Genomic DNA, 72,089 nt, shown 5'->3' with positions numbered 1-72,089 from the left:
AGTTTAAATTTGGTTACTGAATTCAATGATATTAAAGACAACTTGAGTGCAATACCTCATCTTTCTACGATTATTATTGAAGTCTTGTTTGTAGATGCACCAGAAGATGCCTTTAAAATATTACCAGGTCTATCAATTAAATGGCTCAAGAAACACCAACGTCAACGCTACAGTATTATTTATATGGGAGCATCACCCGTTGCAACCCTTGAGGGGGTCCAAATTATTAAAAGTGATAGCATTTCTCTTCCTAAGATATTTATGCCGTATAATATGCATTAATTATTTTAATAAGGTTGTTGTATATTCTCAAAACATTGAAGCAAGACCAATTAAAGATTATTATATGATATAATTATATAAACTATGAGTTTATATCCGACACTCGATGAAGCATCTGAAAAGAAGGATACTGTTGATGGATTTCAATTACATCAAATAAGCGACATAAAACATCGAAAAGAGAAGGAGAGGGATTTGAGACTTGGATTGTATAAAAAGTATCACAGAGGCCTGAATGCTCTCGACGGAATTGACACTGCGCTTGTAACAGCTAGCATGGGACTCGGCGTAGCCGGTGTTGGTTTATTATCAACTATAATTGCCGCGCCTATCGTACTTGGCATGGAAAAAGATTCCGGAGCCTCTGGACTGGGGAGACAACAAGCGCATTAATTATTCCGTGCCAAAACCAAAGAACTTGTTGGAGATTAAAAATAGGTAGCTTCCTATCGTTGGATCACATTTAAACGAATGCTTACATAAGCATATAATAATGGAGAATTACAAACCAACAAAGGAAGAACTCGAAAAAGCTATCGAAGCATTTATGCTCAGGGACAAAATTATCCAATGGAGAGAATTACCACAGGGTATATATTATTTCAGTGATGTCAAACCAACCAAATATGGTCATCAATTGTTTCTTTCCAATTACCAAGAAGAGAATATAGTCTGGTCTCCTAGTAAAATGACTGAAGAACTTAGTAAAAATGTTGAATATCACTTTGTTAAAAATAATGGTATGCATATGAGTAAAAATAATAGAGAATATTCTCATTACAATTTAGTTTAATGTCATGACTATCGTTGAATTGCATCATCATTTTGACATAAAAAATTCCATCTGTAGTGGTGGTATAGGTATATAAATCTGACTCCAATGGAAGTGAGCCAGAATCACCATTACCTATACTACTGGGGCGAACCGGGATTCGAACCCACAAACATAGGTTCCTGGAGTGCCCAAGGGACGAAAATCTGGAAATCGAAATGCGGCGCCTAAGACGACTGGACCATCCGTAACCCCCGATGTACAGAGAATCAGGGGACAGTATTACAGTCATTCAAAACCAGTTTAGTGCAATACGTCATTTCCACAGCAACCAGACCATGATTCCTCGTTACAATTGTCAGTCTCCGCATAAGTATTACTTCATTGCATAATTGTTGTGAAATGCGTATCATTATTCTGAAGTATTTCATCATCAGGAATCAGTGAAATAAATAACGGTGTTTGCTTCAGACGCCAACACAGACCCAAGAGAAGTCTGATTATTAATTCTTTTATCATAACGTTTGACGAAATGAAGTATTTATTGGAAAAAAATCTTTATTTTTCATTTAGTCCATCACTTTCTTTTAGAAGATACACAGTACTGCGTGAAATGATTGGTGAATGTAATTATAAGTGTACGAATTGGATGGGATTTCGAACACTGGAAATATTGATACACGAATTTTACAATGCCAGAAACTGTTCCCACTTTTAGATGTCTCTACCATGAAGTTATACTGAATATTCCTGAATGTTCCTCGCCAGTGTATTTTCGAAATGTATTTAAAACATAAAAGAAACTCCATAAATTTAAGTTCTCCAAATGTCCTTTTCATACGTTTATGTAATCATATAGAAACGTATTAATAACGTTTTAAAGGGGTTTATTTAAGTTTCGATAATTTTTCTTGCCACCGTTTTTGTTTCGAAACGTTTTGAAAAAGTAAATGAAAGTCCACAATTTAAAACTTTTAAAAAGATATTTTGTCGAACGTTTTTGGTGCCGTATTCACCATTTTCAAAACGTGTTAACAAGATTTCTGTGTTAGCTGGGCGTACAGCGATTGCGGAAAAACTGGCTATCAAATTGCAAACTGTTGTCTTCGTCTTTGGTCATGGTGTCATGTCATCGGCACCGGTTCAGGTCCAGAAAAGTCTATAGGAAGATGTTACATGCTATAAGGGGTTGTGCATTTTTTAATGGTAAATATTATTTTCTAGATGTAATATCATATGAAATACGATATTGTCCTTCTACAACCTAGGATAGGGTTATAAATGGATTAATTGGTACAGACAAGTTCAAAATACATGCTTTAATAGTTTCAGTATCAGTATATCAATATTGTCACAAATTTGTCAATACTTTTTTTGTTTTTATAAATGTTATATTTGAAACCGTAGTTCAACTGCTTTTGAACATCATGTCTCGCTCTATACTCTTTCAAAAGAAAACCATCTACAGAAATATATTGACAATTTCTTTACAAAGATAATTATTTTGAATCCTCGAGATCCTAGAGATCAAAGCCTTTTCACTGTAAATTGGTTATTCATCAATCCATTACCAACAAGATGTCAACTACTGAAAGAAAAAATGGCGAAACAATGTACTAGGGTTCTGTGAAAACGAAAAACTTTTATATTGTGTGCTATTCATTCTGCAAACTATTTGTGCATAGAAACTGAAATAATATCTCATTTTGTGAAACGAATATCGTGAATAAAAAACATACTATATTTTTGCTAGTTACAATATGTCTCAACAGTTGCATTCACTGAAGCTGTGTACACTAGTGTCGGGAACTAACGTCAGTCTGAATATCTATTATTCTGGGATTATCTCGGTCTGGTGACTTTTATATTAGGATAATACCCGTCGGCAACTGAGAACAGTGTCTTCCCATTATGACAACTGAGCACATACCCCATGGTTCAGTGACTGCAATTTGCAACCTATCATCTCTATATATGTTTCAAGGTGAGTTGGATACGGAGTTGGAGTAGTCAAAATGGCAAAAGTAGAAAACAGGTTCTTTGTAGTATTCATTGGATTTATTCATTTATTCATGAATTCATCATTTTCAAGTTACAGGTGTCATTCAATGTTCAATTAATTGCTCGAAACCCAATAGCCATGATGCGAGTAAATCGTGAGAATACATAGTAGTTATCCATTCATCCAACTATGAAACATAAGTGGCTAATCTTTGTTTACCTTGTCAGCCCGAATATTTTGGAAACAATACTTTGAAGATTCTGGCACCTGATAGTTTCTCCCTTTTAAAAATGATGCACAGTCGAAACACGGATCTTAAACATGGATGTGAAACACGGATCTGAAACAGAGATCTCCAACATGGATCTGAAACGCTGATCCGAAACACAAATCTTAAACATGGATCTTAAACACGGATCTGAAACACGAATCTGAAACACGGATCTGAAACACGGATCTTTAACATGGATGTGAAACACGGATCTGAAACAGAGATCTCCAACGTGGATCTGAAACACGGATCCGAAACACAAATCTTAAACATGGATCTGAAACACGGATCTGAAACACGAATCTGAAACACGGATCTGAAACAAGGATCTGCAACATGGATCTGAAACACGGATCTGAAACACAAATCTTAAACATGGATCTGAAACACGGATCTGCAACGTGGATCTGTATCATGGATATGAAACACGAATCTGAAACACAAATCTTAAACATGGATCTGAAACACGGATCTGCAACATGGATCAAAAACGCAATCTGCAAAATGGATCTGAAACACGGATCTGAAACACGGATCTGTCAGAAAACCATGACGTCAATGAACCCGGGACAAGTCACATCCACACAATACAAACGTTTCCCAGCAACATAATGTGTGACAAACTCACAGCCGTAAATAAAAATCAAAGGGCGCTTTGTCAAATACGAGAACAGGTTGCCGCGCGCACAGCTGCCACTACCTAACATCACCTTTATGTTGAACACTGGCTGCTGTTCCTGCTTCGAAATGGCTGTCTCGTACTCCAAGATGCTGTTAATACTTCTAGCCATCAGGTATGTTCTCTGCTGTCTTTGCTCGTTGTGTTTCGTTTGATCAGGACTTGTGTTACTTGTTGGGATAACTTGTGAGGGCTTTTTCACAAATGTAATTGTATTGCAATAGCTAAATGACATTTGCGATATTATTGTTAAACTGCCGGGAAAAAGAATGAAAACACTTGAAAATTTGATTTGACCAAAAAATACACTCGTGTATTATCAAAACGTTACCAGGCTTTAAACAAACACCCAAACATAGCAAACGTAAGGTCCAAACATTACTATGATACCCGTATTAAAAACATCACGATCGAATAACCATTTCTTTTTTGTTTCATTTTCAACCTCTAAAATGGGCGTATGCTTACTTTTGCCTGGCATTTTTGTAGGTATAGCCCTTACAAGAGTATTGCGTGAGTTTTATGGGCACCACTGCCATTGTAATATGTAAATGATTTTCTTGCACTCTTTGATATTATCATAGTTCCAAATCCCGTCACATATCCTTCTATATTTTATAACAATTTTGATTTTATGAACTTTTTGTATGGATATTCAATAATTGTATGGATATTCAATAATTGTGCTGATATACGTCGGCCTTCATTCAAAAGTTTTAGTTGATAAGCGTCATGTAAGTTGGTTGGTTGGTTGGTTTCTTGTTTAACGCCGCACTCAGCAATATTCCAGCTTTATGACGGCGGTATTTAAATAATCGAGTCTGGAACAGACAATCCAGTGATCAATATCATGAGCATCGATTCACGCAATTGGGATACGATGACATGTATCAACCAAGTCAGCGAGCCTGAACACCCGATCCGGGTAGTCGCCTCTTACAATAAGCGCAGTCGCCCTTTATTAATGTTTAAACAATGTACTTATTAAGCGGGGTAACTTTACTGTACAGGCATAAATTAACTAATAAATCCTACTTCTTCGCTGGATATGTTTTCTGTGCTAGGCATATAACATATGCATAGGACCAACACGTCATTGTAACACTTTTCTGTCAGCTTGTGGATTTGTAGTATATAGTTTGTGCCTTATTACTCAGTATGTTGTGGGTAGATTGCATTGATGTATAATACTTCGAATAATATTTCACTACAATGGATTGAAATAAATAACGTGAACGCCTGAGAATAACCAGTCTCGATTATCTGACGAAACAGATTCCATTGGTCGCGGAAGACGAACACATAAATGGTCAAAAAGTAAGCTGGACGTTTTCAGTTACAGGGTTGCAACAAGCGATTGTTAAGATTCCATTGAAAATTTGTATCACAGGATTGAAACAAGCGACTTGTAATCCTTAAACTTTGTTTTGCGTTACAAAACTTAACCGGCGACGAGTATGCATGAAAATTGTTTTGTTGAAATGGCTGAAACATACGATTGATTTGCTCTTTATTTGTGTCTTGTGTAGCGGTGCTGCAACATCCGACATGAACCCGGAACGAGATCACCCAAGGACCGGAAAGCCAAGACAATCAAAGTCAGCAGTCTACCTCCTGGCCGATAAGCGCAGCGCCGAGTTTGTGCCCAGTGATCGGGTTTATGGCCGCATGACATCCTATTTGTCGAAGAGACTCCATGCCCCTTTTGGAACACAGAGAGAAGACAGAAGGTCAAGTCCACGACCAGACAGCATCCCCGGCATCGACATCATAGCTTCAATGACAAGGTCCTTAAATAAGCTGAGATCAAGGAAGGCAGATGGTTACTCCGTGTCTGATGCTCCCGGTGCTTCAGCTGAAGACAGTCATACGATGAACAAGACCCAAATGAACCAAGACTCTCATGAAGACAAGTTACTAGCCCCTAGCACAGCTGATCATGCTAATCGGGACGCGGAAGTGAGCTCTTCAAAGTACCTCTTCCTCCAGAAACTGATTGAAAACGCTGTCAGAGTGCTTTACCTTTCCGTTAATGTTCCAGCTCCTACCACGTACCCATTTTACTCTGCACATCAAGTTCAGCTTCCAGGCCAAGGTCATGGATTCATGAAGAGAAAGGCGAAGCCTGACCCAAGCTTGTCAACAGAGGGTAAACGACCATTTGATCGTCTTGCAAGTGGAGCCACGGGGAAAAGATTTGTCAGCAATAAACGCCCATTTGATCCGCTTGCAAGTAGTCTCATTGGGAAACGAGCTGTGAAAATCCCTTCAGATGCTCAACTGCAGAAACGACATGTTGATTCTCTGGCCGACGATCTGAAACGGAAACGGGGTGCTGCCTTGCCATCAGACAAACTCTTCATGAAGCGCCCGTTTGATCCTCTCGCTAATGGGTTGATTGGGAAGAGATTCTTGAGTGCAGAAGGCCCTGCTAAATAAATATGTAAATCTGTTACTGGCAGCGATGCTTTTTACGATTTGAGTCCTTTTATCAAAAGAGATATTTATCATAAACATATACGTATCATCATATTTGTTCACATCTTCCCGAGACGCCAGGCTTTGATATAGGCTAGTAGACATTTTCGCCTCGGGAAGATGGTTTGTTCAAGTTTTACTGTTATGTTGTCAGCAGTCGTTGTTCAATGGGATAATCGAAACCCAATATCGTCTGAATATTCTATGGCGTATCTTTATTATTGATAATATTCAGAGAAACACACACACACATATCTATTTCGTCATGGTAACAGAATTGTCGTATTCATAATAATTTGAATTAGCTGAAATTGACAAACAAAGGAGGTGATTGCGTTGCCATGGCAACATATGACATCAACCTCTGTGTCATGACGATAGAATAATCCAAGGTGTCTGTATCCCAGCTGTACAAGTGTTTATACGAAGAAAGTTCCGCAGAAAATATGTATTATTTTTTATATGAATAAATAAAACAGTATTAGTGACAATTTTATCCCCGAAACTAGAACATTTGAAAACTTAGCGTGATGTTTGTCTCCAAAGTAGATCATCCTAGTGTTGGTAATAGTCCGCCAGTACAGTTCGATGTTATTTGAAAATTAAAATCTCGTTAAACCGTTTCATTTTAATTTCTTTGAAAATCTATTTGAAAATCGGGCGTTTGTAGGGACCTTGTAGTTAAAGTGTTTGTCGTCATGCCCAAGCCCGGTTTCGAATGCCCCATTAGGTAGACTGTGTGTGTTTCTCAGGACTGTAGGGTTACTCTTCTCAAGAATCATGCAGAACAATTAGTACCTTTGCGTAATACTATGTATTTTGTTTAAGGCCACGAATGAGTGTAGTTTCATGATTTGGAATGATCTCAGTGTCTCACAACCGACGAGATATCATCAGCTCGCGACATGGTTTTTACAGTTATCACTTTACCGACGCAATTACTGGAATGTAAGTGAGTTGATTTGAAGCCTCTTTGAATTGTTCTTCCGTTATATTACGACGTATCGGCTTTACGTGGGAGGAAAGTGAAGCAGGTCTTAGATGTTAATCACTTTGGTGAAACCGACGAACACGGGTATGAGGCTGACAAACCTAGAATATAATCAGTGCGATTATGGGATCTGAACCCGCGATGATCGGATGCTGGCGTGTCGAAGGGACGTAACTCCGACAGCCTGACTACCTCTTTTCTGCAAATGAGAAATTGTCGAGACTGTTTTGTGTTCTGGTATTGCTTTGTTGTAAAGGCATTAATAGCCAATTCACTATTCGATCTCAAAATGTTCAATATTTTATTGTTCAATATTAAACATAGAAGATGAATAAAATTGTGTTATTAAATCATCACTGTTCTTGTCTTTATGTGTAATTGCTTTAGGTATATTCGTGCGCAGTTGAGTGCATGTGTAAGAGAAACAGTCAGCGTTGAAGAAAGAAAAAACGGGCGAAATAGTCCCATAGTCTCATCAGGGAGATTGATGGTACAGACGAGTCTTTCTAAACGCGAATCAGAAACGCAAACTATGGAGGGGATGAGAGACATAGCGAACAGGGAGGGACAGATAGACACATTGGGAATATGGGAAGATGGAGGGTATTAAAGACATAGCGAACAGGGAGGGACAGATAGACACATGGGGAATATGGAGAGACGGGGGCATGAGGTACATAGCGAAGAGGGAGGGACAGATAGACACATTGGGAATATGGGAAGATGGAGGGCATGAGAGACATAGCGAACAGGGAGGGACAGGTAGACACATTGGGAATATGGGAAGATGGAGGACATGAGAGACATAGCGAACAGGGAGGGACAGGTAGACACATTGAGAATATGGGAAGATGGAAAGGATGAGAGACATAGCGAACAGGGAGGGACAGGTAGACACATTGGGAATATGGAGAGACGGGGGGCATGAGAGACATAGCGAACAGGGAGGGACAGGTAGACACGTTGGGAATATGGGAAGATGGAGGAGATGAGAGACATAGCGAACAGGGAGGGACAGGTAGACACATTGGGAATATGGGAAGATGGAGGACATGAGGTACATAGCGAACAGGGAGGGACAGATAGACACATTGGGAATATGGAGAGACGGGGGGCATGAGAGACATGGCGAACAGGGAGGGACAGGTAGACACATTAAGAATATGTAGAAACGGGGGGCATGGGGGACATAGCGAACAGGGAGGGACAGGTAGACACATTAAGAATATGTAGAAACGGGGGGCATGGGGGACATAGAGAACAGGGAGGGACAGGTAAACACATTAAGAATATGGAGAGACAGGGTGCATGAGGGACATAGCGAACAGGGAGGGACAGGTAGACACATGGGGAATATGGAGAGACGGGGGGCATGAGAGACATGGCGAACAGGGAGGGACAGATAGACACATTGGGAATATGGGAAGATGGACAGGATGAGAGACATAGTGCACAGGGAGGGACAGGTAGACACATGGGGAATATGGAGAGACGGGGGGCATGAGAGACATGGCGAACAGGGAGGGACAGATAGACACATTAAGAATATGTAGAAACGGGGGGGCATGGGGGACATAGCGAACAGGGAGGGACAGGTAGACACATTAAGAATATGGAGAGACGGGGGCATGAGAGACATACCGAACAGGGAGGGACAGATAGACACATGGGGAATATGGACAGACGGGGGTTCATGACGTACATAGCGAACAGGGAGGGACAGATGGACACATTAAGAATATGGACAGACGGGGGACATGAGGTACATACCGAACAGGGAGGGACAGATGGACACATTAAGAATATGGACAGACGGGCGGCATGAGGTACATACCGAACAGGGAGGGACAGATGGACACATTAAGAATATGGACAGACATGGGACATGAGGTACATACCAAACAGGGAGGGACTGATAGACACATGGGGAATATGGACAGACGGGGGGCATGGGAGACATAGCGAACAGGGAGGGACAGATGGACACAGTAAGAATATGGAGAGATGGGGGGCATGGGGGACATAACGAACAGGGAGGGACAGATAGACACATTAAGAATATGGACAGACTGGGGGCATGAGGGACATAACGAACAGGGAGGGACAGATAGACACATTAAGAATATGGAGAGACGGGGGGCATGAGGTACATACCGAACAGGGAGGGACAGATGGACACATTAAGAATATGGACAGACGGGGGGCATGGGAGAAATTCCGAACAGGGAGGGACAGATAGACACATTAAGAATATGAACAGACGGGGGGCATGAGGTGCATAGGGAACTGGGAGGGACAGATGGACACATTAAGAATATGGAGAGATGGGGGGCATGAGGGACATAGCGAACAGGGAGGTACTGATAGACACATTAAGAATATGGAGAGTCGGAGGGCATGAGGGACATAGCGAACAGGGAGGGACAGATAGACACATAGACGGGGGCATGATTGACAAAGCGAACAGGGAGGGACAGGGATACATATTTACCCAACAGGGTGGGGGGCAGATGTACTTTAAAGGACACAGAGAGGGGAGGCATGGGCAATATGGAGTGACTGGGGACATGGAGAGGTGTGGAAGGGCATGGAGAGATATGAGCAATATGGAGTGACTGGGGACATGGAGAGGTGTGGAGGGGCATGGAGAGATATGGGCAATATGGAGTGACTGGGAACATGGAGAGGTGTCGAGGGGCATGGAGAGATATGGGCAATATGGAGTGACTGGGGACATGGAGAGGTGTCGAGGGGCATGGAGAGATATGGGCAATATGGAGTGAATGGGGACATGGAGAGGTATGGAGGGGCATGGAGAGATATGGGCAATATGGAGTGAATGGGGACAGGGAGAGGTATGGAGGGGCATGGAGAGATATGGGCAATATGGAGTGACTGGGGACATGGAGAGGTGTCGAGGGGCACGGAGAGACATGGGCAATATGGAGTGACTGGGGACATGGAGAGGTATGGAGGGGTATGGAGAGACATGGGCAATATGGAGTGACTGGGGACATGGAGAGGTGTCGAGGGGCATGGAGAGATATGGGCAATATTGAGTGACTGGGGACAGGGAGAGGTGTCGAGGGGCATAGAGAGATATGGGCAATATGGAGTGAATGGGGACATGGAGAGGTGTCGAGGGGCATGGAGAGATATGGGCAATATGGAGTGAATGGGGACATGGAGAGGTATGGAGGGGCATGGAGAGATATGGGCAATATGGAGTGAATGGGGACATGGAGAGGTGCGAGGGGCATGGACAGATATGGGCAATATGGAGTGAATGGGGACATGGAGAGGTATGGAGGGGCATGGAGAGATATGGGCAATATGGAGTGAATGGGGACATGGAGAGGTATGGAGGGGCATGGAGAGACATGGGCAATATGGAGTGACTGGGGACATGGAGAGGTATGGAGGGGCATGGAGAGATATGGGCAATATGGAGTGAATGGGGACATGGAGAGGTATGGAGGGGCATGGAGAGACATGGGCAATATTGAGTGACTGGGGACATGGAGAGGTATGGAGGGGCATGGAGAGGGATGGGCAATATGGAGTGACTGGGGACACGGAGAGGTATGGAGGGGCATGGAGAGATATGGGCAATATGGAGTGAATGGGGACATGGAGAGGTATGGAGGGGCATGGGGAGATATGGGCAATATGGAGTGAATGGGGACATGGAGAGGTATGGAGGGGCATGGAGAGATATGGGCAATATGGAGTGAATGGGGACATGGAGAGGTATGGAGGGGCATGGAGAGATATGGGCAATTTGGAGTGAATGGGGACATGGAGAGGTATGGAGGGGCATGGAGAGATATGGGCAATATGGAGTGAATGGGGACATGGAGAGGTATGGAGGGGCATGGGGAGATATGGGCAATTTGGAGTGACTGGGGACATGGAGAGGTATGGAGGGGCATGGGGAGATATGGGCAATATGGAGTGACTGGGGACATGGAGAGGTGTGGAGGGGTATGGAGAGATATGGGCAATATGGAGTGAATGGGGACATGGAGAGGTATGGAGGGGCATGGAGAGATATGGGCAATATGGAGTGAATGGGGACATGGAGAGGTATGGAGGGGCATGGAGAGATATGGGCAATTTGGAGTGAATGGGGACATGGAGAGGTATGGAGGGGCATGGAGAGATATGGGCAATATGGAGTGAATGGGGACATCGAGAGGTATGGAGGGGCATGGAGAGATATGGGCAATATGGAGTGAATAGGGACATCGAGAGGTTTGGAAGGGCATGGAGAGGGATGGGCAATATGGAGTGACTGGGGACAACGAGGGGTATGGAGGGGTATGGAGAGATATGGGCAATATGGAGTGACTGGGGACATGGAGAGGTGTGGAAGGGCATGGAGAGATATTGCCAATATGGAGTGAATGGGGACATCGAGGGGTATGGAGGGGGAGAGACATTGAAGGACGTGTAGCAGCACTGAAGAACATGGATTGACATCGATGATGAGGATGACGATGAAGGACGTAGCAGTGAGACAGAAACTGTCTGAAGTAATAAACAACCAATGCCAAGTTATTTGAAGACATTCTTATTTCATTCAAGAACAACTGACCAAATGTAATAATCAGTTCCATAAAGTTATGAATATAAGTGGCTACATACATTGTGTTTTTTCAAGCCTAAGGTTGAATATATGACAAAACACATGAGCATACGTTATTCGGTGTTTTGCGTATCTACAGGTCGTCGGACGTGACGTTACAACTTACACTTGAAATACATAATTATATACATATCAATAGTTGTTTTTTACGGTTCGGGTATAACCATGGCAACAAGACGTCAGAAGGATCCGGGCTCACGTCTGACATTAACACCATTAACAACACGTGTCATCATGATTGATCACAATACAGAAATAACTTATAATGCAAACTTTTAGTTAAACATACATTACAGATCAGTTTATCAAAATCAAATAATATACAGGAAGATTTATCATTTCTGATAGTTCATAAAACATATAATGTATTAATGAGATATGGAGACGTATGGTGAGTGAGTGTGCGACATAAAGAGAGAGAGAGAGAGAGTGAGAAAGAGACAGGAGAAAGAGAGGACAAAAGCTGTGAGCGATTGAGGAGAGAGTGAGAGAAAGAGAGAAAGGGCGACAGAGGAAAAAGAGATTTTGAGAGAGAGATACTCTGAATCTGTTGACGTATGTGTCCATTACCTGCGTTTGCACACAACGTGTATCCTTCAATGCTGAGTTAAAAATCATCGCGAATATTTTACGACTGTTTCAATTTTCGTCATTTGCAATCTGACATCGGCAAACGTAAAAAACGTGTATGTGTGTGTGTGTGGGGGTGGGGGGGGGGGGGGGGGTGGGGTTGCGGAAGAGAGAGAGAGAGGGAGTTTAAAGAAAGTGTGAGGTGTGAGAGAGAGACAAAGAGAGAGAGAGAGAGAGAGATAGTCAGTAAAGTGTATGTGAGTAGAGAGTGAGAGACCATAAGAGAGAAAGAAAGTGAGTGAGTGAGTATGGCTATATGCCTCTTTTAGATATATTCCAACAATATCACGGAGAGAGACATCGGAAATAGGCTTCACACATTGTACCGATGTGGGGAATCGAACTCGGGTCCTCGGCATGACGAGCGAGCGCGTTAACCACTAGGCGAAAGAAAGAGAGAGAGACTGGAGCGAGAGCATGAGAGAGAAAGAAAGAGAGAGAGACTGGAGCTCACCACATGTTTCGTCCCAAATGATCATACACAATTAGTAGAATTCCCGACAGAAGTGGAGTGACATAGACATTGAATCCTTGCGCAGTGCTTTAACAACTGATGCAGACAAACGAGAAGCCCTGGAGTGCGTGCCCATTACCTTCGTCTGCACTAAGATGTATCCTTCTATAAGAGACACATTGTGAATCTGACGGAGGACAAAAGCATGAATTCCATCTATATCTCCTGAACACAGTGATACACATGAGCCGGATCACTTTATATCAGCCCTCAGTGGACACGCATTGGGTACTGGGATGCCCACCGTGGGATTCCCACAGTGATTCTAAGATGTACTTGAGATTCAGATGGATCATGGGCCATCCATCTGACTTAGTGTGTTCCTCATCCGCAACAAAATATGAAAACATACATTATATAAATAACATACAAATATAACATTCTGCCTTTGGGTGAGGACCGCCTCCCTGGTCTAGTGGTAGAGCCCGGAGAGCGCAAGGTCCGGGGTTCGATCCCCGACCGCGTCATACCAAAAGACGTTAAAAGATGGTACTTGTTGTTACCCTGTCTGACGCTTGGCATTCAGGGGCTAAAACAAGGACTGGTCGGCTCGGAGTCAGTATACTGTGTCTGAGTGGGATATTCATGTTGAACTGCGGCATGGTATCTCAGTGTGCTAGCACTATAAATCGGCATCAGTCCGGACTAGTACAAGCAGCCACACATACACGTGCATGCACATCGCTAAATAAGTGCAATAATCTTGGACGCGACGTTAAACCCTATTTCACCTCACCTCACCTTTGGGTGAGAATACAACTGACACATTATTTGTTCTGTTGCCGTGTGGATAAATTGTTTACAATTTCATGACATGATCTCGTTTGTTTTGAACATTTTCTAAAACACACGAGCTTAATATATGAAGTAACACCATCGGAAGTGTGCTATATCTATAGTGTCACGGCTTCTGTGTAGGTTGGGAGAACGTAAAATATGGCAATATGGGTGAGCTTTAAAGGCGAAAAACGAAGCTGTAACTAAAGTAGAAACATAATGTATGGAGGATGAAGAGGTTATGCACCAGTTTCTTTATAAATTCATTTTTATTCACACCGCCTTTAATTTCCACTAAGTTCTGCTTGGAATGAATCAACAATATTAACGATTACCGTATTCGACGTAATAAGCGCCCAGGGCGCTCTCAAAATTAGAAATAGTGGGCTGTCATTAGAATATAAATTTGGTGAGAAAAAAAACAGAGTTGAAAGATTGTAAATTTTGTGGTTTATGCTGACAACCTGAAATGATATAAAAAAGAATCTGTGTGTATTTTACACGATAGATATATTTTCGAGAATTTAATTGTAACACATGTAACACACGAGTGCATATTATAAACGAATAAATAAGTATTGTGTACATTGATCAATTGGAAAGGGTGCTAATTGAGATTGTTCACTAGCCAATAAATTAGCAAATATCGCCATGGGCGCTTATTAGAGCGGGGCGCTAATTACGACGAATACGGTATGTCAACTTGAGTGTGTACGTAGAGGCTATCATGTTTGTGTGTTTTGGGATGGAGAATTTCCTGTATTTGGAATAAGTATTGTATTTAGAGAACCTTGGTGAGCTAAGTACATAGTGTTTATTCCGAATACAGGATATTTACCATCCCCGAAATACACAAGCGTGATAACCTCTTCATCATGTAATGTCATAATTCAATTCTGTGCTCGAAATCTCTTCCCATATCTCGCAAACATGACCTTAATATTGCAAGTTTTCCTTGAATATACGCATTAATATATATTACGTCAGGTGGTAAGTGATGTGTCAGTCGGACAGTGGCAAGCGTCAATATAGTTCCAACTGAAATCAGTTTCTGATACAGTGGGGTAACTACATATATGCAAAACAACAATTGCCAACACAAATTGTTTTTACTCGCCTGTCGCGGCAATCCATCGATCTGTCCGATAGAGTAACTGCCCTTTATCAAAGGGAAGCTACTCTAATCCTAGTACTTGAAACGTCACAACCACAGTCAGACATATATAGACAAAACAACACGTTGTTTCACTTCCCTTTATCAAAGGGAAGCTACTCTAACCCTCGGCTGAGACTTCACGTTTATCTGTCTGTCGTGTCTTAACGTTACGAAGTGCAGTCAGATCTACACACAGCGACAAAACGAAACAAGGTAACAATTCCGACATATTTCGACCAAATCCAACTGTTTGGGGGAGTTTCAGACCGCAGATGTCTACAAGCACAGATGTGGAAACATACCGCGAGGCTAGTGTCCTCTCTCAATTGTTTCGCAATCATATATCTCCAATGTTTCCAGAACTCGGAAACTGCGCTACTACGTAATCGTAGAGCCTGCACGAGTTCCTAGTTTTCCTCCACATACATGTTGCATCCATTGTTGCATATGTTCTTGATAACATAATGTCACCTACCTCCTCTGACGAAAATTGAAACAGTCGTAAAATATTCACGAGTCTCGGCGAGGAGAGAAACACGTTACCTGCACTTGGAGGTAATGTACACACAATGCAGGTGTACATCTTAGTCTGCAACACTGATACAAAGAGGCGAAGTCAACTAAATGTGTAAGATTAGTTTCCCCTCTCTCTCGCTCTGTCTCTCACTCTCTCAGTCACTCTCTCACACACAGTTTGCAACAATGATACAAAGAGGCGAATGCAACTAAATGTGTAAGATTAGATTGCTCTCTCTCTCTCTCTCTCTCTCCTCTCTCTCTCTCTCTCTCTCTCTCTCTCTCTCTCTCTCTCTCACACACACACTCTCTCATCCCCACACAGTCTGCAACAGTGCTACAAAGAGACGAAGTCAACCAAATGTGTACGATTAGTTTATTCTAACTCGCGCGCTCTCTCGCTATCTCTCTCTCGCTCACTCTCTCTCTCACTCTCTCTCCTCAGTCTCTTTCTCTCTCTCTCACTCACTCTCGCTCCTCACACTCACACACAGTCTGCAACAATGACACAAAGAGGCGAATGCAACTAATTCTCTCGCTCTCTCTCTCACTCTCTGTCTGTCTCTCACCCGTTCCTCCCCGTGTTTTCTCAATGTTCAACATGCTGGGGTTTACTTTGCACTGCCGCATTAACACATCAACATCAGTGTCGTGTGTCATCAGATGCATCCTCATACCTCAATGATGCCTCATCATCTAAATAATATTACACAAAGTACAAACGTGACAACAGTGACATAAAAAAGTACTTTTCTTCAGACTTGACGGCATCTGTCTAACTTATCCTGCATCAAGCAATAACGCTTTATTGTAGCTCTTTGGATGTTCACGTTTTATCCTGGTATTTTCAATGCAAATGCTACAAAAAGCCTTGTTTTAAAGATTTTAAAAAATAAATCTCGACATAAATTGTGTTATAGTCTCGAACAGAACTTCCCAAGTTATTTTGTCCCGCAAAAATTCCAGATGGCCTGTTGTGTATGAATACGGTCCATCTGATCATTCAGCCAAGTGTTGACATTAACAATCACTGTAAACATGTCTGGCAACTTGTGATCAAATAACTTGCAAATTTGAATAAATAGATTAATTTGAAGTAATAGCATTACCACTAGCAACTGACGCAAGTTATATTTAAGATAATCTGTTTATGTTTGATTCAGTTGTAACTATGATGGAATAAATCTAAACTGACGCATATTATCTCAGTGTGTCTCTCACTGTCTCTCTCTGGTTAACTGTTTCTCTCTTCCAGGGGTTGGGTCGCCCAGTCATCTAGGTTACACACAACTAAATGTTATTACTGAGTGAGTTTGATTTTACGCCGCTTTTTACAATATTCCAGTAATACATTGTACCATGTCGGGAATCGAACCCGAGTCTGCGGTGTGACGAGCGAACGCTTTAACTACTAGGCTACCGTCCTCTGTTATCCCTTAGACTTCTAGAGTAACGGTATATTTTCTTAAATAACTAAGCATTCGACAGCTATTACCTGTCATGTGTGCACAGTTTGGCCTTAGAGCAGCAATAAAAACAAAAACGACTACGTTAGTCAGCAACTTTTCCTAGTACAGAAACCTAACCCCCCCCCCCCCCCCCCCCCCCTTTAACCGCATCAAATGTCACCTGCTTGAAAATATCTGTGGTCAAATGCAACATAGGTCATTGTGTTAAAAAGACTAAATGTAGAAAAAAAATATGGCCAGTTGTTATTACTGGATGGATGTACCTTTAATAAAACATTAAACTCTTACGCAAAACCATCCAATCAAAACTGCCAGCTGGTTCAATCTGCACTGAAGGCTGCTTGTTGAACGAATGAATAGGGTCAGTAGAACCACTAAGGCACCGTACTTCGCTATGCAGAGTCAGGTCGCTTTGGCGTCCATAGGTCGGAACCATTTGCCCTGGTTGTGTTTCTAGGCTTGTTCTTAGGCTGCATTCCTTCACGGTAAAAGGGGGCGGTCGGGTAGCCTAGTGGTTAAAGCGTTCGCTCGTCACGCCGAAGACCCGGGTTCGATTCCCGACATGGGTACAATGTGTGAAGCCCATTTCTGGTGTCCCCCGCCGTGATATTGCTGGAATATTGCTAAAAGCGGCGTAAAACCATACTCACTCACTCACTCACTCATTCACGGTAAAAGAATGGATACGCGTGCCAGTTGCGCACGGCTCATCTGAATCCCAGTTTTGGAATCCATTTTAGACGTATATGCACTAGTTTCGTTTGTTCACGTGACTATGACAGTACACAACACAAGCACTACAACCTCAAACACTACCCTTTTCTGAGAGTTCTCGGCATCATAGTGAAAACCTAATTGCATTTCTGCATAGCGAGCTGGGTGCTTTAGATAACCTTTCTCTTAAGATGCAATCTTGTCATATTCACATCTGAAGTGGGTCAACATATGTTCTTATGTACCCATGTCTAAAACAATTTAAGCCAACAATGGCGTTATCAACCTCAGAAACCTCGAATTCAAGGGTTTAGATTGGCAAAGTGTGGTTTGCTTGGACGCAAAACACTTTCACACACACACACACACACACACACACACAGAGAGAGAGAGAGAGAGTCACTATTTGAAGTTAAAACTCTTTTTACCTCACCTCACCATATATTCTAAACATCTTTTTATTCTTGGGGAAATGTGTAATAGGATATTGACCTCATTTTCAAGCCATAGATACCTTCTGAAAAGGTGAAACAATAACATTGTGTTGTACTTCAGATAGTCTCATGTATTGGGTGAGCAAAATGGCCGTCAGCAATTCACAGTCAACCATACACATGATGTTCAATGACACGTTCGACCCATGAATATCCGGGGTAGAATAGGTCTTCAGCAATCCATGCTTGCCGTAAAATGCGAAGCGACGAACGGGATCGGGTGGTCGGGCTCGCTGACTTGGTTGATGCATGTCATCGTATCCCAATTGCTTGGATCAATCATCATTGGATTGTCTGGTCAAGACTGGATTATTTACAGACTGCCGTCATAAAGCTGGTTTCTTACTGAGTGCAGCGTTAAACAAACAAAAAAAACGAAAAAACCGTTCCTCTCATGAACCCCTTAACTAGTGTTCCAACTTCTCCAGATATTCTCCCGACATTCATCATGTTCTCATACCAAGAAGACTTACTCACTTTAGGGAATACGTATCCCGCACTATTGTGTGTGTCATATCAAATCAGTCACTCAAAACCTTGCATATTTACTATTTAGATTTGATTTCATCTTTGGTTGACTAAGGAATGTCGCCATACCGTGTTGCAAAGTATTTGCGAAGGTCAATTGTTATTGCCATTTATCCCTGGCTATACCATACATCTAGACACCAACACGACGTTCTTAAAGTAACATCAATCATTGTCTTATTGAAACTCCGAATAAATAGTGTTTATTTCGACTTAAGAATGGAGATCTTATACTTTCTGAATATATCATTTTTTAAATGTTTTTGAAATTCAACTTGAAAAATATTCAAATGCCAAAGACAGAGTATCAAACAACCCGTGTCCCTTTCGCGCTATGAATATTTCCATCCATTATCCCCAACCCAAATTTCGAGTTCGAGTTTGTGCCTAGCTGGTCCTAAACGGCGACTTAATGGATCGCAGGCTCGATGACGTGGTTGGCTTGCGCGTCTCCAGATACATATTACCCAAACGGCGTGTATCGTTGCTCATGATATCAACCACTTGTTTGTCTGGTCCAAACGCGATGTTAACAGACCACTGCCATACAGCTGGACTATTGTTGAGTGCGGTGATAAACTACAAATATACAAACAGAAAAACCTATTCTGATTTATGGATGACTATTAAACTGCAACAAAATACCCTGGTCAGCCGTTTGTCGGATACACACTGCAAATCATTGATAACTATCTTAATTATGTAAAGTCACACAGTTTACATGCTTACGTTGATAATGGATGTTCTTCTTCAATACTATTATGACTATCATCGCAGTCAGTTTTGTCTTTGAGTACAAGCAAACGTGAATAGCAGGCTAAGTATATTGATTGAATCAGGCTTGTCGTAAGGACTTTAATACAAGTCGGATTGTGTTCCCGCAGTGACTTAATCCATGCTTTAAAGTCAAATATCATATTTCTCCAACCGTATGCTTTGATGGGCTTACTGGCTATGGCATATATGTTTAACACTAACGATGGCAAAATCAATGGCGAATTAACGAATGCATACTTTGTATGGAACTGGAAACACGTTTTTTATCCACATCAGTATTGTGTGTGCTGTGATTATGGCAAGTGCTTGCGCATTAAACAATTAATTTCAGGAGCCATGCGAACTAATCGTGTTTATGTGTGTTGTAAAATAATACAAGACGTTTTATGGAATCGTTTTTGGATGTTTTAATAATATTTGCGATTCAACGTTCGTCTCCCGATATGCAAACGTTATCAAAATGTCTAGACAAGCTTGAAAGACATCTCACACGTTTAACTCAAAGGTGCTGAATCCAATCGTATTCGGTCAAAGAATGAATGCATAAATGTCCAAAAGCATAATGTTTGGTGTCCACATTTTCGGTGCCAGTTCAAAATTTGAAAGGTCTTGCCATGCAATCTGTTGTACTTTCCAATGTAACATACCAAGGCGAAAAACAATGCTGATCGCCATTTTCTCGAAGGTGAATAAGTCGCGAATCCCAGAAATACGGAAAACGAAACTGAATTAAACTAAATATGTTCTGTGTGATGGGTTTATTGTGCATGCTGGACAACGGTTCTGTGTGATGATTTATTTTGGATGATGGACAACGGTTGTGTGTGATGGGTTTATTGTGCATGATGGCCAACGGTTCTGTTTGATGGTTTATTGAGCATGATGGACAATGCTTCTGTGTGATGGGTTTATTGTGCGTGATGGAAAACGGTTCTTTATGATGGGTTTATTGTGCATGATGGACAACGGTTCTGTGTGATGCGTTTATTGTGCATGATGGACAATGGTTCTGTTTGATGGTTTATTGTGCATGATGGATAATGATTCTGTATGATGGGTTTATTGTGCGTGATGGACAAGGTTTCTGGGATGGGTTTTTATTGTGCATCATGGACAATGGTTCTGTATGATGGGTTTATTGTGTATGATGGACAACGGTTCTCTGATGGGTTTATTGTGCGTGATAGGCAACGGTTCTGAATGATGTTTTTTTTTGTGCATGATGGACAATGGTTCTGTGATTGGTTTATTGTGTATGATGGACAACGGTTCTGTGATGGGTTTATTGTGAGTGATGGACAAAGGTTCTGTGATGGGTTTATTGTGTATGATGGACAATGGTTCTGTATGATGGTTTTTTTAGTGCATGATGGATAACGGTTCGGTGTGATGGGTTTATTATGCATGATGGACAACGGTTCTGTGATTGGTTGATTGTGTATGATGGACAATGGTTCTGTGTAATGGGTTTACTGTGCATGATGGACAACGGTTCTTTGTGATGGGTTTATTGTGCATGATGGACAACGGTTCTGTGTGATGGGTTTATTATGCATGATGGACAACGGTTCTGTGATTGGTTTATTGTGCATGATGGACAACGGTTCTGTTTGATGGGTTTATTGTGCATGATGGACAACGGTTCTGTTCGATTGGTTTATTGTGCATGATGGACAACGGTTCTGTGATTGGTTTATTGTGTATGATGGACAATGGTTCTGTGTGATGGGTTTATTGTGCATGATGCACAACGGTTCTGTGTGATGGGTTTTTTGTGCATGATGGACAACGGTTCTGTATGATGGGTTTATTGTGCGTGATGGAAAACGGTTCTTTATGATGGGTTTATTGTGCATGATGGACAACGGTTCTGTGTGATGCGTTTATTGTGCATGATGGACAACGGTTCTGTTTGATGGTTTATTGTGCATGATGGACAACGGTTCTGTATGATGGGTTTATTGTGCGTGATGGACAACGGTTCTGGGATGGGTTTTTATTGTGCATCATGGACAAAGGTTCTGTGTGATGGGTTTATTGTGCATGATGGACAACGGTTCTGTGATGGGTTTATTGTGCATGATGGACAACGGTTCTATGTGATGGGTTTATTGTGCATGATGGACAACGGTTCTGTGTGATGGTTTATTATGCATGATGGACAACGGTTCTTTATGATGGGTTTATTGTGCATGATGGACAACGGTTCTGTATGATGGGTTTATTGTGCATGATAGACAACGGTTCTTTATGATGGGTTTATTGTGCATGATGGACAACGGTTCTGTATGATGGGTTTATTGTGCATGATGGACAACGGTTCTGTGATGGGTTTATTGTGCATGATGGACAACGGTTCTGTGATTAGTTTATTGTGTATGATGGACAACGGTTCTGTGTGATGGGTTCATATCTGTTGATGTATCTTTCGGGAAATATATAGAAAATATGTGTCCTTTATTGCGAAATAAAATGTTTCTCTAATCGACTGACGTGGCAAGGTTGATATGAGTGAATATGTGAACGTTTTCATGTTTGATTTCTCGTGTGAAATGACAAATATGTCTTGTATGGTATGGCAGGTTTGGTCGTTTTATGACCGGTGCGTCATTTACATGACACGAGGACCGCCCCCTTGGTCTGGTTGTAGAACGTCCGCCCGAAGAGCGGAATGTGTTGGTTTCGATCCCCGGCCGCGTCATACCTAAAGACGTCAATGGATGGTACGTGTTGTTTCCCTGCCTCGCGCCCGTCTTGAATAGTACGAGCAGCCACACACACACACTTGCATGCATGTCACTATGTACGTGCAATAATCTTGGACGCGAAGTTAAAACCCATTTCAGCTCACCTCACCTCACCTCACCTCACCTCACCTCACCTCACCTCACCTCAGGTCATGAGATGGGACAAACATGTTCGTTGACAAGGAAAGACACATAATCATTTGTCGTATTTTTTTCGTTATTGTCGTCATGATTTTTATTAATGAAAACCAGTGTGTCATTTAGGCAGAAAGAACGTTTTTTCGGTAGAATGTGTCATTTCACTGGGGTGAAATATGGATAATGTTTCTCCAGATGAATATCTTAATTCGTCACTAAATACTTTATAAAGTTGGGAAAAGTCCATTTGTCATCGTCAGACGTTCATGGGCCTGTACACTCTGTGTGTAGGTTCCCCCATCTTCCGTGCATACTTGCCACCGCCATGCGGTTTGACAGTAGATGTTGTCACCTTAACTTGTCCCCTGCTCAGCTTTAATGTAGACCGTCCGTTAACACCGCTTGAGTTACAGTACAGCCAACATACAGTCCTCGAGTAACAGTACAATCAACATACTGTCCTTGAGTTACATTACAGCCAACATTCAGTCCTCGAGTTACAGTACAGCCACAAACAGTCCTCGAGTTACAGTACAGCCAGCATACAGTCCTCGTGTTACAGTACAGCCAACATACAGTCCTTGAGTTACAGTACAGCCAACATTCAGTCCTCGAGTTACAGTACAGCCACATACAGTCCTCGAGTTACAGTACAGCCAGCATACAGTCCTCGAGTTACAGTACAGCCAACATACAGTCCTTGAGTTACAGTACTGTCAACATACTGTCCTCGAGTTACAGTACAGCCAACATACAGTCCTTGAGTTACAGTGCAGCCAACATACAGTCCTCGAGTTACAGTACTGTCAACATACTGTCCTCGAGTTACAGTACAGCCAACATACAGTCCTCGAGTTACAGTACAGCCAGCATACAGTCCTCGTGTTACAGTACAGCCAACATATAGTCCTCGAGTAACAGTACAGCCAGCATACAGTCCTTGAGTTACAGTACAGTCAACATACTGTCCTCGAGTTACAGTACAGCCAACATACAGTCCTCGAGTTACAGTACAGCCAACATACAGTCTTCGAATTACAGTACAGCCAACATACAGTCCTCGAGTTACAGTACAGCCAACATACAGTCCTTGAGTCAAGTACAGCCAGCATACAGTCCTCGAGGTACAGTACAGCCAACATACAGTCCTCGAGTTACAGTGCAGCCAACATACAGTCCTTGAGTTACAGTTCAGCCAGCATACAGTCCTCGAGTTACAGTACAGCCAGCATACAGTCCTTGAGTTACAGTACAGCCAACATATAGTCCTCGAGTTACAGTGCAGCCAGCATACAGTCCTCGAGTTACAGTGCAGCCAACATACAGTCCTCGAGTTACAGTACAGCCAACATACAGTCCTTGAGTAACAGCAGCCAACATACAGTCCTCGAGTTACAGTACAGCCAACATACAGTCCTTGAGTTAAAGTGCAACCAACATACAGTCCTCGAGTTTCAGTACAGCCAACATACAGTCCTCGAGTTACAGTACAGCCAGCATACAGTCCTCGAGTTACAGTACAGCCAACATACAGTCCTTGAGTTACAGTACAGCCAGCATACAGTCCTCGAGTTACAGTACAGCCAACATACAGTCCTTCAGTAACAGCAGCCAACATACAGTCCTCGAGTTACAGTACAGCCAACATACAGTCCTTGAGTTACAGTGCAGCCAACATACAGTCCTCGAGTTTCAGTACAGCCAACATACAGTCCTTGAGTTACAGTACAGCCAACATACAGTCCTTGAGTTACAGTACAACCAACATACAGTCCTTGAGTTACAGTACAGCCAACATACAGTCCTTGAGTTACAGTACAGCCAACATACAGTCCTTGAGTTACAGTACAGCCATCATACAGTCCTCGAGTTACAGTACAGCCAACATACAGTCCTTGAGTTACAATGCAGCCATCATACAGTCCTCGAGTTACAGTACAGCCAACATACAGTCCTCGAGTTACAGTACAGCCAACATACAGTCCTTGAGTTACAATGCAGCCATCATACAGTTTGAGTTACAGTACATACAGTCCTCGAGTTACAGTTCAGCCAACATACAGTTTGAGTTACAGTACAGCCAACATACAGTCCTTGTAGCAGATAGCAACAATATTATGGTATGTGGTGCACGAGACACCATATGGACGATGTAATCTACGCGCTCATTTGTCAGAACACTCTCTTGGTTGGTTCTTGCCTTGAAATATCGACAACACCGACAGTGGCCGTTTATGTATTCACGGTGGTTGGAAGAATGGTGTGTATGCAAACAGACCCGTGAAGTATTGACCACGTCCATATCTCAACATGTTTTGTATCCAGTCATGTATACGGTACATGTGAAATTGTATTTTGCGTATGTATATTGATAATGTACACAGATCCCAAGATATCAATAGTCAGTGTACTGCAACCACCAACTGGTTGACAAAGATAGCACAATTGAATATTATTTATTTGCAATTATTTATCAAAAAACGTGTATCTTTTTATGATTCACAATTGTGTTTTATGTTTTAAGAACAATGTAAACCCGTGGTGGAGACACCACAATTCGTTGTGCAGAGTTGCTTCCCTTGGCCCAGCCAGGATCATGTTTGTTACAGCTGACGTATTGGGGATCGGGTCGGTCGGTTCGATGATTGTGTGCCAGACCACTCGACTGCTTGTGACATTGTATTATAATATGAAGTGTTTGGTTTGGTAATAGTCCAGACTCGATTCGTTCAGGTCTCCGTGACATTGATGGACGTTTTCCGCCGGGGCACAAAACATCATTCACCCATTCTTTTAAACGACCACGATACGATTGACAATTTCTTAAATGCATGTGTTTTTTAAAGTGGAAAAAATACAATGGTTTGGTTTCAGAATGACAGTGTGTATAAGTATAAACTGTGTATGGTTCTCTCATTGCATAACAAATAATGATAATAATAATAATAATAATGCATTTCACAGTTAACGTAAACGAGCCAAGGCTGTGTGGCGTAATCTCAATGTAAGTGTTGATTTTGTTGATGGTTCTGTACTGCTGGACGGTACAGAAATGGGTGTAAACCAAGTGATGTGCCATATCAAATGGGCCAAAAAGCAGTTTTTTCAAGGAGAGGCTATCTTGACGACCACTGCATCGAGTTGCCTGAATGCGCCAGGATCACCCAAACCCTCTTAGCTGCATTTTGTAAATTTTAATCTGTACATAATCATAATGATAATAATAATACAACTGCATCGAGTTTATGTGCAGTGTGTTGAGAAGATCAGCAATCCTGCAGAGCCCTTTGCTTGGATGAAGTCGTCTGGCCTGAAAAGTGTGTGTGCAAAAATGTGTGATTTTGCATCACAATGTGAATATGAAATGTAAATTTTGTAATGAATTTAATGAGGCTGCCCATCTGTCCATTGTCAGTGGATGCCCAGCTTTGGTACAAAGACAGTATCTTAAACGACATGATGGTGTAGCTCGATCATTGTATTACCGTCTTTGCCATGCTTGTGGTTTTGACACAGAGCTCAGACCATGGTACGACCCGGAATATGTTGAGGGGGACATGGAAATTGATGAATCCAAAATTCTTTGGAATAGGCCCATTTAGAACCTTTAGACGTATCCAGGCCAACAAACCAGATCTTGTCTTGTTTGCTAAATTCAATGAAATCATTTGTATCATTGGATTTTCTGTCCCATTTTACACTAATGTGATTGACAAGATTGAGGGAAAACATGGCAAATATGCGGACCTCGAAATGTCACGCTTCCATCCCAAGTACCAAGTTGTTCGACTCCCCATTGTTCTCGGTGCCTTAGGTTTAGTACCTCCCAAATTGTTGACTTGCATTGGGAGAGTACCCGGGTTTGCTTCCAGGAATACAGCCCTTCTGACAATCTGGGTAATGCAGAAGGATGCAGTGTTGGGGAGTCTTCACATTCTCCGAAAAGCTCTGGGTGGGTTTGACTAGGCGTGGCTTCCCGGGAGAAGTCCCATTCGCTGTCTAGGTCGCATGTACAGGGGGCAAGGGCCCTGAGCTGATGATGTGCCTAACCAGCCTGACTGTGCCAGGATCACCCAAACCTTCTTTTGCTGCATTTTTTATTTTAATCTGTAAATAATAATGATAATAATAATGATAATCCATTTGTAATGAGGTTTTTTTCATGATAAATATTATGCTCACAGCACTATTTTTAGCTCGGCCAGTGACTAGTTTACACTCGAACCTCAGGTCCCTGTGAGGAGCGAGACGGTTAACGTTCTCACTGACATCTCATCTGCCCATTCACTGTATGGCATCGTTCGAACAAAGTCACTTGCCCATGGAGACACAACGGCAGTCCCGTTTGCTGAACATGGTTATCCGTCCGGCTACTCATGTGTGTACAGCGCGCTGTGCACGTTAAGGAGCCATTGTGTTATTGAAGTGTTTCCTTAACAGAAGAGCGATTATGTCGTTATCAGATATGTTATTAGACTGAGAAATACTCTTGCACGTTTCGGACAGCGTATAGTTAAGGCTACTAGTAGGATCGATGTGTCCAAAATTAGGATTGTAAGAGTTGTCAAGAAACGTGGTAGTTGGTATTTCAACATCAGCCATTTTATTACTCAAGTTGATTTTCTGTGGAGGAAATTTTTTTTTTTAAAATCATCTTGGGTTACGAACTTTTTAATGTATATGTATATATTTTGCATATATCTTTTTCATTCATTTCAGTAACGGAAACGTGTCATCATTGCAATAGTGTAAGAACGAAAGGCTGGTTGTTAAGTCATTCTAACATTTCCGATAGTTGTGAGACCAATATTTCAAAGCTTATGGTAAAATATTAAACAATATTCAGTTGGCTAAAAGTGCCTTTTTTACATCTCGTATGCTTTGACCATCGGTTTTGTACATACCAATCTTTTGAATGAGTATCCGGCTCTGCTGCCATGAATACAACGCTTCTGACAATCTGAAGCGTGTGTGTGTGTTTAAATCCGAATCAGGGATATTCTAGCTATAGGACAGCGGCTTGTAAATATTCGAACCTGGACCATTCCATCCGTTGATTGATATGGTGAGTCTCGATCCACGCGGTGGAGTACGATGATGCGCCATCAACCAAGACACCTGACCACACAATCCATAAAGTAGCCTGTTACGACCAACAAAGGTTGCCGGGAATCAGTTCGAACCCGGATCCCTAGTGTGGGTGCTCTCCTGTTCTCTGCCATCAAATAATAAGCTTAAAACAAACTACCTGCGTAGAGTCCATTTATTTATTCAAAAATAAGATCAACAGTTGCTTCCAACAAGATTACTCATTTGTACAATAGATTATATTCAAATATACATTGATGGTTCCTCGCCTCAACACACATGGGGTTTCGATTTTGATATGGATGACGTTTCTGTCTATCACCTGGTTGTATGTACATGTTTACAGTGTTAACTATATTCTGATTGAAGTCCACTGATTGCAGGATTTTTCATAAGCCACAAAAACGTATATGTTTGTTGTCGTTGAGACCATTATGCTGGCTTTATGACGATTCATTACGAATCACTCTCTCAATAACAAAAGACGATTGGAGCCTCTAACAAAATTGACACAACTCACGTTTTGAAATGCCAATCTCTCTAGAAAACGGAATACCAGTTATTATTCACGTGTTCAGTTTTGCAATTCCTTTGTTGTCTCGTACGAAGGATTGTATGTTTTGATGTCATAAAAAAATCTGTTTTGAAAATCTATTCTAATACAAATGGTAAGATTGACACTATCACAGATATAGGCGACGTCGCGATCTATCATGTCAGGATAATTGTCCGAAACGTCATGCTTGCCTCGCATGGCTTTCATCTGCACCATTCAGGCCTAATGTACTTCATAGAAAGATGTTCTATCGACGTTGAATAACAGAATGAATAAAGGAAGGAAAAGTAGGAAAGTTAAAAATTATGGTCCTTTTCAAAAGAAACTGTTTAGCTTCTTTTGCTTCGGATATAATTTTACAATGATTATGTTCTATGTTATTCAATCAGCAGCAAGTTGTCATATTGAGCGAATCTGCTAGGTTTTGGTATTCTCCTAAACATGTGTCCCTTACTACTCGTATAAATTATATCTCCGAACAGTAGGAACAGTATAGTAACGTTGCAGTACCATAATTTTCATAAAATTTAAATCCGTTTGACTTTCTGTTTCTTACATGGTACTAAATGTCATACTCCCCACCATTTCAAGCATGTTAGGTTTTTTGACACAACTGTTTTTTGTTTCATTTATACTCTCCATGAGTGGTGTTTACTTTGACGCATCTCTTTTGATTTGTCCAGAACCAACAGCATCAACCGAGCGTTTCCTAATAAAGCCAGAGCCGATAGAATCGATAGGGCGTTTCTTGATGAACCCTGAACCAATGGAATCTATAGGGCGTTTCTTGATGAACCCTGAACCAATGGAATCTATAGGGCGTTTCTTGATGAATCCTGAACCAAGGGAATCAATAGGGCGTTTCCTGATGAATCCTGAACCAATAGAATCGATAGGGCGTTTCTTGATGAATCCTGAACCAATGGAATCAATAGGGCGTTTCCTGATGAAACCAGAACCAATGGAATCGATAGGACGTTTCTTGATGAATCCTGAACCATTAGAATCGATTGGGCGTTTCTTGATGAACCCAGAACCAATGGAATCGATAGGGCGTTTCTTAATGAACCCAGAACCAATAGAATCGATTGGGCGTTTCTTGATGAATCCTGAACCAATGGAATCGATTGGGCGTTTCTTGATGAACCCAGAACCAATGGAATCAATAGGACGTTTCTTGATGAATCCTGAACCAATGGAATCGATAGGGCGTTTCCTGATGAATCCTGAACCAATGGAATCAATAGGGCGTTTCTTGATGAATCCTGAACCAATGGAATCAATAGGGCGTTTCCTGATGAATCCTGAACCAATGGAATCAATAGGACGTTTCTTGATGAATCCTGAACCAATGGAGTCGATTGGTCGTTTTCTAATAAAACCAGACCCTATCCTGTCGAGAGGACGTTTCTTGATAAACCCAGAGCCAATTGAATCAATGGGTCTCTTTTTAATGAACCCAGAACCAATAGAATCAATTGGCCTCTTCAAGAGCCCCATGCCAAGTTCATCAATAGCCCGCTTCTTAATAAGTCCACTCCCAATCCGATCGATGGGTCTTTTCTTCAGGCTCTCCGCGAAAGGATCAAAGAACCTCTTCCTGATAAGACCCGACCCCAAGTAATCTAGGGGCCTCTTCTTGATGAAACCACTTCCTAATGTATCAATTGGTCGCTTGATCAGACCCATTCCAACATGATCCAAGTTTCTCTTTTCCTCTCCATAGTCCTCCTCACGCTTGAGGAGCCCAAGGCCAAGATAGTCCAGGTCTCGTTTCTCCTCCTCTTCTTGTTCCATGGCTCTCTTGATGAGGCCAGCTCCTATTTGATCTATGGGGCGTTTCCCAACGTCTGTGTTCCACACTCTCTTGATGAAACCACTTCCCACAAGGTCTAGGGGTCGCTTGATGAAGCCACTGCCGACACTGTCCAGAGATCTCTTTGATAATTCATGTGTCTCCTCATCATCCTCAGTGCTGAAACAAACAAAGACACGAGTTAAGCAGCGTCAAGTACTTAGATGCATGTCTCGACATTTAACTATTGTTTAGTGAAATAAAAACGAAGTAGTATAAGTGTGAGTAGTGTAAGTGTGGTAGAAGTTGCGGCAGTAGTATTAATTGTAGTAGTAGTAGTAATAGTAGCATTAGTAGTAGTTGTAGTAGTAGTGGTAGTAGTAGTAGTAGTAGAAGCAGTAGTAGTAGTAGTAGTTGCAGGACGAGTAATAATAGAAGTACTTAAAATAATACAAGTAGTTGTAGGAGCCCGAATAGAAGCACAAGTCTGAGTTCTACAAGTAATAGTAGAGGCAAGTACAAAAGTAATCACATGAGCTACCGACACAACAGTAAGGGTAGAAGTTGTAGTGGTTGAATTTGTAAAAGTGTAATAGTAGAAACAAAACTGTTAGTAGCCTGCTACGCATTCCTCCTACTGTAACTGTAGCTAAAGACTGTGTCACTTCTTTCAGTGGCATTTAGAAGTTGGTGTGATGAAGTAAGTCGAGTTCTAGAGATGAACAACTTGTTTATTACAATTAGTGCGACGTTTCGGTGTAGATCCTAACACCGTTATCATCACTTGCGATATCGCGAAATGCACTTGGTCGGTTTTATTCTATTTCCAACTGGATGTAATTATTGTCATCTATTGGCTTTTATGTCAGCTATCGAGGAGGGGGATAAGGGTTCTGAGTAATTATTATGAGATATTTTTTAAAAAACGGGAACGAAGCTACAACCCTGTGATATGTGGAGTGATTACAATACAACATCGGGAAAGTTCTTCACAAAGCTGGTACTGGAAAACGAGTATATTTCAAGGAAACATCAAAAGCCAATGGTGAAATGCTTTAGGTGACAAGTGAAGAAATCAGGTATGTTGAGATAATAAACTACTCTCTTCGGCGATTACGGTTATAAAGGTATTGATTTGTTCAGTGAACAGTACTTTGTGGACGGTCGCTCGCTTTAAATAATCCAGAAATGAACTGCCGAGCAAAAGAAAATAAACACTTGATAATTGGATTAGGCCAAAATATTAGAACCATTATCGCAACCGTTACACGGCCGAAACAGTCACTGAAACTCGGCAATTTGAACGTTCAAACACATCTGTGATACCGGTATCAAATACACCACCATCAAGTAACCATGTCCTGTAGTTTCATTTTAACCACCTTAAAAACTTGGGTACCCGCCAGATGACTATTAGATATATTTATAAATTGTTGAATGAATTGTGTATGTTCGATAGTGTTCGCTTTGCAAGCAATATTCACAGAAGAATAAAATGTTTGCAGAATATCTTGGCCCACCCAAAACAGAAATTACAATATTTCCATAAATTAGTTGTGTATGAATATGGACACTATCCTCGACTATAAGACTAAATATAAATAAAATAATGCCTCAAAAACTCTGCATAGAAATACAAGGCAATGCACATCTTGATGTATTTTTTGTGAAAAATGAGCTCAAGGAAACGTTCGACTTGACCATCACTCATCACTAGAACATTCTCCAAGGACGTTCATCATTTGTATTCCCATTGCAACTTTCGGTGTGTAATCGTGGTAGACAAATTCTAGTCCGCCATTTGAGTCCGTCTCATCAGGTCCCCTTGACGGTGTAAGTATTACAAATGGTGATATATATATTTCTTAATTTTCTTCTCTACATCTTTATATATCATGGGAGAAATCGACTTTATAATATTGGACCATCACAGACTGTTTTATTTATTATTTTCTTGGTTTGTTGTTAAATGCGACAGTCGTCAATACTCAAGCTAAGTGCGACAGAGCAGAATAAATAGTGACTGACACTATGAACAATGTCCACGCCATCGAGATTGGATGACATTCAGTCACTTACGTCAGCGAGATGTGATCCTTGGACCATATACTTACCTATTAGAAGCTTGGGTAGGTTATTACTTTGGAATTCTTGTTCTGAACGTAGTCAATAGCAGGTGAATGGGATATTAGTTTTATTCCGATGAGGCCGGTATAAAGTCACTAATAATCACCATGTTGGCCTTTCTTTCTCGTTATGGCAGCTGAGAGGAGGTTAATGGTTTTAGATGAGTAGATACAAATCACGACTGTCGTGTTTGGATGACATACTCTCTGTGCATTTGTCCAGTTGACAAACGGTCTTGTTTTGGATGAAAGAAACGAAGACATTATGGTTATTTTGAAGTTTATGAAACCAAATACTATTCCCGGTGATTTGGATACAGAATTTTATTCACAAGACAGTGCATATACATTTGATGTGACGTGCACAGATTATTGTGTTCTTCGATTTCACAGAAAGTTCTGGGTCTGAATGTGTAAATGTCGTATCATTGCCTTCTTTACGTGTAAGACTTTTTATTTATATTTTATGTACATTTTAAGGTCACTATCATACTGAAGATATTTTATTTTATTAACACATTTTCTTGTCTTCTTTAGGATCATATAATGTTCAGTGTATCATATCTTACACACACATGTCAAAATATCGTTATTGAATCAGTAGGGGGCACGGGTGGCCCAGCCGTCTAAGGCGCCGCTGTGTAGAGTTGCGTCCCTTGGGCACGCCCGAAACTTATGATTCTGTGATCGAATCCCTGTTCGCCCAAATTATGTTTCTGGGTTTGTCAGCACCATACCCGTGTTCATGTGTTTCACCGAAGTGGTAAACGTCTGAGACCTGCATCACTTCGGGCTTTCCTCCCACATCAAGCTGACACGCCCTGATATAACTGGACTACTGTTAAAAGCGGCGTTAAACTCACTCACTATTGAATCAGTAATCTACTTTCAAGATAATAGCTAATTCTACTGCTGTCAAAATTATCACTTCAGCTTGACTTGATAATTTTACTTTGGTGAACACTGTTGGTTGCGAACACCTGACACATGTCGCAACTTACCTATTCATCAGGTCTGTGAGGCTGGCACTGATGTATATGGATAAATTAATCGCAATCAAATTAAATGAGTCTGTGTCAGCCACGGTATATGTTTCAACCCTCAATTACTTCGGCACTCGCCCAATGGGAACACGCGTGGCAACAGACAGATTTCAGTCACTTTTTGTAAAGAAAGACTTGATTAAACGTGGACGAGATGCAATGAGCATTAAAGAAAGGGCAATAACTCCATGTCTCCATTTGTCAACGACTTGGGCTTTGTACTGAATCTCTGCTGCCTCTCACTGTGTAGCGAGATGGCAAATTGCTCCATCAGGCTCCCGTACCGGGTTAATTATTGGCAATACTTCACTCTAGGAACGAGATTGAGGGATTGCAAAGAACAGCTAACTGATACTCATTTCAGTGAATGGCAACGGCTCTGAAAACAAATGTCAAACAACAAAGCTATTTAACCCTGGCAATTAGACGAAGGTTGTATAAAAAATAGCCAAACTTTAAAACCTCACTATTCACTTGTTTTATTGTCTCAACAAGTCAAATGGTTTCCCTTGGGGAATCGCATCCTACAAGAACCCAACTAAAGCTACACATCCGTTTTATTTGCAGTTACTGCTATTGGTATTCTTGAACGTGATTTGAAACCGTCATGGGTTCCTCAGTAAATCAGATTTGCATGGGAAGTTGGTGAAAGAGGATTCCTTATTCCACTTCATTGATGCCGTGGGGTATGAAGATTTTATAATCGAATGCTTTAGCATATTGTATGTCATTAGGTTGTGGCCTGAGCATTGACAGGCACGTCGAACAAATGGCTTAATTGGGTGGGAACGATAGGTGGCACACTTGAGAGTTTGTTGAGCTTCATTGAAGTAGTTAAATGGCCTCAGTAGCTACCACTGAATGTTTTATACAGTAATGCCCAATCATGTGATACAGAAGGTTCTACAACATTCAGGCAAAAGCAGAATGTGAATATTTAAATTATGCGAGCCCAAGGTGTGATTATTAACACAGTACTATTGAAGCGTCTGTCTCTTTTGTGCGTTTTATTGACGATCTTTACAGATGAAATCAGTGTTGAAATAAGGAAGGACGAGTATTAATACTGGCCCTTGCGGCTCACCAGCTAATCATAATTGAAGGACCGCCTCCGTGGTCTAGGGGTAGAGCGTCCGCTCGCAGAGCGAAAGATCCGGGGTTTGATCCCCGGCCGCTTCAGACCAAAAGACGTTAAAAGATGGTACTTGTTGTTACCCTGTCTGACGCTCGGCATTCAGGGGCTTACACGAGGACTGGTCGGCTCGGAGTCAGTATACTGTGTCTGAGTGGGGTAGTCATGTTAAACTGCGGCATGGTATCTCAGTGGACTAGCACTGTAAATCGGTATCAGTCCGGGCTAGTACAAGCAGTCACACACCCACACACACACACACACACACACACACGTGCATGCACGTGGCTGTATAAGTGCAATAATCTTGAACGAAACGTTAAACCCCATTTCACCTCACCTACTAATTGGGGCGGTTTGGTAACCTTTTGGTGAAAGCCTTTTTAAATCCTTATATGTCATTGGTTTTGATTTAACGTGCGTATTCGTTGGACAGATCAAAATTAAGTTAAATATACATCATGAACATTATTTGAATTTAAAGTTTAAGGGGGAAATAATTATATTTCCTTAAGTGATGTTTAAAAACAGGACCATCAATGAAGACAGGATTGACGCACGACTTTTGTGGATTATCTTGCTTGGTAAAGGTACGAACATGTATCCGAAATGTCTCAGTGAAAGCATGAAAAGGTTGGAATGATATTTTAATCCTGTCTTCATTAATATCTTCAAAGATCCTCTTCGAGAATCAAGATTTGTTATATTTCATGAAACAAAACTCTGACATAATATGTGGCAAAAATAATTTGCCATAGGTGTTTCATCACCCACACCGCTTGATTAAACACATGTCGGTGTCTCGGAAAGAGTAATTGTGCTAAGCTTTGGCGGGTTGTGATAAACCTAATCACACGATAACAGCTGATACATAGTTTCTATATTAATCATACAGCGCAGTCACACGTGTCACTACACACCAACGTTATGTAACGGATGGAGCTTGCTTTGGTTACCATGGCACCAAGGCCGTCATCACAACTATCCCAGAAGTCAACGTGGCTGATTAGCCTAGAACCCCGCACAAAAATCTAATTTGCATCTCTCTATCATCCCACGGCGACAAATTGGTCTTGCTATGAACCTGACAAGGCTTGTTTGATTGTATTTATTCTCAAATACAAACCTTCTTTCTACTTTGAAATCCCTTGTCCCATTTTGCTTAGAAATGAAATGATGTTACATGTTATGTCTTAATTAAGGAGTAAATGCCTCTGAGATATTCGTACTTGCTTCTGTCACGAGATAATTAGGTCTTAGGTTGTTTCTTATTTAACATACGAAAATAATCGAATAATGACACCTGGTGGTCGTGAAAAAGACGATCGTGTTCTACCCTGCAGCTGGGGCTCATCGTTAAACAATGTGTTTTAACGGCATGAAAGAAACAGATAGGACAGATGTTATGTACAAGTAGACAAAGGTTAAAGTACCGAGTAGCCTATGTGTTTGGTAATAGGCATGGGTGATCAGGTTAGGTGAGTGGTTGATTGTATGGCAGCTGCCCTGACGTTGGAGGCTGTTCGTAAGGGCAATCACTGGTTTCCCTGGTTCAGACTCCATTGTTTACAGAATTGTGTTATCTGGCTGAACTATTGCTGATAGAGGTTAAATTACGTTTGTTTCACATGTTTTTGTTTGTTGTTTAACGCCATAGTCAGCAATATTCCAGCTATATGACGGCGGTCTGTAAATAATCGAGTCTGGACCAGACAATCCAGTGGTTGATATCATGAGCATCGATCCACGCAATTGGGATCGATGACATGCATCAACCATGTCAGCGAGCCTGACCACCCGATCCCGTTAGTCGCCTTTTACGACAAGCATAGTCACTTTTTACGGCAAGTATGGGCTGCTGAAGACCTATTTTACTCCGGAATCTTCACGGGTCTGTTTCACATGTATCCACTCAGTATTCTAGTCTGGAAAATGGCAATGCGGAAAGAAGGAATACGAGTCTGTTTCCTTCTGCAACCATTCAAACTATCCATCATTCTGTTCCCCCTGGGGCGGTCGGGTAGCCTAGTAGTTAAAGCGTTCGCTCGTCACGTCAAAGACCCGGGTTCGATTCCCGACATGGGTACAATATGTGAAGCCAGTTTCTGGTGTCCGCCGTGATATTGCTGGAATATTGCTAAAAGCGGCGTAAAGACATACTCACTCACTCATTCTGTTCCCCCACTTCACCTACTGTGACCCAACTTCTTCTTCTGCATAAGAACTGCGACTTGCACCACCGCAATTATTACTGCGACACCACCAACGTAGCACCATATTAGCCATTTTGTTCATTTGGTCGAATCCCCTTGCATGAAATTACCTTAACAAATAAACCCGTACTGGATACAAAATGGACACGTGAAGATCCGGTTTAGTATAATTAAGTCTTCAGCAACCCATGCTTGCCGTAAAAGAGGACTATGCTTGTTTGTCGTGAGAGGCGACTAACGGGATCGGGTGGTCCGGCTCACTGCCTTGGTTGATGCATGTCATCCATCCCAATTGCGTGGATCGATGCTCATGATGTCCATCACTGGATTGTCTGGTCCAGACTCGACTGTTTACAGACCGCCGTCATATAGCTGGAATATTGGTGAGTTTGGCGTTTAACAACAAACAAACAATGTTAATTGAATGAAATCCTTACGTTGTTTCCCATTTGATGACGTAATGCAGACAGAATTGATGACGCCTTAGATGCACCACTATTGGCAGCATTGGTTCAGCTGTACAGTCCGTCCTCATTGACCTTTGAATGACCCAACTGAACAAGGATGGGACATGGAGAAATTTCGTTTAAGCGGGAATTGCTGATAAAGCACAGCTGGGGAACACAATGTTGCCTACATGTCTTTACACAATGTTTTACACGGATGTTATCAATGAGGAAGTCCAGCATGCCCCGAATTCTTTGCTCAGATGGCATTTTCTTGCACTTTTGACAAACTACACACGTGTTGTGACTCCTTTTGAATGAAAAGAAGAGAATCATCACAGTGTTTCACCCTGGAGACCTTCCCAAAAAATGCTCAAACATTTGGAAGTGCAAATTGTTCAGTTCAATGTAAAACACCTGACCAACATGTGACAAATACCTAGAAACGAGTTTCTTGATCTGCCTGTGTGATGGAGCAGCTTCGCACACTTGGACCAGTTTCTATGCAAAGCACACATGACTCTGTATGCCAAAGACCTGACTGGACCTAAACTTTTGAGGAGAAGGATAATGCCGATTTGTTTTTGGGTTGGTTATATTTCAGAAGCAGCAGCAGGTTGTTTTCAGGATAAGCAAGCATCACCAGGATGATCAGTATGACTATTTATTTGGATCCATGTCGCATCTGGCGCGATGTGTTCGCCTAATGGATGGTCTCTATTGCCAATGTAAACTCATTTACAGTAATTACGAATGGATATACCGCAGACAACCTGTCTGTCCAAAGCGTCTGGTATACGTTGGTTTGAGTTGACCACGGGCTAGACCTGTCCATGGTCAACCTCGTGCAGACTCTACGGGTCATAGTTTTAACCGGTGTGGCATAACCTGTCCTACGAGTGTTTCTTACTGGCTGTTAAACGGCACTACTGATACGTAATTGATTATGGCAGAAGATTGTTAAAAACAAATGTAATCAATAAAACAATTATTATATTTGAAGTTTCATCTCATCTAAAATGTGTTTCTTTTTTATAAAAGCTCCATAGTTGAACAATAACATGCAACACAGAACTTGAATGTCTCAATTCTTCTGCTTTAGTATTGTGAGCTAGTGGCATGATGGATTTCAAATAAGATGTTACTATGTACGGACTATATTGAACATTTATTGAATGCGCTTATAACAAAGAATCCTATGTACTCCATAACTATGAAAAGAGATGTATTCAACATTAGTTATCAAAGGTAGCTCTTAACGTGTTTTACATCAACATTTACTTACATGGTCAGACGTATGTATGTCAACATAATTACTTGCTTAACAATATGAATATGTCTTATCACACATTTATATTTCAATGCCTACCTATTAAGTATTTTTTTTGCATCAAAAGAATGTTTAACTACATGACAAGGACACACGCTGCTTTTACAAACTGTGAGATTCAAGACTTGAAAAAATACTCCTAATTCCAAGGGCAAGAATCCTGTTCGATTAGTTCGCACGGTGTCGCAATTGCAGGTAATCGATTCCACCTTTGTTACCCCGCATGCTGAATAATTGCAAGCTTTCCATCATGAAAAATGGTCTCGTCGCCTAAGGGTTTAAATTGACCTATCCCTCAAAACTTGACAAGGGGGTGCATTGATGACTCTTCTCGCACATAGAGCTAAGGAAACTTCGTGTTTGTCGACACCGAATTTCATTCATGAATTCACATTATGACGAACCGATAATTTCTCTACTTAAAGGTTGATGGTTACGATGATAATGCTTCACTATAAAAGTATCACTCTGTTGTGTAAACAATTCAAGGATTTCTTTCAATTTACAGTTAGTGTTTTTCTGTTATGGTAATGTTATAACAGGCCTCCCGACCATGTAGCCATGTAATGAAAAATAGCTGTTATGGCCCCACGTTGGTGGCAGAGCAGTAATATTTGCATACTTGCAAGTTGAAGTTCGCATGTAGTTGACGTAGTTGCGTTCACAGTAGGGGCGGAAGGAGGGCAGAATGAGAGATAGTTTAGATGGTTGCAGAAGGAAACATAGACATATTCTTTCTTTAAGCAGTGTCATATTCCAGAGGTGCATACAAACTGAATATATGAACCAAAGGAATTCACACATCAGCGTTATATATATACGATCATATTTTTCTTGAACATCGGATGTTATCATTAGATTGATTCCTTATGCTTATAATTTCTTTTTATGACCCAATTATTTCGCGCCATGAAGCAGATACGAATATCACAGAGGCATTTACTCTTTAATCAAGACATAACATGTACTTTCATTTCATTTTTAAGTGAAATAGGACAAGTGGGTTCATAGTTAAAGAAAGGTTTATATATGAGAATCATTAGTCAGAAAACTATCAAAAGTTAGATGCGAATCATTAATAAAACAAAAATGTTGAAACGATATGGTTGTGAAGTACCAAACACGTTGTCTCTACGTGCGACTGATCGGAACTGGTGCCTGCATAGGGAATCGACAAGGAATCAATCTGGAGAAGGAAAAGTGACAGCAAACACTGACAATTATGGAATGTGTTATACTGCCAGGTGTAGTTTGGTCTGAAACCAAAGAAGATTGCATTAACTGAGTCCATGAAGAATCAGTAATCAAGTGCATCTTGGCCGCTTTTCAAAATTAACACATAATGTGAACATCTTTTTGAGCTTTTAGCAATATTCCAGCAATATCACGGCGGGGAACACCAGAAATGGGCTTCACACATTGTACCCATGTCGGGAATCGAACCCTGGTCTTTAACTACTGGGCTACCCGACCGCCCCTTTTCAAAATTAACACATACGATGAACATCATTGTGGTGTGTCTATTTCCACTCATTATTTAAAGCTCTGGACCACATCCTCTCCTCGGAAGAATATGGCAAGAGAAGCTCCGGCTGACAATTTGATGAATACTTTGATCCAAATAGTCACTTTCAAGTTAAAACCTAATATTAAATTCATTTTGATACAAGACGAATCTCGTTGGGTTCATAACGAAACCGAATTGTCGCCGTGTGATGATAGAGAGATGTAAATAGAAAAGTTCTAAGCTGATCGGCCACGTTGACGTGTGGGATAGTTGTGTTGACGGCCTTGATGCCACGGTAATCACAGCAAATTTCAACCGTTACATAACATCCGCGTTCAGTGACACATGTAACTATGCTGTCACATGAAAGCGACTGTATGATTAATACCAAAAATATGTATCAGCTTTGATCGTGTGATTAGGTTTATCACAACCAATGCCTACAGCGAGACAGCTCCCCACAAAGCGTAGCATAACTACTCTTTCCTCGACACCGGTATGTGTTTAATCAAGCAGCGTGAATTATGAACCACCTACGGCAAATTATTCTTGTCACATAACATGATGTCGGACCTTGATTTTCGAACAGAGGAACTCTTCTCTTGTTTTGCTGTTTGACGAAAGGATTGACATAGATTTCCATCATTTATTTACGCGACGATTCGGTACATACGGTGGGACCTTTATCAAGCACGACACGCCTTGCAAGGTATCCTGTCTTCACTGATGGTCCTGCTTCTAAATACCACGTACCTATAGTTCATCATATGGGCCAGTCGATGCATAATTAAATGTATTTCTCCTTAAACCTAAAATTCAAATGATAGTTAATATGTATATCTTAGCATGAATTAGTGATTTAGTAGTACGCTGATTTAGTAGAATATGTAGTACGCACCCATATATAGCCATACCTTTCAAACCACTGATCTATGATATGAGACTAGAAGAATCCGACAATAAAATTGACAATGGTCATTGTGGTCCAAAAGCTGGTTCTAATCTAAGAGGGAATGTGTGGTAGCCTTCTGGCTAGAGCATTTGCTTGCGAAGCTGAAGGACCAGCTTTGTTTTCCCACATGGGTACAACGTGTGAAACCCATTCCTGGTGTCCTAGGTGGCATTGCTTAAATATTGCTAAAAGAGAAGTACAGACATATTCACTCATAATCTAAGAAGAAAAGAAGCGGTATGGTATTGTTATGGATCTGTCAGGATGTTCATATACACAGGACTGACATGTTCTGTCTTTTGACAATTTATGATTGTCCCATATAGCCTATCCAAGGAGAGTTACACAATACGTTATGCTTCCCTAAGCAGATGCGACACATATAACGTCATCCATTGTTTAATGATGTCACTGCAGACAAGTGGCGTAACTGATTCGTTAAACACGCCAGTCACAAAGTGATAATAGAATGAATACGTGTTTGCAAGTCATGCTTCATCACGTCCTCACAAAAAAGTAGGTGAGTATGGTTTTACGCCGCTTTTAGCAATATTCCAGCAATATCACGGCGGACATCGGAAAATGGGCTTAACACATAGCACCCATGTGGGGAATCGAAAACGGGCCTTCGACGTGACGAGCCAACGCTTTAACCACTAGGCTACCCCACCGCCCCTCACAAAATAGACTCCTTTAGTGCTCCCTATTGCATCGATGACGTTATACACCATTGTTGACGTAATATGGGCATAATCTACCATTCTTGGCAGCATTGGTTTTGCATTACAGATGATAAGCCGCCCACACTTACTATGGAGTGACCCAACTGAACATGCAACATCCATCGGAGGGGGCCGTGCTTATTGTTCAGCCCCATATACTTGATCAACGCGGGTCTGAAGGGTACAATTGCAGAAAATTACTCATCACCAACTTGGTCGTCCTATTTGGTCAATTTCACGACGTATACAAGTTTGCATTGCGTTAACGCGTTACCGAATTTTGTATGGCCACCGCACAAAAGCTGATTGTTGTCAGATTAGTGTGGTGGATCTCGAAGCCCTTACAGGATTTGGCGTGATGTATTTAAGAACAGCTTTGTTTGCTCCTCGCCCATGGTTTACTTTTCTTTGCATACTTTCACTTTCTTCTTTTATCGTTCGAGAGTTAAAAATGATATCTGCATTATAGTGTCGTTACATAATTATTTGTATTTAGTATATAGTCTGCCCTTTAAATTGTAATTTGTATGAATATATCAGAGACATAATACAAAATCTGACACCAGTGCACATGAGGTATTAATTAGATGTAATGCCAACCTTGCCAGAAATCCGAACATAAAGTAAACTACGGTTATAACGAACACGCTTATAACGAACTAACGGATATAACGAACTAACTTTTTGGTCCCGACTATATGCTGTAGTTATGCTGTATATATGCTCATAACGAATTACTAAAATTAGTAGTCCCTTTGAGTTCGTTATAACCGTTGTTTACTGTATAAGCATCAGACCTGTTTTGGTGGTTGTTACATTCCATCTACATGTATATGACCACGAGTTGTGCGATGACAAACCAATCAGACAAACTAGTGATCCATATAACGGTGTCTGGGTGCGATGGCAGCAAGTCACAGTCACTGAGCCTGACTGCTCCATCTACTAAGGCACCTCTGTTACAAACATTACTGGGGACCTATTGAAACCAGAACCGCCATGGGGCCCGGGTTGATTGTTATATAGAAATGCAGCCAACATGCTGTCCAGGTCTACACATCCCAAAGCCATTGAAATATAGATAGAGGGTATTATATGAGTGTTCCTGTCATACTATGTTTACGACACGTGTGTCTAAATTCCGTGTCGCTCGGGAAATACCGGGATTTAGGCGCGAGCGCCGTCAACATAGACTAGTGTGAAATGAACACGAATATAATGTTCTTTTTATTACCGAAGAAGAGGTCTACACAGCGAGACGAATTTTAGTTTTTACCTATATGGACAGCAAGTCGCAACAGCAGCGGAAGCACAATTTGTCGAACAATCTTCAGCTATGACGTCGTTTCTAGTGTGACGTCATTCTGACCTCACGTCAAAATAGGATTCGAATGACGTCAACAATGCCGTTCGGATGACAGAAACAATACACTGTTGTCTCGTGACGTGATATGACCGAAGGGCACGTATAATTTAAATGAACCCCGATATGTTTACCCTAGGTAATGATATCCAATACAATTCAATTCAATGTATGTAGTCCAGAGCAATACTCATTGGAAATGTTCCTTGAAAGGAAGCGCGACTCTTTGAAGCTTCTTTTAAGCAGCACAACTGTTATGAATAAACCCTGAGAGTCTATCCCGGTATTTCAATTTCCAACCAAACTTAAGATTGTAAGCGTGTCAACTCCTGCTAACCTGTTAAACCCAAAGCTCGTTTTACATGAGTATCTAATGAAATACATGGACAGAACCATCCCAAAATGAAAAGTCAGATATCAATGTTTCGGAAACGTTCTTATATACCTTCCACGTTTTGGCTCCAGAATGCTTCCACCCCGTAAACATTACACCCAAAATTAAAAAGAATTGGTCGTTCATTTGGTTCCGTTAAGTAGGAAACACCATAAACCATCTGCAGCACCAGGATTCATTTTCCGGGAAAAACGGGAAATCATAAGCAAGATGATCAGCACTCGAAAAACGATTTAAATAGATTCGTGTCGCATCTGCCGCGGTATGTTCGTCTAATGGAAGGTCTCTATTGCCAATGTAAACTCATTTACAGTAATTACAAATGGATACACAGCAGACAACCTGTCTGTCCAAAGCGTCTGGCATATGTTGGTTTGAGTTGGCAATGGACAGCCCCATAACCTCTTGCAGACTCTACCCGTCATAGTTTTTACCGGAGCGGCACCATCTGTCGCTATGAGTGTATATTATAAGCTGTAGAAGGGCACTTAAGACAACTGGTTATGGTAGCAGTTCGGACTATAATATATCGATGGAATGGAATCAACAAAACAGTTATAAGTTTCATATTGTCAAGGAATCTGAAATGTTTTCCTTTTTGTGACTAAGCCACAGTTTAACAATAATATACAGAACAGAGTTTGTATGTAGCAATTCTTCTGCACAAGTATATGTAAACTAAGGTAGTGTTAATATGGATTCCAAATAAGATGTAACTTGGTACTGACTATATTGAACATTTATTTAATTTGTTTGCAACAGAGAAACCATGTGTTCCATTAATGTGAGGCAAGATGTGTTCAACATTAGTTATCAAATGTTTTTTAAATCAACATTTACTTCCATAGTCAGACGTATGAATGTCAACATGATTACTTACTTCATAATATGAATATGTCTTATCACACATTTATATTTCAAGGCCTGCCTATTAAGTATTTCAGTTGCACCAAAGGAGTATTTAACTACCTGAGAAGGACACACACGGCTATTCAAACTGTGAGATTCAAGCCATGACACAATACACTTAATTCCAAGGGCATGAATCCTGTTCGATTAGTTCGCACTGTGTCGCAATTGCAGGTAATCGATCCCACCTTTGTTACCTCGCATGCTCAATAATTGCAAGCTTTCAATTATGAGAAAATGGTCTCGTCGCCATAGGGTAAAATTGACCTATCCCTCAAACTGACAAGGGGGTGCATTGATGACCCTTCTCGCACATAGAACTAAGGAAACTTCGTGTTTGTCGACACCGAATTTCATTCATGAGTTCACCTTATGACAGACCGATAATTTCTCTCCTTAAAGTCTCATGGTCACGATGATAATGCTTCACTGTAAAAGTACCACTCTGTTGTGTAAACAATTCAAGGATTTCTTTCAATGTACAGTAAGAGGGGGGTAGAATGAGAGATAGTTTGGACGGCTGCAGAAGGAAACAAAGCCGGATTCCTTGGTTCCGCGTTGACATATTCCAGAGATGCATACTGAGTAAGTGAGTTAAAAGTAAACATCACATCGGCAATTTTTCAGCCATATCGTGACGAGAGATGCATGCTGAGTGAACATATGAAACAATGGATTTAGAATATCGAGTCTTGACAAAAAAACTAGTGATTGATATAATGAGCTACGTCTCAGGTCAAGGTGCATTAGTCTGAAAACTATCAAAAGTTAATAGCAAATCAGTACTAAAAAAGCCTAAAATGTTGAAACGATATAGTTGTGAAGTACCAAACACGTTGACTCTACGTGAGGCCTACAGGAACTGGTGCCACACATCGCCTGCATAGGGAATCGACAAGGAATCAATCTGGACACGGAAAGGTGACAGCAAAGATTGACAATTATGGAAGGTGTTATGCTGCCAGGTGTAGTTTGGGCTCACACCAAAAACTATTGCATTAACTGAGTCCATGACGAATCAGTTATTAAGTCCATCTTGGCCGCTTTTCAAAATTAACACATAATGTGAACATCGTTTTGTAATGGTTTATTTTCATTGATTATTTGTAGCTCTGAACGTCATTCTTTCCTCAGAAGATTGCAAGAAAAGCTCCGGCTGACAATTTGATGAATACTTTGATCCAAATAGTAACTTTCAAGTTGTAACCTAATATTAAATTCATTTTGTTACAAAACTGGCCTTGTCAGGTTCATAACTTGACCGATTTGTCGCCGTGTGATGATAGAGAGAAGTAAATTAGATTTTTTCTCGGAGTTCTAAGCTAATCAGCTACGTTTACTTCTGGGATAGTTGTGATGACGGCCTTGGTGCCATGGCAACCATGGCTTCATCCGTTACATAACGTTGGCGTTCAGTGACACCTGTGACTACGCTGTCACGTGCAAGTTACGGTTATGATTAATATTAAGAATATGTATCACCTTTCATCGGGTGATTACGTTTATCACAACCAATCCCGATAGCGAGACAGCTCCCGCCAAAGCTTTGCGCAAATATCCTTTCCTCGACACTGATATGTGTTTAATCAAGCAGTGTGGATTATGAAACACCTCTGGCTAATTATTCTTGTCACATATTATGTCAGGATTTGTTTCAGGAAATATTTCGAGCCTTGATTCCCGAACAGAGCAACTCATATCTAGGACTGACACGTGATTTCCAACCTTTTTAATAAAACTTTCAATGCGATGTTACGGTATACATGTTGGTACCTTTATCAAGCAAGATGATAAGTCTTCATTTGATGACAGGATTGACATAAGATTCCAACCATTTTAATAAAACTTTCAATGAGATGTCACGGTATTCATGTTGGTACCTTTATCAAGCAAGATGATAAGTCTTCATCTGATGTCAGGATTGACATAGGATTTCCTTTCCAACCTTTTAGATAAAACTTTCAATGCGATGTTACGGTACATATGTTGGTACCTTTGTCAAGCAAGAGGATACACCTTCATTTGAAAGTCAGGAGTTAATCCTGTATACATTGATGCTCCTACTTGAACTTGAAACAGCAGATTCTTAAACGTGTGGGCAAGTCTACAAGGGAATTTATATATATATATATATATATATATATATATATATATATATATATTATATATATATATATATATATATATATATATATATATATTCTCTCAAATCATAAATTCAAAACAAATTCAAGATGTATACTTAAATATGATTAGTCAAGGTTGATACGTAATATATCCAAAGCGATTCGTACTTATAGCGTTTGCTACATGCATAGCCCCATTGAGATTCCCCAGCAAATGATGATAGTTTAATTTCAATAATGGTCACGTTTCATGACTTTGTCTACAGCTTGGATCTTTGTTCCTATTACTAATCACTGGATAGTCTGGCCGACACATTATATATAAACAGCCGTAATATATAGCTGGAATATTGCCGAGTGCGGCGACAGTCATGAATAAATAAAGCCCGCAGCACACATGTAAGATGATGCAATTCCTACAAGATACAATAACAGTCTCCCCATCTTACAGCCAACAGTTTCCCGTCATCACAGGTACACTATATCATTTAACCATCTCCTTTTAGACCCTTTCTTTGGTACGACCGCTGCATTAACCGAGGTCAGGCGAAAGCGCCTCTTTTAACAACTACAGTGTCACCTAATGGCACGAGACCTGAGCCCAGCGTTAGCGTGCTCCATCGAACGTGAAAATGTGTGCTGTCGCCAATAAATGCCGCCTTGTATGAAGGGTGACAACTTGTTATGAGATAACAAGTATTTTACAGCCCACTGGAAGGTGTCATCTGTCCAGACAAAACTGCCCTTCGGCCCATTTGCTTCTTCAATGCTATAGAAAAATTACCTCTAACACGCCGCACGGTTTCAAATACCACTGCCTAATTTACGAAATCAAATTACAGACCTTTCAAATTCATTTCTCGGAATGACCATGAGCATGGCTGTGCTATTGCTGTCAGTAGCTTCCCACACGAAAGAAGACTTTCAAGAAGTTTTTATTTATAGGACAATTGTTGAAGTGAAGACAATTTACTTATAATTTCTTTCGTTAAAACGAGTGCTAGATAATTAAATTTCTTTTCTAAAGTGATGCTCATTTGGCTTTTGAAACCTGCTCCTTCCCTTTTATGAATTTTTAATTCACTCATATTGGTATGATGGACGACATAGGCACTGATCATTGGGATATTGATCAAACAGCCTTGCATACATTTTGTGCGATGCATGCTTGACTGAAGACCACCTTAAGCCATCTGTCCAGTTGGTCAATGGGTATAGGAAGGCTATAAAGGTTCCAACAACACTTGCCGACTAACAAAAGAATATCATCATACTAGGAGAGGCCTAATTGGGGAAATCGGCTTAATTATCAGGAAGTACGTAGCTGTGATTTCGATAAATATTGATACACCTTTTTCATGGGAGTGTCTAGTTAGATCTCGTGATTTATCTTCGCAAGGAAATGATTATTCCTTGCCTCTAATAATGATAAACGTGATCGGCTTCCATTATGAATCCACAACGCTCATCACTACAATAACGTCCTCCCAAACGGCATCCGATTTGGGCAATTACTTACTCTCGAAGGCATCACTTGTAGCATATGCTGGTCGGTGTATCATTCAAAAACGCGACCGTGTGTGTGTGTGTGTGTGTGTGTAGATAAAGGGGTTAAAGCGTTGGCTCGTCGCTTCGATCCCCACACGGTTGCAATACACGAAGCCCCATGACATAGCTGGACTATTGCTTAATTCCCACTAACTCACCACTGAAAAGATGGGGAGATGTTATATCTCGTTTCTCTCTTTTGATTTTATTGTTTAAAAGAAGAAGATTCAGTCATATTCTTATTTTAATAAACAAATCTAAGAGTTAATAGATAAATTAACATTTGTTTCAATTTACATATTTTGTAGATTTATTTTGTCATTTCCTTCGAATAAACCCCTTGGAACTTCAGATATGTTATATATTAGATTATTATCAAACTAGTTCATAACTTGCATTCGTAATCATCCACAACACTCATCACTACAATAACGTCCTCCCAAATGGCATCCGCTTTAGGCAATTACTTACTCTTGAAGGCATCACTTGTAGATATATTAGATATATTATATATTAAATAATTATCAAACTAGTTCATATATTCCATTCGTAATCATCAACTGTTAACATTCAATTTGGAAAACATGGCCTAGAATAGTTTCTTGTATATTTAATGTCCATACAAATAAATTACAAAACCCTTCCCATAATCATATATCTCTGCAAAAAGTCCATTGTACGATTCCAACTGTGTCACGCATACGTTCAAGTATAACTATCAGATATTGTTGACACCTGGTGTGAGCTGCCTTTAGTATTGATAATAGAACAACGGTACATAGATGTTTTCGTTACCCAAAGTTTCAGGTAGGCTATTTAGAAATGTTTTCATCAACCTCGACGCTTGAACATATTATTACTGTCACTTCCAGGCATTATAGTTCCACCGACTTTCTACTTTTGGTAGTTTGTGTGTTGGGTTTAACGTCGCTCTGAACGCTGTTTCATTTATGACGCGGCTTGTTGTTTTAATTTGGGAGGAAATTCAAAAGAGATGCGGCTCTCAGATATTTACCAACGAAACCCATGGAAACCCACGGAAACGGGCCTGGTCTTAGTGAGCAAATGTACGTTCTGAGTTGTTGCTGAAGAGATGCTCATCTCTTGGTATGTCAATCCTGACTTTGCCGACACGGCAGCTTCTAAATGTCACTTCCGTCGTATAGTTACGTACTATGTAACGTGTCACATCACAGAGGTTCACAGAAACGTCTTTACTCCTAAAAGGGACGAAATGGAAGCCCCAAGATACCAAAGAGTTTTTAAATGCCAATTCACGTCCAAAACTAATTATATCATTTTTTAATCATGTGAAATGATTCCCACGAATGATTTGTGTAAGTGCTTCAAAATATAATACTGAGTTATTCAACATGATGTATTTCAGTGCTTAATGCTTCTTGAAAAGGTAGAAAAATATCATCCGATTGCTAATTCAGCTTACATGTCTCTGAGGAGTTCGCAAGCCACCTACATCCCTTTCATTTCTTCAACTGCGAATTTCCTTCAGTAAATAAATCATCACTTGTGTGTGGAACACGCTGTCACAAGAGGAGTATCAGGAAGTTCCATCGATGATGGTAATGACTCTTAAATTCATCGCACGATGACAGACCACTTTCTGCAATGGCCAGGGAGTGGGAACACTCCGTCAGTAGCGGTATCGGATTCGCGATCTGTGTGAAGGGGGTGAAATGTATGGCACTTCACAGGAGAGGAAATGGACGAGTGCAGTCATTCACTGAATTACTGGGAACCTCCTGGATTTACAGGGTCTCCTACGAATTTTTCTCCTCCTGATTTTTTTCCCCTTTATTTCCAAGGACATTTTGATCACGCTACACGTATTGAATTTTTGGAACTTTCAAAGTGGAAAAAAGTAGACATCAAAGTGTTATACCTTTGGCCGCGAATCCCCTATATATTCCGAATGTCTAAGTCTATATTCTTGTACATTAATACCATATGTCTCTTCACAGATTTCACGTTTTTTCACTGACACCATTATGAATTAGGATTGGTCCCAAGCCGCCTGTTTGTCATGCGAGCCGACGTAGAGGATCGAATGGTACCATGACGTCGTGGATCGGTGCTTCATAATATTAATCACTGTTTTGTCTGGTACGTGGTGACATATGGGTAGGGAAATTAAAAGTGGTGGGGGTGGGATGGGTGTAGATAAATATTGATAAATAACTAGAAAGATAGGTGGTTAGAAAAATAGGTGATAATAAGAATGATTTGTATTCGCAGATAGACAGTTATTTGAAGCGAAAGATGGCTGCTTTACAATGAGTTGGGTTTTTCATTTTGAGATATATAGATGGTTGCTTGGAGAGATAGGTCGTTGGGTGGTCAGGTAGACGGGTGGTATTGGGTGGTCAGGTAGACGGATGGTTGGGTGGTTAGGTAGACGGATGGTTGGGTGATCAGGTAGACGGATGGTTGGGTGATCAGGTAGACGGATGGTAGGATGGTCAGGTAGACGGGTGGTATTGGGTGGTCAGGTAGACGGATGGTTGGGTGATCAGGTAGACGGTTGGGTGGTCAGGTAGACCGATGGTATTGGGTGGTTGGGTGGTCAGGCGGATGGTTGGGTGGTCAGGTAGACGGATGGTTGGGTGGTCAGGTAGACGGATCGTCGGGTAGTTAGGTAGACGGATGGTTGGGTGGTCAGGTAGACGGATGGTTGGATGGTCAGGTAGACGGATGGTTGGATGGTCAGGTAGACGGATGGTTGGGTGGTTAGGTAGACGGATGGTTGGGTGGTCAGGTAGACGGATGGTTGGGTGGTCAGGTAGACGGATCGTTAGGTGGTTAGGTAGACGGATGGTTGGGTGATCAGGTAGACGGATGGTAGGATGGTCAGGTAGACGGGTGGTATTGGGTGGTCAGGTAGACGGATGGTTGGGTGATCAGGTAGACGGTTGGGTGGTCAGGTAGACCGATGGTATTGGGTGGTTGGGTGGTCAGGCGGATGGTTGGGTGGTCAGGTAGACGGATGGTTGGGTGGTCAGGTAGACGGATCGTCGGGTAGTTAGGTAGACGGATGGTTGGGTGGTCAGGTAGACGGATGGTTGGATGGTCAGGTAGACGGATGGTTGGATGGTCAGGTAGACGGATGGTTGGGTGGTTAGGTAGACGGATGGTTGGGTGGTCAGGTAGACGGATGGTTGGGTGGTCAGGTAGACGGATCGTTAGGTGGTTAGGTAGACGGATGGTTGGGTGATCAGGTAGACGGATGGTTGGGTGATCAGGTAGACGTATGGTTGGGTGATCAGGTAGACGTATGGTTGGGTGGTCAGGTAGACGGATGGTTGGGTGGTCAGGTAGACGGATGGTTGGGTAGATAAGTGGCTGCCTGGATAGATAGATGGTTGGTTGGGTGGATATGTTGATGTAGGCTGGGCAGATTGGTAATTTGTTAGGTGGTTAGTTGGATAGATATAAGTTGGCTAGATATATATGTAGTGGGCTGAATGGTTGGTTGGAAAAATAGGTTATTTGGAATGTACGGGTTGGTAAATTGATCAATTGATCGATAATTGCATAGACATATTGTTACACAGGTAAGCATATGTGTGTATTATTGGGTTGGCAGTTTATTTAAACTGACAGGCAAAATAAACGAGACATTCGAAAATTGGAATTGACGTTATCCAAACGTTACTGGACTGACCACAGTCGCGGAACACTGCCAACGTAAGGTCCAGATCAAAACTATGATACCCGTATCAAATACATCCCAATCGAATAACCATTTCTTGTGTTCCATTTTAGGCCACCATCAACCTTCGATGAAGATTGGATATATACCTGTAGATAGGTAGCTCAGTGATACAAAAATCGATGGCCAAACATGAGATTGCCGTCTATCGAACCACATCTTCTCCAGCTGCGATCTCATGGCCGCTTTATGGGTTGCCCTTCCAGTCAAGGCGACAAGCGACAAGCGGGTGGTCGCAATTACCGATATCACCAAACCTTCCCTTGTAATGAACCGCGCCGAATTAATGAAAGTCCAACACAGAACTTGCATAACATCGACCGCACAATCCGACGTTCATCTGATGAACTGTCCTAATAGAAACAAAAGTAGTAGGGGAAACAATAAAAACGCTTGTTACAAATCAATAGGCTCAAATATTTGCAAAACGTGGGAGTGAATATAAAGACTGACCCGAACAGCGTATCTGTATGTCAGAGCTTGACACAAAGAGATTGAGTGTTTGAAAAGATAGAACAGGAAAGGAATACGAAATGAGAAATCGCTCGAGATGCGGATGAGCGTACTCGATCCGTGCCGGTAAGGCTTTTGGTCTTTGTTCTCCAACACAATAAATTAGGTTATTTCCTGTGCCTTGCATTTCAAAAGAACACTTTAAATGGATATTGTATTCGTGAAACGGGAAATGATGAATCAGTTTGGTCAGTCAGGGAATGCAATCTGTTTTAGGAAATCCCCAATTTACAATTACCAACACCGTGATCAAGACAAATATGGTGGAGGGGGTCTGGAGGATAAAGCGTTTGCTCGCCACGTCGGTGAGCCAGGTTCGCTTGCCCACTTGGATATGATGTGTTAAGCTGTAATAGTGCTTTAATATTACTCAATAACTCACAAACTCAGTGAGCTCTCACAGTACACGTGATATGTCAAAAATATCAGAAAATAGGAAGTCGACACCTATTACATTGAAGCTAGTATTCCAGTAATAACACGGTGTGTCAGCTTGATGTGGGAGGAAATCCCGAAGTGATGCAGGTCTTAGACGTCGACAACTTTGCTGAAACCCATGGGAATGAGTATGGTGCTGACAAACCAAGGAAAAGAACAGCGAACCGGGATTTGAACCGACGTGTTCAAAGGACGAATCTCTGCACTCTGCACTGTGCGGCGACGGGGCAACCCATGGTTGTATATAATTAGAAACATACAGGTCAATATATAGATATAATAGCTGCAGTAATTTAAACGACGAAACATTAATATATAAAAGACTCCATCCATAATCACATTAAATATTCTTTTCTAAAAGCAGATCTGTTCATTGTACGATTCTGATTATGTTATCTTTAAATGTTTAAAAGATGAATAACTATCAAATAGTGATGAAACCATGTGTTAGCGAAAGGAGAAGCGTATCCTGCCCCACCGTTGCCAAACAAACCACTCGCTCAAGTCAAACCTAGAGATGTTTAGGATACATATTCACGACTCCAGATGAAACTCATCTATTCTCCGAATAAAAATACCTGTGAGTAAACTACGGTTATAACGACCTTAAAGGGACCTCTAACTTTAATTTGTTATAACCGTAGTTCGTTATGAGCATAAATACTGCATAACTATAGCAAATAGTCATGACCAAAAATCGGTTCGTTATATCCGTCAGTTCGTTATAAGCATGTTCGTTACAAACGTACTTTACTGTAACTAATCAGGGCCCCGTTCCACAAAACAATTTTAGCGCAACAACTAAAGTAAATTCATGTTAAGGTGTGTGAGTTACTATAGTCTTAGAGATAAGATTGCTTTGTGGAACTGGGGTTAGATCGTGTAGATAAAGGCCACGGCAAACTGGCCCCACGACTGAGGTACGAAAACTGTTAGAACCAATTCAAAACCTGTTTCCCTTGTGTTAATCTCTTTTAAGGTGTTAATGGTGTAATATGATTACCCCCTCGTTGTATGTGTCCATGCGACTGCATCTCTGCTTAATAACGTCATGCATACAGTGCGATTTGTCCCCCAGGAACCATGAAGCCATATAGAAATCTACAACCTAATCAGGCAAAGCGCCGCTGTTGAACTCCCGGTCAACGTGTCGGACTGCGTGTGGCGTGAGTTATGAAAGACGGTCTTCCTTTCCTAACCTTTGTATAGTGTAATGGGATTTTGTAGATGTTGAATGAGACTATGCAAGATGGGATTATGCAATAAATATCTGTCATCAGGCAGGCCCTAAATAATTGAGCACATAGGCCAGTGTGATAACGTGGAATCCTAACGATTATATAAACACGCTTAGATATATAAACGCATATCGATGGACAAAAGGACATAGTCGAGTGTGTTGATCGATATAGATTATTTCGGATCTATACAGCTATATTGATATGTCAAAAAGATAGGTATTAGTAGAACAATCTACCGTCAAGTGTCGGTAAAGTGGCCTTTAGGCTAAGACGTTCGCTCGTCCCGCACCGTGACTCCGCGTCCCGGATTATAACACTTAGAGTGGTGCACGTACCCCTGTGTGCTGATGCTTGTTCTTGTCAAGACTAATGCTAGTTTTATAATACTAGCCCACTGAGATACATCGCCGCAGTTAAACATTGATGCCAAACTCAGAGAGAGTATATTTATAGCCGACTAGTCTGTGTTTTATCCCCTCTATGCCGAGAGCTTGGGAGGGAAACAACAAGTACCATATGTTCAGGTATTTTTGTATGATGTTAACTACCGACCGACCTTCCAATCTCAAGACAGACGCGGTCCTCTCAGCATCTTAAGTGCGGCGACGTATTATAACGATAAGAAGGAGAGAGGGGGGGGGGGGGGGGGGGGAGAGATTGTAGATTCAATTAAGTACACAAGTCGATAGGCACGGTGGATACATGAAGATGGACAGACAGACAGACAGACGAACATATACCAATTGCAAAATTAACATAAGTACAAACTATTATTCCTATCAATCCCAGTCTCTTCTCATATAGGTCATTGACTGTGTTTAAAGTTCTACTCCAGGACAACCCACTCCATGGTATCACCACCCTTTGAATAAATAACATTTAGTGACTTCAAATATCGCTTTGCGCCTTGGCAGCAGGAGACAACAGACAAGTCACAAAAACTCTTCAAAGACGGGGATTAATCAAAAGAGACATGAAGCATGAAATTTGACTCCCGTGGCATAACGTAGCATCATCAAACCTTCATCACATCTTCATCATCCGTCCCTTCTATTCTAATTATAATCTCCCAAAGCGGCCTGGGCACATGCGTGACTTACAGTGACTGTGGTTGTGGAGTTGGAGACGCTACATGACATGGGTATGTCAATTACTTTTTGTTTAATATCGTATGCTTTTTTTTATCGAGTTTATATGTTTGCTCGACATCTAACGTGAATCATGGGATGAATTATCTTCGACGTTCTTTTATGTGTTTTCTTCTTGGCTAAAAGAAAATCACCAGCTAGAAATAAGTTCGTGATAAATGACATGGCTGTTTCTTTTAGTGACCATATCGAATTCGGATATATAACCGATCGCGATACCAACTGTTTGCTCTCACGATGGTAGGCAATGGTAAGGAGTGAATATTTCGAGAATGCTTTAAGTGGGAATCTGGTACTGATGGTTATACCAACTATGTAGGCGTGTTCCTGAGATGTATCCATCAGCCGGGCATGAAAGTGTTGTTATTCCCCAATAAACTCAATTATTCATTATTTTATTAACATATTAAAATAAAAAATGCAAAGAGGGTTTGGGTGAGCCTGGCTCAGTCCGGCTGGTTAGGCTCATCATCAGCGCAGGGCCCTTGCAACTCAGACAGCGAAAGGGACTTCTCCCAGGAAGCGCTGCCTAGTCACACCCATGCCACCCAGAGCTTTTCGGAGAATGTGAAGATTCCCCAACGCTGCAGACTTCTGCATTACCTAGATTGTCAGAAGGGCTGTATTCCTTGACAAGCGTCAAAACTTGATTACGACAGATGCTTATGTTTTACTTGGAATCGTAAAGTGGACTGTGCCTTTTGCAGAAAAAAACTATCGTCATGGAAAGAATTACGTTGCTGATAATGGGATTGGCCATTATATCGTATTTTGCAGTAACAATATAAAGTCTTACTTCAACGTGTCCTCGTTCTTACAGTGACACAAAGCGAAGTTAAGTCTTGTTAACAAACTGGAGCAGTTTTGGGTGTAGTAAATATATAAAATATAGCAAAACTTATTTTCAGAGCAGGTGTTTCATTTTGCAGCCCATGACCCCGATCTGAAAGGTCATGTCTTGTTAAAACAGATTACTCCACAAGAAAGTGTTAAAAGTTAATTCCGCGTTCATTCCCAACGGGAATAGGTCTGTCAAAGCACAGTCAAGCTGACTTGGATGATTAATTAGGCGCAAACAGAACAATTTCACAAATTTATTTCTAACCTAGTGGAAAAAAACAATCTACTGGTCTTTGAAGAGTCCTATTGTTCGACTCAGCGGACACGTGAATGGGACTCGTAGATTGTCAAGGAATTGGTGTGGATTTTAATCTCTCACGTGGCAATATCATTCTCAGTTTGAATACATATAAACAGGTTTATTGGTAGCAGTTGGGATTTACATTGATTAATACACTACGGTTTCACAGTGCGTGACCTCACACCAATTTTGTCGCCGTACTAATTTCCAAAAGGCTCTTTTTAAGGTCAAAATGAGATATAATGATTGCCGCGTGAATATTTTCTTCGCCTCGTAGCAACATGTCATATTACCTCTGATCAGTGTGTTGAAATACTTGAAAGAAAAAACTGTGTCCTCTGTGAGAGATGATCCGTCACCACAATTTGACGTTCGGCTGTCGTAGTTACTGCGCTTAATTAACTAATTAGATACATGATATCCCATAAGAGTAACTAAAACATAACGAATCTGGTTGGCACAAAGCACAGGGACAACGTGCTGCATCGGCTGAGACTCGTCCGTCCATATGCAAATATCTGATGGTGAATAATCAGATACATTACTCACCCAGAATGCTTCATCGAATAATGATAATAATAATAATAATAATAATAATAATAATAATATGTAGAGGGCGTCATGGAAAATACAAATGCAAAATTCTTTGGAATAGACCAATTTACAGCCTCAGACGTATCCAGGCAAACAAACATGATCTTGTCCCTTTTGACACTAATGCGATTGACAAGATTGAGGAAAAACATGGCAAATATGCAGACCTCGCTTTCGAAATGTCACGATTCCATCCCAAGTACCAAGTTGTTCGACTCCCCATTGTTCTCGGTGCCTTAGGTTTGGTACCTACCAATTTGTTGACAGACATTGGGAGAGTATCCGGGTTTGCTACCAGGAATACAGCCCTTCTGACAATCTGGGTAACGCAGAAGGCTGCAGTGTTGGGGAGTCTTCACATTCTCCGATAAGTCCCTACGTCATGGTAGCTTGGCGTGGCAGGAACAGTATATGACGTTATACAAATCAAGTCACAATCAGCGCGAATCCGGGATTTGAACCCAGAATAATAGGATTCCTGACACGACTTAGAAACACTACTGTCCACCAAACACAAGCTTGACGTTTTTCGCTTATCTACAAATTTTATACCAACTCAATTCAATAAAATTCATAACATTTTGGCTGTACCAAAAAACCCACTCTACGTCGTCGGCAGATTTCTACAGCGTCTTGATTTGTACACGTTATCCTTTCAATTTAACACCGTTGTTAAGGAAACACTGTCATGGATATCTCTTCCTTACATAAGCCCTTATAAACTCGTTGTAAACTCTTGAGCGACAGGTGGGTTTGATTGAGGTTGATATACTTCTATAGTCTATAGCCGTCAGCGTAAATCTAAGGACAGTGTGGCGCTATTCTTATAGTTGAGATGTTACGGTTGATATGTTTGTAATAGAAAGAGGATTCCTTGTAGTAAATGCCGATATATACACGCACAAGTTCTCTGTCTATGTTAGTGAACAGCCAAACACTCGAGTTCTTCGAACCATACATTGCCAGATCGCACAATCTCCACCATTCACATTCGAAGTTGATTGCACGATGTCATATAAACTGTACGGTTCAAACATTTTATTCTTGTTTAAAGCGTGTCAAGCTGAAATGTACAAAACCTCACGAAGCACGTGTTTCACCCTCTAACTGTTACATAACGGAACTTTCACAGCATATAAATGTACTCCACGTGACCGAAATAGTGACCAGCCATTGGTCGAAAGTATTGGCGCGTGCTATAACGGTTGATATGTTATAGTTGACGTTACCATGAAGCTTATCTCACTGATCGATGAAGCTTATTGACTAATGTTTTCATATATAAGAACGACATCCAATGTAAGCGCTCCTGAAAACGTTTTTTTTTGTCATTTAACTTAAAAAAAGAGAAGGCATCAATAACATGTATAAATATATAATAAATAACATGTTTTTATAATTTACGTCATTGATTATTGCGTGTATCGATTATGAATACGTCCTCCATGAACTGAACTATAAGGTTACGTCACACGTGTCAATCAATCACGTTCACTAGCTTATGGGCAGTTTATTCTCTCCAAACCACCGGCGGTGGTACAAAAGAGTGCAAAAGAGTAAGCATGTAGACATAAGGTATTGACCCGTGAAGATCCGGGGTAGAATCGGTCTTCAGCGACCCTTACTTGCCGTAAAAGGCGACCATGCTTGTTGTAAGAGGCGACTAACGGGATCGGGTAGTCAGGATTGCTGATTTGGTTGATGCATGTCATCGATCCTAATTGCGTGGATCGATGCTCATGATGTCAATCTCTGGATTGACTGGTCCAAACTCGATTATTTACAGACCGCCGTCCTAATGCTGTAATATTGCTGAATACGGCGTTGAACAACAAACAAACATGAAGTATTTATATGTGACAAGATGACAGTTTTTCATGCATGAATATATTCCTTTCTGTTTTGGGTTTTCGTAATGTTTCAAATATTTCATCAGTTAATCTCGATAGGTTCTTAAGATCTCTGGTGTTTTGACTGGACAATAACCTCTTAAATGTGTACAAATTAGATCATAGATAAAGTATACAAGTCTATATTGTGACAGAGCCCTCACCCAAACAGATAATGAAATTCGTCAGCAACTGAGTGAGAGTTGCACAATTCACATACACGATCTTCTTTCTTTACATTATTCCAACGGCAATTTCAATTGGTGAATTATGGTTACATATTCTGAATTTTAAGATTGGAATATACATATTTTTTGTCATCAAAAGGTATCTTTTAAATTTTGGCTCTTCTACAGTATAGTAGGAATTGATCTTGTATTTCCTCGACTACCTTAGCAACCAGCCATGTGGTATTACAGGTGACAGGGTTATAGAATATGTGTGTTAGTCCACAGTTATTTAATAAAGTTTTACTCCCTGCTAGCCAGGTATAACTTACATCATGATTCCGTTTAACAAAGTGATGAATTGTTTGCGAAAGTTTCTTATCACACATAGGTGTTGCGATGTTATGCCAGAATTTACTTACACGTTTTGAGATAGTTATGCGTTCAGGTTCCCTGCATAATTTGCCATAAACCATAAAGTTTGAAGATCATGCTTAATCCAGTAGCAAATTTAAATATTTTAAATGAACATTCAATAATTTGTAATGTTTCGTATCCCCATATTTCTGAACTATATAAAAAGATAGGTGATACCATAGAATCAAAAGACGAGAGGAAAATTAATACTAGTATTTCTTGCGCCTTTTAGGAGACAGAACATAGCTTTCTTGACATTAGAGGCAATAGATTTAATTGCGATTTAACTAGCCATTCCTAATTTGAGTACAAAACAGATCGGGTTATTATTCACTGTTTTTGTCCACAAAACCGGACAAAAGGACCCTAAACACCCCAAATCCATAATAATTCCATTAAAGATAACATAAAATATTAACAATAAATTGCCATCTCCTGTAGAACCATTACCAATTTATTAGCCTCAGTCATCCCTGCACTATCTGCAACAAAATACCCGCCTATCCGATCTAACGGTAAAATCTTAGATAGGAAAAGAGTAATACCGTTAGAACTATTACTGTCAAATTAGTACCTAATCAACATGGTTTCAATTACGTCAGTGCATAAATTTCAAATAAAGTAGCCGCTGGTATCACTTTAAAGCGTCTCCGCCTGTAGGGAATCTCGCTGAGGTATATAACAATCAGGGTAACGCTAATTGGCGTATCAATAAGTGATCCTTTGATCATGTGTGTTAAATGTAAAATTGAAAATGGCACGGCTCCCTACTGTGTTCGGTTTTATCACATGCTTTAAAATTACCTCATCGATTCTATTTCATGGTCAATGGTTCCCTGAGACAGGTCCGTGATACGAATCTATGACTACATCTCTTATTGAAGTTTAATCAACGAGCAGAAGGTTTTTTTTTTATTTTGCCTCAGTATTTGTTTGACCCGTGAAGATCCAGGATGGAATAGGTCTTCAACCACCCATGCTTGCTACAAAAGGCGACTATGATTGTCGTACGAGGCGACTAACGGGATCGGGTAGTCAGGCTCGCTGACTTGGTTGATGCATGTCATCGTATCCCAATTGCGAGGATCGATGCTCATGATGTCCATCACTGGATTGTCTGGTCCAGACACGATTATTTACAGACCGCCGTCATATAACTTGAATACTGATGAGCTCAGTGTCAAACAACAAACAACCTCAGTATTTAGAATTCCAGTTTGTTGGCAAGTGTGTTTTCAACGTTGCATATTGATATTCCAGCTGTATGACGGTGGCGTGTAACTACGCGAGTCTGGACCAGACAAACCAATGATTGATATTATGAGCAACGCCCCACGTCAAGACACATGTCATACAATCAACATTTCACCTAAGCTTACCACTGATATCTCTCAACACACGCAAAGGCCACTCGGTACACAGGCTAACTGAATCCTCAAAGGGGTATTTAACCTTTTCCTCCCATTGACAAAAACATCCATTTATCTGTCTCTTTCATGTCATTTAAACACATTGTTTAACGATGGGGAATAGCTGAAGAGTAAAACTCGGTCATCTTGTTGTCGGACACTCGGTATCAAAAGATTAAATGCATTATGGTTTTCCTTTAATTAACTAGTATAAGTAGTATTAATTTAGTTCAGTCTTTAACATTTAAGTTTGTATGTGAGTCACATCACACTCAGTAATATACCATCTATATTATGTCGTCCTGTAAATATGTTAGTCTAAACCAGAGAAAACAGTGATTGATATTATAAGCAAAGATGTTCGTCGTCGGGTACACGCTTTTAACGATGTCATCGAGGCTGACAGCATCATCCATAACTCGCCTTGTCCAGAGCAAACTTTGGACCTACTACCCTTGAAACCCATGGGATCGAAATAAACCCATTTTTATCGGTTCCTATTGAATCATATTTCCTTTTTTATTCAAATTGTGTTGTGCATTTGATTCTGTGAATAACAGATATGATCTGATCTTCAGACAATCAAGATAAAATTCTCACTCTAATGATATCAGATTATGACATGCTAATTTGATCATAATGTGCGTGTTGTTTTAATAGAAATTACCAGCATAATATCATTGTTCAGCATATTTTAGATGATTTATTTCAAACCACCAAGGACTTATCATCTCATCAGATTGCTGAATTGGCCTTTCCAGTCACGATTTACTATTTTCTGCTCATAATAACTGGAGCCGCAGCACATGCCCTTGGCGCCGACCCTCATGGGAACGTTTGTTAAGGCCGGATCGTTGTAACACACTAACTGTTTACCTAAGTAACCCATCAAATGATCTAGTTCACAGTCTCTCCGTGTTGGATAGCGATACAGTGGCGTTTGTAAAGGACTATATTTGTTGGCACTGCAATAACAGGTGACACCAATGGTTACATTATTTTCACATTACTAAAGAAATGATTGTTATGTTTGAAGTTGGACCGGAAATTAATGTAGACGTTGATTTTAAACCAGGGAATAAGCGTTCACTTTGCACCTGCTGTTGTATTGGCAGCATCCAAAGCAGAGGATACTGATGATGATCATTGCATACCCCGTGGGTATTCCAGGTTAGAATAGGTCCTCAGCAACCAATCCTTGTCGACTAAGCGACTAAATTGATCGGGTGGTCTGGCACGGTGGTTTGTTTGATTGCGTGTCATGGTATCCAAACGGCTTGAACCGTTGCTCATACTAACATAGCTTTCTTGACATTAGAGGCAATAGATTTAATTGCGATTTAACTAGCCATTCCTAATTTGAGTACAAAACAGATCGGGTTATTATTCACTGTTTTTGTCCACAAAACCGGACAAAAGGACCCTAAACACCCCAAATCCATAATAATTCCATTAAAGATAACATAAAATATTAACAATAAATTGCCATCTCCTGTAGAACCATTACCAATTTATTAGCCTCAGTCATCCCTGCACTATCTGCAACAAAATACCCGCCTATCCGATCTAACGGTAAAATCTTAGATAGGAAAAGAGTAATACCGTTAGAACTATTACTGTCAAATTAGTACCTAATCAACATGGTTTCAATTACGTCAGTGCATAAATTTCAAATAAAGTAGCCGCTGGTATCACTTTAAAGCGTCTCCGCCTGTAGGGAATCTCGCTGAGGTATATAACAATCAGGGTAACGCTAATTGGCGTATCAATAAGTGATCCTTTGATCATGTGTGTTAAATGTAAAATTGAAAATGGCACGGCTCCCTACTGTGTTCGGTTTTATCACATGCTTTAAAATTACCTCATCGATTCTATTTCATGGTCAATGGTTCCCTGAGACAGGTCCGTGATACGAATCTATGACTACATCTCTTATTGAAGTTTAATCAACGAGCAGAAGGTTTTTTTTTTATTTTGCCTCAGTATTTGTTTGACCCGTGAAGATCCAGGATGGAATAGGTCTTCAACCACCCATGCTTGCTACAAAAGGCGACTATGATTGTCGTACGAGGCGACTAACGGGATCGGGTAGTCAGGCTCGCTGACTTGGTTGATGCATGTCATCGTATCCCAATTGCGAGGATCGATGCTCATGATGTCCATCACTGGATTGTCTGGTCCAGACACGATTATTTACAGACCGCCGTCATATAACTTGAATACTGATGAGCTCAGTGTCAAACAACAAACAACCTCAGTATTTAGAATTCCAGTTTGTTGGCAAGTGTGTTTTCAACGTTGCATATTGATATTCCAGCTGTATGACGGTGGCGTGTAACTACGCGAGTCTGGACCAGACAAACCAATGATTGATATTATGAGCAACGCCCCACGTCAAGACACATGTCATACAATCAACATTTCACCTAAGCTTACCACTGATATCTCTCAACACACGCAAAGGCCACTCGGTACACAGGCTAACTGAATCCTCAAAGGGGTATTTAACCTTTTCCTCCCATTGACAAAAACATCCATTTATCTGTCTCTTTCATGTCATTTAAACACATTGTTTAACGATGGGGAATAGCTGAAGAGTAAAACTCGGTCATCTTGTTGTCGGACACTCGGTATCAAAAGATTAAATGCATTATGGTTTTCCTTTAATTAACTAGTATAAGTAGTATTAATTTAGTTCAGTCTTTAACATTTAAGTTTGTATGTGAGTCACATCACACTCAGTAATATACCATCTATATTATGTCGTCCTGTAAATATGTTAGTCTAAACCAGAGAAAACAGTGATTGATATTATAAGCAAAGATGTTCGTCGTCGGGTACACGCTTTTAACGATGTCATCGAGGCTGACAGCATCATCCATAACTCGCCTTGTCCAGAGCAAACTTTGGACCTACTACCCTTGAAACCCATGGGATCGAAATAAACCCATTTTTATCGGTTCCTATTGAATCATATTTCCTTTTTTATTCAAATTGTGTTGTGCATTTGATTCTGTGAATAACAGATATGATCTGATCTTCAGACAATCAAGATAAAATTCTCACTCTAATGATATCAGATTATGACATGCTAATTTGATCATAATGTGCGTGTTGTTTTAATAGAAATTACCAGCATAATATCATTGTTCAGCATATTTTAGATGATTTATTTCAAACCACCAAGGACTTATCATCTCATCAGATTGCTGAATTGGCCTTTCCAGTCACGATTTACTATTTTCTGCTCATAATAACTGGAGCCGCAGCACATGCCCTTGGCGCCGACCCTCATGGGAACGTTTGTTAAGGCCGGATCGTTGTAACACACTAACTGTTTACCTAAGTAACCCATCAAATGATCTAGTTCACAGTCTCTCCGTGTTGGATAGCGATACAGTGGCGTTTGTAAAGGACTATATTTGTTGGCACTGCAATAACAGGTGACACCAATGGTTACATTATTTTCACATTACTAAAGAAATGATTGTTATGTTTGAAGTTGGACCGGAAATTAATGTAGACGTTGATTTTAAACCAGGGAATAAGCGTTCACTTTGCACCTGCTGTTGTATTGGCAGCATCCAAAGCAGAGGATACTGATGATGATCATTGCATACCCCGTGGGTATTCCAGGTTAGAATAGGTCCTCAGCAACCAATCCTTGTCGACTAAGCGACTAAATTGATCGGGTGGTCTGGCACGGTGGTTTGTTTGATTGCGTGTCATGGTATCCAAACGGCTTGAACCGTTGCTCATACTAGTAATCACGCTCTGGGCGTCCGTCCTTGTTAATCTCACACATCGTGATGTAAGTGAATTACTGTTGAAAGCGGTATTAAACCATCCTCACGAAAACCCAAACATATGTACATAAGCCGAATTGATTTAAGTTTAATATATATTCAAGGTATCAACGTCTCAAATTACTTGAATGAGTTCTGTTACGTACATAACTACAGTATATATTCCATACGGGCGTGAAAGGCAAAGCACCGATGAACATAATATGAATAGATCAGGAATGACACCAGGTGTTCGCGAAAAGGGTAAGCATGTCCTACCCTTCCGGTAGCTCCACGCACTGACAATTACACGTACATGTACGTTGCCTAACATAGCGAGGCAGTACCCAGGAATACGACCGCTTGTCCCTATCAGACAAGCCAGTGATATTGGGCCAGACCATCCAGTGACACGATAGCCAGTTTACTGATTTTATTGAAACTTTTGTTCATTTTGAATTCGTCAGTGCCAAAATCCTCCTGCTCAGAAATAAAGTGATTTTTTTTAGAAATCTGTTGGTTTTACAACACTGTGAGCGCCATAAAACAATGCTGAAGGGCTTGTGGTGAACGGCGGAGTTCATTTGGCAAATCGGTATCTCTTAGATAAACCATACGATAATTACGTTAATATTTTTTTAGAAAAACGGCCTGATCTCAAGGGCTTCATCTTTCGCGATACTAGCCAGGTATTACCTACATCATGATTCCTTCCAACAAAGTGATATATCATTTGTGAAACTTTCTTATCAAACATAGGTGTTGCGATGTTATGTCAGAATTTAATTAAAAGTTTTGAGATTGTTATGCGTTCAGGTTCCCTGCCTAATTCGCCATAAACCATAAAGTTTGGAGTTCATGCTTAATCCAGTAGCAAATTTCGCGATTGCAAGTGAGAAGAGTCGTGTCGTCATCCGTATACAGATAAATATCCCGTGTCTGACAGTAGAGTTGGTAATTATGACTCAAGCGGTTCTAATGGGACTAAAGTTTCTAGGGCTTGGACGGGTAACTCGGGTACTCGGGTCGGGTGGGTCCTAAGTAGGACCCGGGTACCCACAGGACTACCCGGACCCGTTGTTAGCCACGTGATATATATTGTTTAATGACAAACATTATCTAAAACTCTATGGTTACACTATAAGTCACTAATATTCCTATTCTTTCTGACATTCCTTCTTACTTTTATATGTTTGAATAAAGATAAAACTTCATGCATTAAACTTCAGTGTATGCATGAGCGGTTATACACGTGTATCTAAATACATCTTGCCAGGGCTACGGTCAAACTTGTCCAAATCGGACAGTTTGTACCTATCTCTACATATCTACAGCGGGTACCCGGGTAGGGTCGGGTAATAGGGTGGTGGGTACCCGGGTAGTAAATTTGGACCCGTCCAAGCCCAAAACTAAACCATGATTGAATCAATTCATATAATAGAATCATGGTAAACTATTTGCAGCCGCAGTACCCATGTACTTCTAGTGCATGTATAACGTCCGTGTTTGTGAACACAAACAAGGGCAAAGAAGACTAGTTGAATAATATGGATCATGTCAATTATTTGATTTATGCCCCATAAATACCATCAGCCTTGGAGCTATCATTAAACCTTCTCGGTGTAACATACTTATTGTTTAATCTATCGTCACAACATAGTCGTATTGGTTTGATTTAGGACATAATTACCCATAAGCGTCCACTATATTCTTACGAAACACGCAACATGAAGACTGGATTGCATGGATATGTCAGCAGCTTACAGCTGATGTACACAGCATGGCCACAGAGAGGATGGTTAAAGATCAAAGATGCGATGATATGTCATATGAATTATATTCGCGCGCACTTATGACACTTTTGAGAAAAACCATTGCTTGACATGATGACATGCTGGATTATATTATATTATTACTTCATCATAGTGAAACATGGTGTTTGACTTCATATATGCATGTATATATATATAAGATGTACTGGAAGATGAAATTATTAAAATGTGGCTGGATTATATGGTGCAGTGAATTACATTTGTAAAAAGGAGTTAAATGATATAATTCGGAAGATGAAGTAACCTATCATAATTATCATTGGTAGTAGTAGTAGTAGTAGTAGTAGTAGTAGTAGTAGTAGTAGTAGTAGTAGTAGTAGTGAGTGAGTGAGTTGAGTTTACCCACGAGCACGGGTATGGTGCTGACAAACCTAGCAACAAAATCGGGGCGAACCGGGATTCGAACCCACAATCATAGGTTTCTGGCGTGCCCAAGGGACGCAACTCTGCAGAACGAATCGCGGCGCCTTAGACGACTGGGTCACCCGTGCCCCCCAGTAGTAGAAGTAGTACTACCAGTGAGTGAGTGAGTGAGTTGGGTTTAACGCCGCTTTTAACAATATTCCAGTTATATCGCGGCGTGTCAGCTTGATGTGGGAGGAAAGCCCGAAGTGATGCAGGTCTCAGACGTTTACCACTTCGGTGAAACCCACGAGCACGGGTATGGTGCTGACAAACCTAGAAACATAATCGGGGCGAACTAGTACTACTAGTAGTAGTGGTAGTAGTAGTGGTAGTAGTAGTAGTAGTAGTAGTAGTAGTAGTAGTAGTAGTAGTAGCCATTGATAACACATATTATCATGATAACATATAATCAAATATACGTGATCATCAAAGGGCCGAACGTATATACTAGTACCAACAGACTGTCAACTAAAACAGCACTAACACAATGATAGCTGCAAGGAAACCATTCTCAAGTTTGGCCATCAAACATACGGGCAATTAGCTTAAATAATTTTAAAATAAGGAAGGAATCTCACACTGAAAAAACATGGACAGGGGATTTAATATGCACAGTTATTTTATTTATCTCTGTCTACTCACAGTTCCTGCTTAAAACGTCATTTGAAACAAACAAAGCGTTTTCAGGTGAGGCTTTTATTTACGTAGGTTACATTGATTAAAATAACACAGAACATAAATCCAGCACCTAAAGTTTTAGGAAAGGGTATGGGCACTCGCATTTTTAAAATGCACATTTATGTCTAAAATCAAGAGCTCCCATTATTTTCATGTCGCATTAAATTCCTGTTTTACAGTATATAGAATATTTGAAACAGCGACCCGAGGGTGTTGAATTTCACAAGGATTAGTGTTGGTGACCTGTTTTTACGTCGTACAAAGTGTAACGCTGGGCGATGCTGCATCTGCAACCTCTTTAAGTACGCTGCTTACTTTACAGGACCGATACCAACGATGTCGATATGAGCTTCATCCAAGTTATTAGTTGCATGCTTGATTTAGGAGATTGTCCAAACGTTCGCCAACATGGGAGTACGACATCATTAAGATGTTGTTCAGTGACTATATGATTATGGAATTCTTGTCGATAATCCAAATGTTTGTGGACATAATTATCTTGTTTGTTAATATCCTATATGCAAGGAGTGAGTGAGTGAGTTAAATTTTACATCGCATCGGCAATATTTCAGCCATATAGCGATGGGAACTAGGTATTAAATCTAAAATATCTGTCGACAAAAGACAGTAAAATAGTAAAGTATATCACAGTTTTTAATAAAACAAACTAGATCATAATTTCTTTTAAAAAACATATAGCTATAATAGATTGAGTCCTGTCAATTACAACATGGCTATAGACCTGATAACCAAAGTGAGACCACCTTACTGGAAATCATGGGGACTTACAGTACCTATGCTTCCTGCATGACTCCCCAGCAGGATTTATGCCATCACTTTGGCTACCAGTGGCTGTACCGTATGCTAGCCAATATTAAAAAAGACAATACAATCTAAGTTCTAAAACACAAGTCAATATTACTTACCTTGATCGAAAATGGATTTACGTGGCACTAGCAGGAGGACAATTTCTTTACGCTACTTTAACCACTATTTATACAAGGAGTTGAGAGATATACACAGTCACATGTGTTTGAATCTTGATGTCAGTAATGTTGTAGAGTTCTTTTTAATGGTTGGACCTTTGACTTATGGTTTGACGTCGGCCTTTATGTTTGACGTCCTCAGTGTGAAACCCGTTCTTGTTTTTCTTTTGTTTTTTGTTATTCTTGAATATTTCCGTCCATTGCTTCAAAGACGCACGTGCTACATTCGCACCCATGTTCATCTTATAGCGTATGCTTAACTTTGTGTTTATGTTATTACGTGAAAAATGAATTTCCTGTATTTTTTATGAGTTAAAACGGCGTAAATATCAAACGTCAACGCTAGAGAATAAGCAGTCACGATTATCCGCCGAAACAGATTCTATTTGGCGTAAAAGGCAAAAATCGGTAGAAACACCACATAAAAAATGGTTTGATACTGTTTGCAACTTGAAAGTTACCAGTAGATTTGTCGGCGCTAAATTGAATTTGGACAGATCGCGCAGAGAGTGGTTTTAAACGTTATATTTAGCTTTCTGTCGTCCCCTTTATTGAAATACACACATCTAGTCGATTTCTATCGTGTTTTCTGCCCAAAGTATATTGCCATACATACCTTGAAAATTGCTGAAACAGCACTTGATTGAGAAAGATTTCTTGAAATGATTTATCCTCGTGGATGTGTTCCGTTATTCAAATCGGTGGATGTAAGTGTGATTTGACAACTGATCACTCACTCACTCACTCACTCACTCACTCACTCAACTTGATTTGGTACAGTCCGCCGGGATATAGATGCGGACTCCACATCCACAAGACGAGACCGCCTCCGTGGTCTAGTGGTAGAGCGTCCGCCCGGAGAGCGGAAGGTCCGGGGTTCGATCCCCGGCCGCATCAAACTAAAAGATGGTACTTGGTGTTACCCTGTCTGCCGCTCGGCATTAAGGGGCTAAAACAAGGACTGGTCGGCTCGGAGTCAGTATACTGTATCTGAGTGGGGTATTCATGTTAAACTGCGGCATAGTATCTCAGTGAGTTAGCACTATAAATCGGCATCAGTCCCATCTAGTACAAGCAGCCACACACACACACACGTACATGCACGTCGCTATATAAGTGCAATAATCTTACGCGACGTTAAACCCCCTGTCACCTCACCTCACCTCCACTAGACGATCACATGTACTTATAACTTAAACCTGTGGCTACCCGTAGAGCAGGACATGCCTCCCCTCTCGGCGAACACCGGGTGTCATCACTGACTTTCAGTCATCAATTCATCACTATTTTGACTATAATTCAAACATAATCTGTTGGGCAGATAATCGACTGATTATTCTCTGGTGTTGACGTTTTAAATTTACTTACAGTAAACTATATGTACTTATAACGAACTACGGCTATAAAGAACTAAAATTAGTAGTCCCTTTGAGTTCGTTATAACCGTAGTTTACTGTACTTGCTGCAGCATACCATGAGAACGTATATTAATATAAAAACATATATTTCAGCATTTCAATGTTTAAAGCGGCGTTAGACCAAACTAACTCACTATAGCATTTCAGGGAGTGATAGCGTTTACTTAGACGTAAGGTCGTCAGAAAACAATCTTTCAGGGGGGATTGATGAAAGTTTCTTTTTTTGCCACATGTAACAGCTGGTTTAGATTATCAATAATATATAAAACAACTATATAAAGGAACATATACGAAAATATCGTTAACATCATCATGACAATTATGGACAAATCAATATTTCGTGCTGAACGCGCGGAGAGAAATCGCTGATGTGCTACTGGATGAACTTCTTTCGTGTATCACTGTGTTATCCTTCAATGACAATTACTTCACGTCTTATCGGTCTCAAATCAGTCTTTCCTCTACAATTAGTTTATCGGCATCTCATATGAATAACAGGTACGTGAACAGGGTATTTTGGTGCCAAGAGAATTCTCTGGATCATCGACCCACTTATGTACATAGAAATTAATAATGGTAATTATTTTGTGGTTAGCATGAGTAGTTATTGTTACGTGTTGTTAAAAAGTTGGTATCTGTTCATGTTTTGGCATAAATTCCAATAAGATTGTTAATTAGAAAACAGGAAATAATTAAAACTCGATTCTGTAAATGAGATTTCCACAATATCAAAGTATAAGTCATAAAAGTCTTGTTAATGAATGTGACGCATCGTGATATGTTTGTTTCCTATTAAAAGTTTTTAAAATAAAATATTAGTATTCATAAATCTGTAAATCATGGAGCTGATATTAGTTTATGTCATAGGTAAGTTATCACGTCGTTCACCATACAAATACTCCATCCCCATCCGCATCAACCATCCCATCCGCATCAACCATCCCCATCGCAACGTTCATCTACATTTAACGACGTTACGTATGTAAAGTTTTTAAATACATTATTATTATCGCCATCCAAATCCCTCATCGCCATCCACATCACCATCCATATCCGCACCCCCATCCTCACCCCCATTTAACTATCCTACTTATAAAAGTCTAACAAAATTATTAATCATATTCAATACCTGTAAAGTAGCGAGCTTATGAGAGCATATTTAGAAACAGCTTCATTCTCAACTTGTTGAACGGTGTAAAAATATACATCGAAACGTCGCTATATACAATAAACTAGAAGTTGTTATTTTTCTAATTTACTCACCAACTTCTACAATGCCAACAAACAGTTCTCAACTTGTTCGTCAACCAACTCCCATTCCCCATTCAACTCTCTTCCTCGTGAAAAATCTTTGAAATACAATATCATAAATTATATTCGATATCTGTAAAGCATCGCGCTAGTATGTGAGCATGTTCGGTAGTGGGTAGTTCGTCGCCACGTCCGTTACTTTAATCAACACCCCATTCCCAATTACGCTATATGTAGATAAACATGTGAAGTTGGACAAAGTTTCACTTACCATAGAACCATCCCATTTAGAAGCAGAAGAACACAGACGGAAAAGAGAATCTTCACAGTCTCCATTGTCTGAATATCGTGGACACTGTGTCTGTATGAGGGTGCCGGGTCGTCTGCCTCGGCCGATCTGTCGTCTGCGTTCAAGTTTAAAAGTGGATGATGACTACACGCCAATCAGTTTTATATCTACAGATTCTATGACATGCGCGGACGGGCCGCTGATCTGGAATCGCATGATCAATACAAGTTCTTAACAAGCGCTACCAAGCTGAATGGACTGAGCGAAGGAAGACATTCCACCATTGGTTGAACTTTGGGGTTGGATCCAGTGGCGTTAATAGATGCGCGCGACAGGTTGATAAGTATTATTTTGTTGTCTGGTATTTGCCTTACAAATAAGTACCGAAATGGTGTTTGGAGATAAACAAGTCATAAAATCCTTGGATGGGTGATTGCGCCCTGTTCTAATTGCTTAAAGGGGAAGTGTGGGATGAGATGTCGAAGAAATGTGTCGGGATTTTGGCAGTAAAAAGGCTCGTATGTTAATTCCGGCATTATAAAACTTACGTTGGTGATCCTGTGATTGCTTTTAACGACGCTGTCGATATCAGTCGTATGAAGCACTCACAGAAGCAAAGTGAAGTATCGTCTGCCGCCTGCAACAACTGTAATTTAAAGAATCATTAATTTGGTTAAATGATCGAAGGCATATGAGCTTACATTGTCTGTAATTGCGTGAGGGTCTTGTTGTGCATGTAACCGTTGTCTCTGGCCCCCTGACGAAAAAACAACTGACTGTCAAATTAGGACCATAGTGATTCAAAGACTTCGTGAAGATCCGGGTTAGAATTGGTCTTCAGCAATCCATGCTTGTCGTAAGAGGCGACTAACGGGATCGGGTAGTCAGGCGCGCTGACTTGGTTGCTGCATGTCATCGTATCCCAATT

At 40.7% G+C, this 72,089-nt stretch overlaps 2 protein-coding genes across 2 annotated transcripts; one reads left to right on the top strand and one right to left on the bottom strand.

The window, feature by feature from the left end:
- The first annotated feature begins 4,041 nt into the window (after nucleotides 1–4,041).
- On the top strand, nucleotides 4,042–6,445 carry LOC139447341 (uncharacterized). Its single transcript, XM_071228645.1, has 2 exons — nucleotides 4,042–4,120; nucleotides 5,523–6,445. The coding sequence occupies exons 1-2, from the start codon at nucleotides 4,042–4,044 to the stop codon at nucleotides 6,443–6,445; spliced, it is 1,002 nt and encodes a 333-aa protein (XP_071084746.1).
- Nucleotides 6,446–27,837: 21,392 nt separating this feature from the next.
- On the bottom strand, nucleotides 27,838–71,339 carry LOC139448306 (feeding circuit activating peptides-like). The gene is made up of 2 exons (XM_071229856.1): nucleotides 71,144–71,339; nucleotides 27,838–30,202 (listed from the first exon to the last, which is right to left on the bottom strand). The coding sequence occupies exons 1-2, from the start codon at nucleotides 71,206–71,208 to the stop codon at nucleotides 28,879–28,881; spliced, it is 1,389 nt and encodes a 462-aa protein (XP_071085957.1). The 5' UTR covers nucleotides 71,209–71,339; the 3' UTR covers nucleotides 27,838–28,878.
- Nucleotides 71,340–72,089: the final 750 nt, after the last annotated feature.

The sequence above is a fragment of the Haliotis cracherodii genome, unplaced genomic scaffold, assembly GCF_022045235.1.
Source record: "Haliotis cracherodii isolate W230 unplaced genomic scaffold, xgHalCrac1.p SCAF_7, whole genome shotgun sequence".
In the NCBI taxonomy this organism is placed as follows: domain Eukaryota; kingdom Metazoa; phylum Mollusca; class Gastropoda; order Lepetellida; family Haliotidae; genus Haliotis; species Haliotis cracherodii.
Note: the sequence above shows the minus strand (reverse complement) of the source record. Positions and strands in the feature narration are given on the sequence as shown.

What these genes read in the sequence shown, in the direction of transcription:
- LOC139447341 (XM_071228645.1), top strand. Translation starts at nt 4,042, where the DNA reads ATGTTGAACACTGGCTGCTGTTCCTGCTTCGAAATGGCTGTCTCGTAC. An exon ending in GTTAATACTTCTAGCCATCA is followed by an intron (nt 4,121 to 5,522) that starts GGTATGTTCTCT and finishes TGCTCTTTATTT; the next exon opens with GTGTCTTGTGTAGCGGTGCT.
- LOC139448306 (XM_071229856.1), bottom strand. Translation starts at nt 71,208, where the DNA reads ATGGAGACTGTGAAGATTCTCTTTTCCGTCTGTGTTCTTCTGCTTCTA. An exon ending in CTAAATGGGATGGTTCTATG is followed by an intron (nt 30,203 to 71,143) that starts GTAAGTGAAACT and finishes TGTTTGTTTCAG; the next exon opens with CACTGAGGATGATGAGGAGA.